Source organism: Myripristis murdjan, chromosome 11 (assembly GCF_902150065.1).
Source record: "Myripristis murdjan chromosome 11, fMyrMur1.1, whole genome shotgun sequence".
Lineage (NCBI taxonomy): Eukaryota > Metazoa > Chordata > Actinopteri > Holocentriformes > Holocentridae > Myripristis > Myripristis murdjan.
The window spans coordinates 18738938-18790230 of NC_043990.1; the positions used below are offsets into that span (position 1 = coordinate 18738938).

General features: G+C 43.2%; 8 protein-coding genes across 14 annotated transcripts; 6 read left to right on the plus strand and 2 right to left on the minus strand.

Annotated features, from left to right (window-relative positions):
• Window positions 1-597: 597 nt before the first annotated feature.
• Window positions 598-9075, plus strand: wasf2 (WASP family member 2). Its single transcript, XM_030064273.1, has 9 exons — window positions 598-743; window positions 1862-2025; window positions 2317-2451; window positions 3233-3386; window positions 3534-3651; window positions 3828-3949; window positions 4966-5124; window positions 5492-5976; window positions 7550-9075. The coding sequence occupies exons 2-9, from the start codon at window positions 1893-1895 to the stop codon at window positions 7705-7707; spliced, it is 1464 nt and encodes a 487-aa protein (XP_029920133.1). The 5' UTR covers window positions 598-743; window positions 1862-1892; the 3' UTR covers window positions 7708-9075.
• Window positions 9076-10082: 1007 nt separating this feature from the next.
• gpr3 (G protein-coupled receptor 3) lies at window positions 10083-11219 on the minus strand. Its single transcript, XM_030064229.1, has one exon. It carries the CDS (start codon window positions 11217-11219, stop codon window positions 10227-10229), a length of 993 nt encoding a protein of 330 aa, XP_029920089.1. The 3' UTR covers window positions 10083-10226.
• A 5165-nt stretch (window positions 11220-16384) lies between these two features.
• Window positions 16385-17907, plus strand: cd164l2 (CD164 sialomucin-like 2). Its single transcript, XM_030062962.1, has 5 exons — window positions 16385-16463; window positions 16931-17017; window positions 17232-17324; window positions 17425-17463; window positions 17750-17907. Exons 1-5 carry the CDS (start codon window positions 16385-16387, stop codon window positions 17905-17907), a joined length of 456 nt encoding a protein of 151 aa, XP_029918822.1.
• A 2401-nt stretch (window positions 17908-20308) lies between these two features.
• sytl1 (synaptotagmin-like 1) lies at window positions 20309-28361 on the plus strand. Of its 7 annotated transcripts, XM_030064539.1 has the most exons (16): window positions 21002-21303; window positions 22296-22419; window positions 23090-23241; window positions 23357-23483; window positions 23574-23631; window positions 23726-23762; window positions 23845-23885; window positions 24201-24317; window positions 24481-24647; window positions 24796-24898; window positions 25429-25590; window positions 25942-26020; window positions 26136-26235; window positions 26864-27069; window positions 27797-27986; window positions 28093-28361. In XM_030064539.1, exons 1-15 carry the CDS (start codon window positions 21258-21260, stop codon window positions 27937-27939), a joined length of 1662 nt encoding a protein of 553 aa, XP_029920399.1. In that variant the 5' UTR covers window positions 21002-21257; the 3' UTR covers window positions 27940-27986; window positions 28093-28361. The 7 variants fall into 7 exon arrangements, with proteins under 7 accessions (XP_029920402.1, XP_029920403.1, XP_029920399.1 ...); XM_030064542.1 differs by lacking the exon at window positions 21002-21303 and adding an exon at window positions 20309-20413 and having other exon boundaries at window positions 27797-28361; XM_030064543.1 differs by having other exon boundaries at window positions 20962-21030; window positions 27797-28361.
• A 1545-nt stretch (window positions 28362-29906) lies between these two features.
• Window positions 29907-32625, plus strand: LOC115367909 (zinc finger protein 420-like). The gene is made up of 2 exons (XM_030063862.1): window positions 29907-30505; window positions 31504-32625. The coding sequence occupies exons 1-2, from the start codon at window positions 30328-30330 to the stop codon at window positions 32463-32465; spliced, it is 1140 nt and encodes a 379-aa protein (XP_029919722.1). The 5' UTR covers window positions 29907-30327; the 3' UTR covers window positions 32466-32625.
• Window positions 32626-33763: 1138 nt separating this feature from the next.
• On the plus strand, window positions 33764-35336 carry clxn (calaxin). The gene is made up of 6 exons (XM_030063752.1): window positions 33764-33912; window positions 34078-34236; window positions 34423-34527; window positions 34699-34850; window positions 35010-35114; window positions 35224-35336. Exons 1-6 carry the CDS (start codon window positions 33846-33848, stop codon window positions 35272-35274), a joined length of 639 nt encoding a protein of 212 aa, XP_029919612.1. The 5' UTR covers window positions 33764-33845; the 3' UTR covers window positions 35275-35336.
• Window positions 34881-37379, minus strand: rbm48 (RNA binding motif protein 48). The gene is made up of 5 exons (XM_030063751.1): window positions 37225-37379; window positions 36544-36734; window positions 36312-36457; window positions 35658-36208; window positions 34881-35519 (listed from the first exon to the last, which is right to left on the minus strand). The coding sequence occupies exons 1-5, from the start codon at window positions 37345-37347 to the stop codon at window positions 35457-35459; spliced, it is 1074 nt and encodes a 357-aa protein (XP_029919611.1). The 5' UTR covers window positions 37348-37379; the 3' UTR covers window positions 34881-35456.
• A 95-nt stretch (window positions 37380-37474) lies between these two features.
• pex1 (peroxisomal biogenesis factor 1) lies at window positions 37475-49349 on the plus strand. The gene is made up of 24 exons (XM_030063750.1): window positions 37475-37700; window positions 40020-40166; window positions 40311-40394; window positions 40614-40728; window positions 41100-41833; window positions 41934-42053; window positions 42219-42342; window positions 42545-42651; window positions 42853-42938; window positions 43074-43206; window positions 43358-43454; window positions 43541-43711; window positions 43887-44041; window positions 44259-44445; window positions 44614-44780; window positions 45016-45150; window positions 45255-45319; window positions 45492-45634; window positions 45854-45957; window positions 46156-46332; window positions 47037-47279; window positions 47458-47604; window positions 48061-48191; window positions 48762-49349. Exons 1-24 carry the CDS (start codon window positions 37593-37595, stop codon window positions 48844-48846), a joined length of 3765 nt encoding a protein of 1254 aa, XP_029919610.1. The 5' UTR covers window positions 37475-37592; the 3' UTR covers window positions 48847-49349.
• Window positions 49350-51293: the final 1944 nt, after the last annotated feature.

Sequence of the window (51293 nt, forward strand, 5' to 3'; positions counted from 1 at the left end):
TATTTATACATTATTTTTACATAATAAAAATATAAAACTGTACCTATAGCTACACAGGCACATGCACCCAGACACTCGCACATTCATACATAAATATGCATACAGTTTTTTTTTTTTAAATTAGTGACTATACTTGATACATGAAACCAAAAGTATTATTATTATTTTAAGTGCACGGGTTCTACGTCAAACTGAGATTAAATATCTTAACTCCCACTGGGGAAAGGCAAATTTGTCCTGACATAAACCCTTTGTGATTCCAGTTTAAGAAGGCTGAGTTGAGGGGAAAGATGCACTTAACACAAGGGGAGGACCAAGGTACAGTTATTAATCCCCTTAAGTGCCCTTTCCCCACAGTGAGCTCTTATTCATGAAGCACGATGCCAGTCATTCCTCGGACGCGTTCCAACCCGCTCGAGCGCACACTGGAATGCGCGCATGCCTCCACCCTCCGCTCCGCTACGCAAATTACGGACAGATGTTTACAACTGTTCAGGGTGGAGTTGCGCTTTTTACGTTGAACTGTCCATATCCTGTCCTCGGACAGAGCAACTGACGGGCGAAACAACCAATAGGCTGCGAGGACCCCAGCGCCTCGACCAATCAGAAGTTCACAGTCGCGGGGCTTCTCTCGCCTGCTCAGTTTGGCCGCATACTGTACCGCTCAACATTTCTTGTGGAAATCTTGAGAAAGTCTAACAGCCAGGCTGGTTTGATAGAGCGTACGGCCGCCACTTTTGACGGTAAGCAACTTATGTTTAATCTGCGTACTTTTTAGAGAGCCAATGATATGAAAATCTGCTTGAACATCCAGTTCTTCGAAATAAGAGCTGCTTTCAAGTTACTTCCTGCTCTGACAAGGCCGAGATCCCAAGTTTCATCTCAGCCCCGTTCTCATTCTTGAATATTGTGGGTGTTGAAGTGCGACGTTTCCGGGTGATTTGTATATTTCTTGTACCTAAAAGAACCCCCCCTGGTTTATTTATAAACGTAAAACCACGCTTAGTTGAACACGGTGCTTCAAATTTGTGATTTGACAGACCAGAGCATTTGAGTTTGTCGGCGAGCTCAGCACTAAGAGCTCAAGGCTGCATGTCTCCACCTGGATACATTTGTTTAATTGAAAATGGACAAAGACACAGCGACAGTGTGTTGGGAAACAAGAAAGCTGTGTGTTTGTTAAGTCGAGTTAAAGACAGATGAGTGCTCTGAAGAACAGATGACCTCAGCGGTCTGCCAAACCCTCATATTAAAAACTTGTAATTATGCAACCGAAATGGGGAATAGGAAGCACAGCAGAATACAGTCCACTTACAGTAAGCTTCATTATACCGGTGCCAGCACTGCCTTAGTTTTAGGGAAACTCTACAGCCATTGCAATCTGTGTGTGCTGTCTGGAGTTGTCAGTTTTCAGTGGTGTTCCCATATAGCAGTTTAGTTCCTGTTTAGCTTTGGGAGGTGGCAGGATTTCACACTGCTTGTGTGTGTATTACCTAATGTCATTTGATGTGCTTAATCTACTTTAACCCAAATGCTCCAGGTATCACTACCAGATCAATGCCAGCATTTGTGCCATTTTCCATTTTGGTTCATTCTAACTCATTTAATTTTGAGATTGGGTTATATGCTAAGCGGAGCAAACCTTTAGTTTTGCTTCTGCTTTAGCCTCTTGTGGCGCTCAGTGTGTATAAATATAAACGTGTCTGGGTGTCACATGAGTGTGTCACAGATGTCTGCAGGACATGACGGCCGTCTGGTCTTGGTGGACCCCAGAACATTGCCACATCATCACTTTGGTACTGTGGTTGTTTGTTGCTATGTGTGTTTGAGACTCAACGAACCCCCTGCTCTTCCCCAACAGGGCCAGGCCGCCCCCATCCATCACGCCCACCATGCCTCTGGTTACCAGAAACATAGAGCCGCGGCATGTGTGTCGCCAGAGCATCCCCACTAACATCCGCAGTGAGCTGGAGTGTGTCACCAATATCAGCCTGGCCAACATTATCCGCCAGCTCGGCAGCCTCAGTGGGTGTCTCTTGTGTGTTTGTGTCTGTGTGAATTTGTACATCTGCATAGGGGTAATCAGTGCATGGGTAAAATAAAAGCATAATGGTGTCTTGTGCGTGTGTGTGTGTGTGTGTGTGTGTGTGTGTGTGTGTGTGTGTGTGTGTGTGTGTGTGTCAGAGAGAGAGACAGAGTAAGAGAGTTTTCATTTTCATGTAGCTGTGAATTATAAATATGTGTTCAGTGTGGTTGACATTTAAGATAGCCCCTAGAATTTAAATTATGAACCTGTTTGTGTGTGTGTGTGTTTAGGTAAGTATGCAGAGGATGTGTTTGGAGAGCTTTTTGAGCAGGCTGGAGCTTTTGCCATCAGAGTAAATACACTGGGTGAAAGAGTGGATCGTCTGCAGGTCAAAGTCACCCAACTGGACCCCAAAGAGGAGGAGGGTAAGGACACTTACATGCTGCTAGCACCATTATTGTCTTTATTATTACTACACTAGTTTATCAGTTTGAGTACTGCTAAATTTTAATGTTTCACATTGTGAGTCAGTGAGTCTGTCACATTCAGCAACAGGAACCACACCTCATGTTGTTGAAAAAACCGTGTGACTGTTACTGATTTCATAAATCGAAGCAAACATGGATTAGTTTTGCTTACCAATACTGTTTTTTTAATGGATAAAATAGATTAAACGTAAAATATAAAATATAATATAAAATATTGTAAAATTGTGTCTGATTAAATTCTGTAAACTCTGACTTTCAATGCCAAGGTGAAACAGGGAAAAAAACTACGGATGCACTAGATGTACTGCTTTTCCAATACCTAGCCATTAAGTATTTGCTGATACTGATCTGTTTCATTACTTTCACTGATCAATGTAGCTTGGACCATTAGTTTGGGGGGAATTGAAAAAATAACTTTTTTCCCCCAGTATTTGGGAAGTACAAGCTTCTGTGTGCAAAAAAATTGAGAAAAACAAGAGTTTGATTTTTTTTCTGATGTGATGTCACACAGGGCTTTTGGATTTTGGTATTTAGTATCAGATACTGATACTCATGCTCCATTTTTAGCCCTGTATCAACCGCGATATTGATGCCAGTATCAGCATTGGTGCATCGCTAAAAATGGCATATACATGAAAATCCCTCTCCTGTTCCACTTTATTAATATTTCCTTGTATTCTCTCCATTTCATCCCTCTGTCTTGCTGTTTCTCTTTCAGTCTCCCTGCAGGCCATCACTACACGCAAGGCCTTCCGTAGTAATCTGACCCAGGACCAGCAGCTGTTCACCAGGCCATCTCTGCCCATGCCTGTCCAGGAAACCTACGAGACCTGCAGTCAGCCTCCACCGCTCAACAACCTCAGCCAGTACCGGTAGGATTCTGCAGACACACTCACACAGATCTGTAGTGTATATTCATTCATATTCATTCATGTGAGTACAACATACAAGGAGCAATAAGCACAAAGTTTTTCACTTTAAAACTTCCAGTTGTAATGGATGTAAATGTTTGTCCACAGGGAGGATGGGAAGGAGGCCCTGAAGTTTTACACTGATCCTTCCTACTTCTTTGACCTGTGGAAGGAGAAGATGCTGCAGGACACCAAGGACATCATGAAGGAGAAACGCAAGCACAGAGTGAGACACACAAATACACGCTCTCAAATAAAACAAATAATTTGACATTTGGTGGTCAAGTTGACAAAACTGGACAGCATTAGCATTTGTTTTGTCATAAATCTTTCATTGGTCCAACACTTTCCTTCCCTGTTTCTGTGTCTCCCTCTCTTCCTCCCTGTCCTCTTTCTGAGCAGAAGGAGAAGAGGGACCATCTGAACCCACGGACGCTGAATCCTCGGAAGATCAAGACCAGGAAGGAGGAGTGGGAGCGCCGCAAGATGGGGGAGGAGTTTGTGGTGCCAAAGAATGAAATGATGTAAGCTGGGAGACAGAGAGCAGGGGTGGAAAAATTTGTAGGTTTAGCTGAATATATCAGCGTGGATTAGTAGTTGTTCATGGACTTTAGTGGATTGCAAAAGCACTTTAGAAGGTCCCTAGAAAAATCGTGACTAGTCTAATTTAGCCTTTTCTTCTTAGTTAACACAGTGAGAATAAATGCTTAAAAGGATGGGCAATCTGATTTTCAGGTTTACAGAAAAGTTCTGCTAATTATTATTGCTCATGATCTATAATGATTACTTTATGTGAAAAAAAAAAACTAAAAATTGAAAATGTGTATCTTTAAAAGGCGCAGTGATCCAGCATCCAGCATAGAAAGAGAGTAAAGACCAGTCACAGCCTTAAAGCTGACTCTACTTACCACATCGGTCTTCTGTTTTGTATCAGTCATGACATCAAATCACAGTTTGTTGTTTTCACAGCCATGTGTAAATGTTGACTGACAGAAATAGTTTGTGAACAGATGGCAAGCACAGAGTGACATTTTGATTATCACAACACTGCAGAAAGTGGCAGAAACAAGTGCAGGAGTTACTACATGACCTGCCTTGCTTACACCTTAATCTGTTTTTGTAAGATTTTCTGGCTCCTGTGATGCTGCTTTAGCTGTATGTGTTAAGATAATTTGCCTGCTCATTTGTTAAGATAAGCAATGGCCCGGCTTAATGGAAAAATCATTAGCTAGGAATTTAGTGCTTGTTCAGTGGAAGGGCAAGTCAGTCCCCTATTGCAGTGCTAGTCACAATACTATAAAGAAATTATTAGTATTTTACAATCATATCAGCCAAAGACCACAAGGTAACAACATAACTGTTCCTCTGAAAACTGTAAGGGGGCATTTCTTAAAATAAACCAAAACAACATATGACTCACAACAGCTCACTGGGTCCATAAATGCCAATTTTCTTTGTCATGTATGCTTTAATGTTCTCTGTATGGAGAAAAGAGGTGTCATACTTTGAATGGATATTGATGTCTTAAATATTCATTAAGGAATTCCTTGGAGGGTCTGAATGGCAGTATTGGATCAGGAGAAGGCTTCACTTCTGACGGCTTGGAGCAGAGTACGGGCTCCTACGCTTTTGACCCAGGCTCCCCTCTCCCTCCGCCCGGCCCTGATGACTTCCTGCCCCCACCACCACCAGACATGGCGTAAGTGCCATACACATACACACCGCCAATACACTCGTGCTCCTGCCTCCACCCACCAACAAGTAGTGACATCATATATACACATCCTGTACAGTTGCAGAGCAGTCCTACACACACACACACGCACACACACTCATGATTCAAGGGTCCTCATCACATGCGTTCCTCCACCCCTGCCATGTTGATCATTAGCACATTAAGTCTGTGTTTCCTTTAATAAATGTGAGCTACTGTTTTATTTCTGTTATACATGGTGATAAATTAAGATTTCAGATGAATATCCTGGGGATCAAGTTGCAGAGAGATCAGTAGCCGTCTCGACTGTCGAGCATGTCCATCATCTTACCTGGTGCTGTGTCATTGGCAGGTATGATGGAATGACAAACCAGAAGAGAGTCAGTGTGCTGAGTCCCACCCACCCCCCTCCTGCTCCTCCCATGGCCTCCCCCCCAGCCAACTCCCGCCCCAACCTCTCCCCTCCTCCTGCCCCTCCTCCACCTCCTCCCCCCTCTGGCTTTGGGGCCCCTCCGCCTCCTCCTGGCTTCGACACCCCACCCTCACCTCCTCCCCTCTCATCCTCCCCCACCGCCTATCCCTCTCCCCCTGCTCCCCCTCCTCCTCCCTCCATGTCCTCTGTTGCTCCTCCTCCTCCACCTGCCCTGCCCCAAGGTGGAGGTCCCCCACCACCTCCTCCTCCTCCTCCTCCCCCTGGTCCTCCTCCTCCAGCCTCTGGGCCCCCTGCACCTCCTCTTCCCGCATCGGGTGGTGGGGCGGCTCCCAGCTCTGCTCCTAAACCTCAGCCGGCGCCCGCCAGTGATGCTCGCAGTGACCTGCTACAGGCCATCCGACAAGGTAAGACACTCCTCAGTGCTGATTGGCTCAATCACACGCAGGTCAATGGAAAATACTCCCATGACTGTATAAGTACATAGTACAAATGCTATGTATTGTATATTATTGATACTAAAATCTAGAGATTAGACCCTGTATTTTGAGTATATGCACAGTATGAGGAAAATATGCATTGTGACTTTTGTAAGTAGATAAGTAGGTATTAGTATTTAATGTCTCACACAAAAAGGCATATGCAAAATTAAAGAATAAAATAGTCTGACCAATCAGATGAAGCATTGGCTGTTTAGGTGCCATGTTTGAAGTTTGCATGCTGCAGAGTGAATGTGGTGGTATTTGTGTCATTAAATTCTAAGTCATTTATTTCAGCCCTTTGCAATATGTTTATTTTGGACGCACATATTGCAGTGACAGTAAATGAATGATTTGATTGTGTATCCCTAATATGCAGTAAATGATGACTCATACCAATATAGTATGCCTGTATTTTTCAGCAGAAGTGTAACATATATCATTAATGTAGATTATAAAAGAGCATTTACAATATTTTTATCATCATATCCACAGCCCTTAGCTGTCCTAAAATCACTGTAAAGCACAGCATGCTGCAGCTCACTGCCTCAGTAACACAATACAGCACACTTGTGTTTCATTCTACCTAGTGTGCTGCAGTATTAAGTGTTTCTCCCAGACTGACACTGTAACTGGGTGCTGTGTAGATTGTAACTCTAGATTTGCGAAACTCTCAAATCTAGGGTGAGCAGGTTAAAACTATTTTAACCTGCTCACCTTGCTTTTACCTTACACTCTAGGAGGTGAGCTGTGTGTGGAGGTGCTTTGTTGTTAGTGACAATTGAAACCAACATGGTACTGAATGACACTTCCTCTGTCAAATATTGTGTTTAAAGTGTCACGCAAGTACTGAATTGTGATACCCAGCCCTATTAATAACATGTTTGAGACTGTCTGTCTGTGTGTCAGCAAATGAAAGTGCTGGTTACATGATGACAGTGACCACAAACAGTGGGGCGGGGGTGATGTCAAACTGTGACGCCAATAGGAAATCCTGAATAGGTCGAATTATATTTGGGCAGCTGTTAATACACCTGGGTGAACACCCAAGTATATCATATGTGCGGGAAATACTATACTATACCATAGCAATAAAACCTGAGTGTTCATGTCTATGATTACAAGTGTTGCAGTCATGTGATATGTTTGTGGCACAAGAGAATTTTTTGTCAATTATGGCTCTGATACACACGCCACCAATTCTTATATACTGCCTTAAAGGCCTTTTAAAACAACTTACATGCATAAGAAGAAAAACAAGGGCAGAGCAAGAGAAATAAAGCCCTAGCTCCCTGATTATTGCAATATTGCACAGCATTTAATGCTTTATGAAAATTTTTAATATAATTGGAACAGATTCAGCCAGTCCGATTGTTTGTCTGAACCTACCTGTCAAAGGTATTTGAATGTGTCCATGACAACAACGCAGTGATTCTGCTGTGAACGATTATGTAAAAGCTGCAAGGCACTCACGTGGTGGCTGTAACCCTTTCTCTCCCAGGGTTCAACCTGCGGAAGGTGGAGGAGCAGCGGGAGCAGGAGAAGAGGGACCACTTTGGCAATGACGTGGCGGCCATCCTGTCACGTCGTATCGCCGTAGAGTGCAGCGACAGCGAAGACGATTCCTCCGAGTTCGATGATGACGAGTGGTCTGACTGATGGCCCCCCCTCTTCATCCTGACCACCACCATAGTTTTATAGTTTTTCTCAGCTTGAAGTCACATCTGAGCAATTCCAATCAAAGTACATTGTCTAGTATCAACTGAATAGAGGTCACTATTCCTCACCATTCCTCCTTTTTAATAACAGTCACATTCCTCCAGTCATTTATTTCCATTTATCCAAAATTCCAAAGATTGGAGTGTGTGTGCTGGCTTGTGTGCATGTGCCATTCCTGATGATTTTCTGTGCTTGGAATGGACGACACACCACTGCTATTAGTGAAAGAGGGTTGTTTGATTTGATGTGTGTCTCTCTACTGAGTATGTGTGTGAACACACTGCCACTGTCTTTATATCACTGTATTTTATGAATTACCTGATGCTGTTAGCTAACCACCTGTTTTTATCTGCTTTAATATATAAGACAGTAAATGCTGGTGGAGAGGGAGCACACACATGCATGCAAGCAAGCTCTTATTTATATATACTCAGTGGAAAGACACTTGTGGTGTGAAAAGCTGATGTCAAAACATTCTCCCTCTGTCACTCACACATTCATAGATAGAAGAATATATTGATTGTATATGGTTATGGTTGTATTACCTACATTGAATAATATTTACTTAAAAATAATGCGATCTGTTTAAAAGCTAAAGCACAGATTTCTATTGCTTTTTCTCCTTGCTTTTGTATTCTGTCCCTCTTTTCTGTGGTTGTCATGGTAACAGTTGCCTTGAGGATGAGACACATTCCCTTATGGGTGAATTCAAGATGGCTGAATGATGGTAATGGTTGTAGATTATAAATAAATGTATTGATTTATTATTCATTGTGGTTAGGGAGGTGTTGGCTCATAAACTGCTCTCTGCACAAACTCCAAGTCAGGTGCCTTAAGTGTTTGATGAGATAACGTTTCTTAACATATGGAGATGTGCACCAAAGAAGGCATAACTCATTTTGTGTGATTTTTAAGCTGTGTTATGTATTGCTCTCTGCAATTTTCAATTTTGAACTACCTTGCTGTTATGAACTAGTCTATTATTGCACATCTTCAATCACTGTGCTCTGTATAGACTGACATGACTATCTACCTTGTCCTGCCTACTTGCAAGTGCCTTTTTGTGTTGTTTTTGAGTGTCACGAGGCCACTGATCATTCAAACTAATAATCATCAATGATGAGTCAAAGATAGAACTGACTACTGATCAGTGTGAGCCAAATACATAGTCAAAGTGCCTTTATTTTAAAACTAAAGTCTGCCTGTGTTAAATGCCCCGTCTCACAGCATGTTCAGCCAAAGCTTTGCTTCTCCTGCCTTAATTCTCTAAATGATTATAGTTATCTCAATAAACATGGAATAAATGACTTTGATTGTTTTTTTCTGTTCATGAGAATGGTTGAAAATTATATTGTGATAACAATATGCGGCTGGATCTTTGAGTATTTAAGGTTATGTAAAATAACAGGTTTCTAAACCTGTCAGCCTTAAGCCTAGATGCCTGTTTTTTAAGTATTTGTCCGTAATAAATCCTTCTAATGCTGTTGGTTTGCACCTTTTAAAAAATGCTGACTGTTGGGGCTGGGCAGTGAAAATAAATCGGTGGGGGAAAAAAGTTTAGAAAATGAGGAGCGAAAAATCCATCTTACATAATCAGTCTGCCCTCTCTCCAAGATTGGTTAGTGGATTTAAACAACATGATGGGTGCAGAGTGATGGTAATAACATTGAAGCTTGCCTTAGCGTCCAAATTATTCAGGATACAAGAATAGAGAACATCCGTCTGTGTCTACTTGAGTACGAGAGAGAAACACCAAAAGCGACAGCAGCAGTTGAAAGAGTACTGACAAAACCCCATAGAAAAAGCAGATTTATTATTCATCATTATAAAATATTCATTCATTTCAAAAAGGTTGTGCAACATGAACATATGGTCAGTAACTTTGAAAGTGCCTTTTACAGAATGTGCAAAATAGAATCTGAAAGTTCTAGAACATTGTGTTTTCTAGGCATTCAAGTAAATAAAATTGGCCTTTGGATCACTCATGTCATTATGCCGTGACATAAACCCATTCTTTGTCTTAAAGTGCAGATGATTGTTCAGCCTTCTTTTTTTGGGTGCATTCGGACACAGGATTCCTGCATTTGTATTTCAGTCTTGGGATCCAGTGGAGTTACAATTGACTGAGAATGAGGCACAAGTACACATGAGACAGTACATTCAGTCTGTGGCAACAGCAGAGCTGTTCCAAGATGGCTGCCAGCCAGGAGGACAGTTCAGTACATTCTGATTGCTTCTAAGTTGCAGATGGACTCCATCTCTTGGTCAAGTGCAATTTATGTGTGTGTTTATGTATTTTTGTGTGTCTGTGTGAGTGCGTTGTGTGTGGGTGTGTGCGTGTCTCTGTCTGTTTTTGTCCAAACTGACTTCATGTTCTGGCAGTCTATGTAGCTATGTGTGTATCTTGGCATACAAACAGTGATATGTCTGGTGTGGTTTGTGGGCGATGGGCTGGCAGTCTACACATCCACAGGGTAGTGTATGTGTGTGTTGTGTGTGTATCTGTGAGGGCAGCACGCCTGGAGCAGCACCTTGCGAATGTCTTTGTTTCTCAGACTGTAGAGCAGCGGGTTCAGCAGGGAGCTCCCTGCTGCTGGCACCAAGGTAGCGTAGGTGTACAGAGGAGGGCTGGATGCGTCACCTAGCAACCCCCACAGGGAAAAGGGCATCCAGCAGCCCACAAACACACTGAGAACAAGGATCAACCGAGAGAACCCCCTCCCACTGCTGTTTTTGCTTGCATATGATTGATTGGCAGGGAGGAAGTGCCTCTGGGTGGCGATGGCGTGGGCATGCCGTCTGGCCACACGACAGATCCCAGCGTAGAGTTGTAAAGTTACCATGACGACCACAAGGAAACCACCACACAACAGCGATAGGTAAGTCCTGGTCAAAGGTCGTGCTACAGAACAGGAATCTGGCTCTCTTAGGCAGTGCCATCCCATTGCAGGGCCTGCGCCTATAACACACGCCCCCACCCAGACTAACAGCAGGAGGATGGCGGCACGGCGACGAGATTGGCCAGAGCCATAGGTGAGGGCGTGGCTTAGAGACAGGTATCGATCCAGAGCGACACCCATCAGGCTACAGAGGGAGGCAGTCAGTGATGTCACCAGCAGTCCTGAGGTCAGTAATTCGGACCAATCACTGGGCTCCACACAAAACAGGAACAGGAAGTGTAGGATTAAAGCTACACCTGCCAAGAGGTCTGCTAGTCCAAGACTGGCGAGCAGCAGGAAAACTGGGGCGCGTAAAGATGGCGTGGCCAAGATGGTGGTAACGACTATAGCATTCTCAGCTGCAATGAGAGTCCCTGAAACACACAGGGCCACACCCCACACACTGAGGGGTGGGGCTTCATATGGGGGTGTGTGATCAGGTAGGTCCAGAGGAATGAGCGGGGCAGCACCTGAGGACTCTTCCCAGCCCAGATCGGAGGCGTTCAGGATCATGGCTGGTCAGCAGTCACACTCACACACGACCTAAGAGAGAAAAAAAGAGAAGGAAGATGCTGACATTAGTTTCAGTGTGCCATTATCTCCATTTAGCAGCCCTTCCTGTATGGTTAGAGGCTGTGGTTTCAGCTTCTATTGAAATGTTGGAGACCGGATGTGGCATCAATGCATGTCAGAGGATGATTTAAAGAGGCAATGGGGGAACTTCATATCTGTTGGCTTAAAGGAAAAATCCATCCTAAAACATCTCACCACTTGCTAAAAAAGCAGCTGGTGACTTACATTACATTATAGGTGCCGCTTTGTTGTTCTGGGGTGCAGTTCCATTTTTCTGTCGGGAGTAGGCCTATTACCAAATGTGATGCACACAGAGAGCAGCTGCAGCTACACTGGAGCTTAATGAGAGAAAGAAGTGAGCTCTACCTCTTCTACTTTGAGTTTCTATTCAGTCTGCAAGGAAGCACGGCCTTTTATTTTCCAAGGGCTGATGCTGAAACCTGATATCTAACCATTTCCCCCCCTATTAAAGGCCATTGTAGCTGTGCTGAGAATAGCATGAGTGACGTCACTGGAATTCACTTTTGGCTTGTTGGCTGCAGAATAATAATAATAATAAAAAAAACACACCATCAAACAACAAAATGACACAAGGAAGGCAATGTCATTCGCAATTTGCTCTCATTGGTTGGGTCCTCACATGCTGCGGGACCCGTCCAGTCATAATATGATTGAGGAGAACAGAGTAGTTCAGCCCGCCAGATGTTTTTTTTTTCTTTAATTAATTACCTCATCAGTAACCATTAACCTCAGACCGGGGGATCCCCTCCTGTGCTTTGACCATAACCAAAAAATATGCTCTTGTCCTTGAGGGGGGGGCGGCTTGTCTGAATCTAGGACAGGCAATCCATTCTACATTTCAGGCACAGGCACCGCATATATCCGTGCTAATAAATACTACACTAATTCCTTGGGCAGTTTATAATTTGAGAAACTGGGTCATCGCTGCCAAAAAGAGCGGTGTTTGTGTGTTTAAACTGATTTGTACGGTCTGGTGCTTGTTCTGTTCTTTTGCACAGCATGCCTGTTCTGTCGTGATTTACTTAAGCGGAAAGCACCCTGCTGCGTGAGAATTACACATCATAATAAATATATCTGCAATACCCGTTTTGGATTAAGATTTCTTCTTGTTTTGGTCATACAAACAATGCGATTTTGAACAGTCATAGAAGCATTTTGCTCCTCCTCTCCCTTCCACGCCAGTGGGATAGACTCATGGTCCTGATGAGGAGGACGCTGTTGTATAATACAGTTGCAGATTCTTTGCACCACAGAGGATGTCCCGAACGCGCGCGCGCGTGCACACACACACACACACACACACACACACACACACAAAGGCATATGCAGTGAAATGTCCATCTTACCTATCAACGATCCAAAAGATCAGCACCCTTTATGATCCAAAATGTGCAGAGATGATGTCTGTCCTCTGTGATATCAATATAATAGCAAATAATTTCAGAAGTCCAGATGTGTTCGACAGTTTCGTGTCCCTGTCTTCATCAAAGTTATATCAAGCTTTGACTTCGCGTCGCTTGCATCTCCTCTTCAAGATTTCCAGAGAGCTCAGAGAGGCAGAATGGATGCTCTTGCGCGCGGACACCACCACAAGAGAGCCCGTCTGACGTCAGTGACTGGGAGGCTCGACCAATGAAGTGGCAGAGTGGAAGATGAGGGAGAGAGAGGTGGGTGCGGGTATGGAGTAATTTCATTCAGAAAAATGCGGCATCTCTCCAGCCCCTCCCACTGCGGCTTACTCTTGCTCTCATTTCTTGTAAATAATGACCACCAACAGACCCTTTCTCACTCAAGCACACACACACACACACACACACACACACACACACACACACACACACACACACACACACACACACACACACACACACACACCCACACACACACACACACACACACACACACACACACAAACACACACACACACACACAATGCACAATGCACAACGTACAGCACTTGTCTTAATAAGACTCAAGGACCAAGATGAATGGATGGGAGGAAGTTGTTTCTATCAGGCTTTGGGAGGGTGGGGGCTGGGGGTTGAACACAGGGGAAGAGAGCACCGTTGCTTTTAATGGACGCAGAGCTGCATGGCGCTGTCCGCGGTGCTGAAACGCAGCGCTGTGACTCATGAGGTCGTTGCGTGGATCCACTGCATGTGTTGTCCTGTCAGGGAAACTGAGTCAATTATTTGTGCCTGTCAGACACTTGGAGTGCAAATTATCCGCCCAAATGAGCACGAAGGGGTGCAGTTTTGCTCACAGTGACAGAAAAATTACCCCATCTTCGCCCATATGCCTTACCATACCCATACCCATGCACCCACGCCCTGGATATGTACATTATTATTATTATTATTATTATTGCCACCGTCATCTTCTCTGCTTATGTGATCTTCTTCCAGTGACTTTGTCTTAATTGCAAAGCACTTTGTTCTAGAAAACTGCTATAGAAATATAACCAATTACTTATATCACTACAAGCACTACTACTTAGTTTGGCATTTAATAACATTTGCAGGAGACCATAATCAATTGAGGTTTTATAAGGACGAAGTTAATAGTCGTTGGCCAGCGGGTGGCGGGGGGAGCGGGTTGTGTAAAAGGTAAAACACCTAATCTAAGGAGATATATTTATTTAACCTAATTAATTCACACTCACCCTTGATTCGCATCCCAGAGAATCATGGCTCCCTACATTTTTTACCTTTATCAAACCCACTGACAGCAGCCTGCAGCAGTGGGCAGCAGGGAATTCATGGCTTCCCCCGTTTAATCGTGTGCGTGGGTGCTGCAGAATGGGCTGAGCTGGTGGTATACGTGGTCGCGCAAATCAATTCGTTAACAGGGGAATTTCACCCTCCTGAAGCCATATTAGGATACACACTTCCGGTCGATAAACGCCGGGCTACGTCACTGAGCCGATGTGAACTGAAAGACTAGTCACTTGCAAAAATGCAACCTATATTATCCACCTTGTCTAAAAGTCAGCCAATTTACAGCATCAGCAGTCAGCAATTTTTCTTGTCAGAAGACACACATCCTGGTGTGTAAATCATTTTAAATGTCAAATGTTGGAGCTCTCTTTACCAAATGCATTGCAACGAACCAATAGTAGATTTTAGATGGATACAATACAGATATCAGAGCAAAACCGCAACTGAAATATCATGACCACGGGAGATAAAAATACAACAATCTAGGATAAGATTTACTCCAGCAATGGGCTATATTCTGGTGATTATAGGAGTCTAAAATGTACAGCATGATGGATTCAGTATGCATGTTCAACATACAGATCCTCGAGCACTTCTGTCCTGTTACTCGGGTTGTTTCGTAAGTGTACGTGGTCTAGTAATAAAAAAAAACTCGTCTGAATGCCTGGGCTGTAAATTGCAGCCTAATGAGCTTGTTTGTTGCAGTGAAAGCTATCGATTCCCACCCCGCCAGCAGTGGAAACGTCAGAGGAGGGAATCGTGTCATTTACCGCTTTCCTCAAGAGATGACTGCGAAATATCCCCTCTTTTTTATCAGACCAACACACACGCCAACCACCCTGCAGCACATAGTAGTAATGACACACTTGGACAATGTGTTTGAGAGAGAAAATGGACCAGAAGAGAGTGTGGGGCTGCTCAAGCAAAAGATGTAGGAGTGCGTGAGCAACATCTGTGTGAGTGGAGGGGGAGGTGGAGGAATTCGCTACAAGCTGTAACCGCGTCGTGATGCTGGACTCTATACACCTGATTTACGAGCTGGGCATATGACTCAGTCTGTTTAGGAGAAGTTTGCATAACGCAGCAGCACTTTGAAGGTCAATAGCTTCTTGCAGAGCTTGTATTGGTTTATTGGCGAGCGCGCGCGCGCGTGTATGCTAGTAATTCCAGTACTGTGGAGGTGACTCTTGGCCTATGTTTCCACTCCAGAATTATTTTAAATTTATGCCAGACATCCATGTTTACTCATCCACACCTACACACATTCATTAGTTATGAAACATCAGTAATTGAAATGGTGGATTTTGGGCACAATCTTGAGAGCACTAATGAGCAGTCCTAACCAGACTTTCACCAGTAGTCCAAAATCTGCTTGAAATCTGTCCAGGGAAGACAATTGTGTTTTATTCTGCACGGGAAAAAACCTAGCCAGATTTTGTTTCTGCTTGTTCCAGTTTGTCTCAGATAACACACCAGCTGCTGCACCATATTTTTGAGAAGGCTTTGTTTGTGTTTCTTTAAATGCTAACCAAACGGTGTTTCAAAACCAGAGCAGCATGAAATGAAAGGATAAATTAATACAGTGGTTTTCAAAGTGGGCTCTGCGATTCTCCACAGGTCATTGAGGGCATTTCCAGTGAGTCACATAGTTAAATGGAATAGTTTAATTTAATATAAATTAGTTCACTAGATACAAAAAATGTGTGAGTGATTATTTTGCCATTACATTTTAATCTCACCATTTTGAATCTATTTGACACTGTTCATGGAAATTATTTAATAGTTAACATAAGCCACAATATTTTTTTCATACTAGGATCGCAAGGGCAAAATCACTTCAAATGAGGGTCCTCAACTTAATGAAAATCAACTTTCAAATTCCCTGGATTAATACACATGTAAAGGACAACAAAAGGCATTTAATCGAGGCCCTTCTGACCCCACTTTGATGCCCCATGTGTAGGCATATGTGAACATATGTGCCAATTCAGGCGTGTGTGTGCATATGCATGTGTGCACACATGCATATCTTCCTCTGCCTGCTGCCTGTTGAAGTAAACAGGTGTCAGTCTGTCCTGGGTGGTGTGTATTTCAGGAGGGCAGAGCTGGGCCGCTTGGTTGCCAGGGAACCAGGTTGAGATGTTGCTCATGTTACACGGGTCTCTGTGTCTCCTGTCGTTCTCTCTCTGTCTTAGCCAGGAACCATTTCTCCATTAGCAACTTTTGGATACCCTTTGAAAACCTACTGGAGTCATCTGAATCCTAAGCCTTTTTGCTGACACTCATTCTGATCTACAGAGTGAAGCTTTGTGTTGGCTTTAGCTGGTCAGAAGTAGGTGTGGGTGTTGTCTACTTGTGGCTGTAAGGATGCGAGGGTTGGTACTGAAGACCCTCTGCTCCACACTGCTACTTCTAGCAATGGTGACCGCTGCATATTCACAGTCAGGTAGGGGTGCATTTGTGTTTCTTATGTGTATTTACTTTTTACTTCTGCTATTTCTTCTTACAGAAATGTGTCAATTGTATGTCCCTACTTTTACATGCTTTGTGTCTAATGTCCCCTTCACTTGGCTCCTTCTCCTTGCCTCCTTCAGAGTCTGATCTGATCTTCCTCAAACATCTTACATGGCAATAATCCTGCTGTTATGTACTTTACTGTGAAGATGCTCAGGTGTGAGAACCTGCCCTGTTCTTGAGTACAAATACAAGAAGAGAATGAAAAACCAAAGGTCCTTTCTTTAGCTTTACGTCAGTCTTTACCAGCTCACTTTGTAATGGCTTTGCGTAAATTACTGTGATGTTTTCTGATGATTAAGTCTGTTAAAAGGTTTAGTGGGAAGTTCATTGTGCATCTGTCAGTCAATGTGATTGACAAACAGCTGAAACTGACTTTGTGTTTTGTCCCGCCTACAGATTGTTCTCAAGCTCAGTCATGTGACATGTGTGTCGGCGACTCGATCCTCAACCTGACTGGCTGCATCTGGAAGTTTTGCTCTAATGGTGACACACAAGCAGACACACACACACACACACACACGCACACACACTGACCTGCAATAGTAATTCAATCATCACAGCTGCTGTAATATAAGCTCTTTGGGTTTGTACTAGATGAGTAAATTATTCAGTATGTCAGGAAAGCACACACACACACACACACACACACACAGGCACGCAAGTACATGCACTAAAATGCGTGTTCTCTCTGTCCCAGGTAATGATACAGGCATATGTGGGACTGATGAGGGTGATTCAGCAGACAATTCAACAAACTGTTCTATAGCTAGAGCTCCTGAATTCTGTCCAGGTAAATACAAGCTGTGCCTTCAAATATGTTTACGAGTCAACAGAGAACATTTGTCTGCAACCTCAGTAAATATTTTCTCTGTCATGTATCTGTTCCCCAGTTGTAACTGCTGCCGAAGGAGGAGATGAAGGTGACTCAGGTGAACAGCACTGGCTCTGTTCAGTCGCCCTCCCCTCTTCCCCCCTCTTCTGTTGCGTCAGACATCTATTGTTCCCATAAGAGCTGAGTAAAATGTACCCTATAAAGTCAGACACTCATCTCTAACAATTATCACAATCCCTCTCACTCGCCCTATCTCCTTTCCCTCTGTCTATGAAGACAAAAGCCACCCTTCTCCATGAATAGCAAATCCTCTTTTCCTGCCCTCTGTCCAAAATGTTACCCAGCCTCTGTGATCTGATCAAACTCTACCCTGCTCCTTCCAGATGATGACAGCACGTCCACCCCAGAGTTCTCTCAGGCCAAGTTTGACATGTCCAGTTTCGTTGGAGGCATCATCCTGGTGCTGTGTCTGCAGGCGGGGGGTTTCTTTGCCATGCGCTTCCTCAAATCAAAAGAGCAGAGCAACTATGACCCTATGTGAGTTTCTGCATGTTATAGACAGAGAAACAAATAGACAGAGAGCCAGACACAGACAGAGAGAGAGAGAGTTTGGTGTGACTATGTCATTTTTAAATATGTGCATACAAATGTGCCGGTGTGTCATTGTGTCAGAGGGAGATCTGTCGGTGCCACAGCAACCTCTGGTGGCAAGAGTGATACACAGCATCCAAAACACAACGCCATGCACCTTTCTCCCTCCTCTACATTTCATTTCTTTTAATGATTCTGCTCATATCCCACCCTGCTTTGTCTGTCTCGCTTGCCGCATCTGTCCATCTCAAACATCTCTCTCCCTCTGCAGAGACCAGCCACAGTGAAGACAAGCTGAGTGAAGGGCAAACAGATGAGCATGGAGGACAGTAGAGCAGTGACTCATCTTGCGATGACGACAATATATTTTTTTTTCTATGCCCTATCATGTTTGGTTTGGCCCCCTTATGTAACCCTGTGGGATGGGTGTGTTTATAAGGTTTAAGTGGGAATTTTTCTTAGAGTATTACATTGTTCAAAGAGTGTTTGTGCATGCATGGTATTGGTGTTTACATAATATTTGCATTCTGGAGACAATTTTACTGTTAGTATTCAAAGATTTTATCATGAGTCATGGCTACACAGTAATACAATGTAATACAGATTTTGGGCACTGATTTTTCTCCCTATGTGCATGGATTATTTTTGTGACCAATTCCACCAAAAAGCATCTTAGTATCTTAATATTTGCAAAAGTAGCTGTGTCAAATGCAGTGTAATTAGGGGAGAAGGAAGATGCAATCTGAAGTGTTATTATAAACAATTCTGTAGAGAGGGTGTTAGACAAGTTACTAGCATTCCAAAGTCCCAAACATTTTCCTCGTAAAGACTCCTAAAGTAGAAACGCATTGAACCCTGGAGCTCAATTTGATAGGACTGCATCCCAAAGAGCTCCATCTGAGGAGGTTTTTCTATTTATTTATGATTTTAGCATAGGATTGCATAACTTTGCGTGGTAGGTTGGGAATGTGTGATGAAACTTATAGTCAGAATAGTAATCCTTATATTTCCCTCATCGTTTTAACTTGTGTGAAGTAATTGTGTGACATTAAACTATGCCACATTTGGCCTGAGAACTCCTTCCAGGCTCCCTGGACCCATGTAGATTAGCCTTGACATGTCTGTCTGTTCAAGTAAGTGGTTTGATGTGATCCTGTTTATTCATGTTAACGCTGGTGATTTGGGTTAAATGTGGTGATTTGCACTTGGGAAGGGTAAGGTGATTGAACTTTTGGGATTTTTTGTGATGCCATTAAAGTAAAAATGTTTAACATGGCTGTCAGCCTGAATAAACTCACATGTTGAAGACTAAACAGAAATACCTGTTTCTCTGAGTGTGCATGTGCGTGAATGCGCATTGTGAGTATTTCCTTGTATGCAGTTTAAGGGGGTGATTTGCAGTTAATCAGTGTATGAAACTGGACTGCATGTGTTGGGTGCATGTTTGCCTAACTACAACAGCACCGTCAGACTTAGTGAACTGATTCTTTGTAATCTGGGTGCGACCAAAGAAGTACAGGATCTATAGATAAGAGTCAGTTATGAATTCTTTCAACTGTGTGAGCCAGTATGGATTCCCAGCATGCAGCGGTGTCAGGGCCATGATAGAGGGCTTTCGGGGTGCAGGCTGGCTGGATGGGTGCACCAGCCCCTGAGCCAGGGTATGCAGGCTTGAATGAGCCCACATAAAAAGTTTCCCAGCCAGGCAGAGACATGGCAACAGCGTGGCTGTCATCCAAGTCTGTTGACAAAGGACTGAATACAGGTCCTTCTGTGAACTGCCCTTCCCCCAACACACACACACACACACACACACACACAAACCCACTTCACTTCCACAGAGAAAGTAAGTTCAGCATACATGCAATATAACAATTTACACAGAATCTACATGCACTGTTAATGTTCTGCTCTTTTAAATAGAGGTATAGTTTGTGTGTGTGTGTGTGTGTGTGTGTGTGTGCAATAGTCTAATTATGACTGAGTGTGTTTAGCAGGCGTGGACCGCTACAAGGAGTAAACCACCCAGCCATCTGCTAAAACATACATCCTTGTGTGTGTGTGTGTGTGTGTGTGTGTGTGTGTATGTGAGGACATATCACGCAGTCACCACTTCAACACACACACAATATCAACCTCCAACACACATGCACGCACACACGCACGCACGCACGCACACACACACACACACACACACACACACACACACACACACACACACACACACACACACGGTAGTTTTTGTTTGTTCCGCTTCATGTCTGGCTCCCAGTCCCAGCCGAGCTCAGCCCTGTGCTGGCTGCGGAGGGCGTGTTCACTCCGTTTACTCAGCACACCAACCGTGTCAACCTCAACACACACACACACACACACACACATACACACACACCGCAGCACTTGGGACAAGTTCTCTCAAAACTTCCTCCAGATGGAACTTACGGACGCCGTAAAATAAGGTAACGACGTTTTGATCTGGCCTTTGCGTACAAGATTCATGAGTGTGTGAGGGGTGAGTGTAACCTTTGGTCCACGAGAGGGAAAGCGGCGACAGGTGTCCTCTCTCTCGCGGTGTGCATGATGATATTTTTTAAGTGTGTTGCACAGGCCTGTAATGCATTGCCCCAGGGAGACTCCAGGCAGTTAAACATGCCTAGACACCTCGATGATGTCTGAAGAATTTAGCATTAAAGCATGACAATTATCTGGGAATAGAATAGAATAGAATAGAATATATATTTCACAGCAAAATGTACATCACTATGGAGGTTTTACATAGGAGATTGAAAAAAATGAACACAACACACACAGGTTTCTGCAGCTCACTATTGACTGGTACAGATATAGCCCACCACAAATTGTGATATAGGAATATGTTTCACTGTAGGGTCTGGCTGTGTTGGTGTAGGTGTCATGTTGTGAAAGCTGCGGTGCAAGTGGTTACATTCATATCCTGTTTCATATCGCCGCTTGGTCAAGACAGCCGCTGTGCGCATGCGCCAATCACTCAGAGGCACACCTGAGGGAAGTTAAGCAGTGGGCACACAGGCACGCTCACACGCCGCACACACCCACAGCAAGCAGGTTTTATTGTGGTCCAGCAGGTTATCGGGTTGTTTAAAGCTGTTTGCTACCTTTTGTATACCTATGTCCGTATTCTGCCATAATACTATCTGGTATCAGCTAAGCAGCAGGTTTAATATGGTTTTGAAGCCTTTCCTTTGAGTTATTAGATAGTCCACAGTACAGAGCAGCATACCAGAGGGGATGAAAGTCACTGAGCCTGGTAATACCTAACACAGCATGTGCCCTCGCTCAACTGCAATACACAGGGCTTTAAAGTCTCCAGGTTGCCACACACACATACACCAGCATCATATCTATATATATATGTTCTATTATTCTTTGACAAAATGCTTGTTTAACTGTACTAGAGCAATTGTTTGTGTCTTTCTCGTAATATTTTGTCCTTGTCTCGTAATATAAAATAGTCCACTGGTTGGTTTAGAATTCAAAATTGTCTCCAATATCAATCTTAAAAAGTCCTCTGACTTTGACCTCTTCAATGTTTAAAAGGTACCAGGTGAAAAATAGGTTTAAATATGAGCAGTGGTAAAACTGTCAGTGTGATGCTATAATGTTTGAGTTATAGTTTTTAATTTAGTGTAACAACATTTCAACATGTTTACTTTCACACACTGCATGTAATTAAAAAGTATGTACAGCATGCAGTTATCATGTATGTGCAAGTGTAGCGGTGCTGACTCTGTATTGTGTTGCCTTGACAAAGATGCTGGAGTGCAGTGTATCTGTGGCCTCTAATGTATTTAAGGACCCTCACAGCCATAAAGCATCAAACAGCCAAACACCATCAGGCAATAAAAGAAAGTAAATTAGCCAGCTACTGGCCAGAGAGCTAACCTAAGGCAATTACCAGCTGGGCCATGAAAACAGTAAGCCAGACAAAGTGCATTACAATTTAATAACATCATTAGGCCTAATGCAAGTTGGATTACAGCCAACAACAGTTGTGCCTAAAAATAGCACTATATATATATCAAAGATTTGGTACTGCTTGGGAAAGATTCATCCTGCCACAATGACATGAAACAGCAGCCTGGGAGAGACTGTTAGGGGGTTCCTGCCCAAGTCTGCAGGGATGTGACAGGGAACTTTATTCAGTTGTTATTATAACATGATTGCTGTATAATGTGGCCCCATTTGCCTTTACTAGTTGGCAAGTGGAATCACATTATACTCTGATTCACAAGTTCTGAATAATCCTCAGAAATAACTGTGTCCTTGTTCTCCTACCTGTTGTTGTTGTTCTCTCCCTGTCAGGGATGGCGAGAGAAGAGGATGACTCACTTGACCTAACGCACCTGACCGAGGAGGAGCAGGCCACCATTTTGGAAGTATTGCAGCGTGACTTGGATTTGCGTCGCCGGGATGAGGGCCGTGTAAGGTCAGAGGTGACTATTTTTTTATCCCTTTAGATGTCTCCTGTGTCTAACAATAGCATACTGTTGTAAACAAGCAGGTTGGAGGTTTTACTCATACGTAGACTTCCTGAAATAATGTCATTGGTTGGGTTAAACCCCAGTGGCCGGAGCCAAAGCACCACACAGCAGTGACTTCTTCTCTTACTAGATTGCACTTCTCTGTAACTGTGTAATCGTCAAGATACATACATCATCTTCGCTTGATGTGGTCTAACTGAGGGCTGTCAAGCCAAAAATTTAAGCAATGCTAAAACTAATAAAAGATTCAAAGACAGACATGCACCACACATTCTTTTTAGTGTGACTGATCAGCATAGCATTGCATATTGGTCCAATCTAATCATTATAATACTTCCTTTGATCAGCCCGTAAAAGTCAGATCAGCAGATATATCAAAGACAAAGTGTCTGAAGAATTTATAAAAATCTTGTAATATGAATTTTGCAATTTTCTTACTTGAACTAAAATATTCCATTTCCATTTATATGCTGAGTAAGTTTCATGATGCCGGGGGCAACATTTTCTGTTTTAAACCCTCTCTGTAATTTGTGATACCTTGCCATCAGCTGAATTTTTGGAGGCAGGAGGTAGTGAGTGTTTGCTGTTTAACGTGACCCTGTGTCAACCCTGCAGGACGCTGCAGCAGACAGAGTCAGACCCGGCACGTCTGCGGTCTCTTTCGGGGGCCTGGTTCAGTGAGGAGCGCAGCAAACGCTTTCGCAACCGCAGGCTGAGCTGTGACCTCGTCCATGCCACCATATGCCACAGGAGGACAAGAGGCAAAGGTCAGATGTCAAGCTAGTGGTGTATTACCATCATGGGCCTGCGGCGTTGTTTTCTTCATGTCATGTGGATGTCCCAGTGATGGTTCTGTGGTCTGTGGCGACTGTCTGTCCACAGATGTGCCCCTGACCGGACTGTTCAATGGACCGCCAGAGGAAACGTCACCCACCAACTCCTACAAGAGACCCTCCTCTCCTCAAGCGGAGAAAATACTTGAAAAGAGCAAGGAGGAGGAGAGAGGAGGGTTAGTGAGGGGGAGCATCATCTTACAGTTGCCATATTTCTGTGTGGTGTACATTTCTAATTTCATATCCAACTTCCTCTTGTGTTTCAGTAGCCTGGAACCCGTCAAACCTATGCCCACACCAAGGACAAAAAGCCCTTTAAAGCAGGTAAGTACGCATGTGCATGAGTGTCTGTTTTCTCCATTTATTATTATTATTATTATTATTATTAGATTTTCATAACAATCCTTTCTAATTCCAGCGGCTTCAGGACACAAACAGTGTCTCCTCATCCACAGGTAACACACTTTCTCTGTCACTCTTTCTCTCTGACTGACCTCCTCTCCTTACTAAGTTAATGTCATCCTCCTCCTCCACCAGAGTGCGTAAGCAGGAGTAATGGCCACCTGGAGGAAACAGAGGTGATTACAGCACACACGCACACACACACACACACACACACACACACACACACACACACACGCACACTCATAAATTACCACTACTGTTTGAAGAGTCTGCACATGGCACCCACTCCCTGTAATTGGCCAACAATTTCATTTCCTTTCCCTAATTTAGCCAAAATGTTTTTTATGACTTAATCATCTTAAACTCTCAGATATCTTGCTTTTTGACACCGATGCTATAACTGAGAACAATGCTGTGTGTGTGTGTGTGTGTGTGTGTGTGTGTGTGTGTGTGTGTGTGTGTGTGTGTGTGATTGTGTGTGTGTATAGGGAGACTCTGATGGTCACAATGGGGACACTGAGTCTTTTTCCAGCAGTGTGACAGAGCCGGATCCAACTTCCCTGAAAACCAGCAGCTCTATCAGCAGTCTTCACTCCAGCTACACGGTATACACACACACACACACACACACACACACACATGCGCATACGCATACGCACCTTTGGATAATTGCCAGTGACGTATGATGACTCAGCTCAGGACAATGACGTAGGATCTGTTCTTTGTTCTGCTTGCATGTGTGTGTGTGTGTGTGTGTGTGTGTTGCAGCTCAGTGGAAGCATGATGAGTTTGTTCAGCACAGGGGAGTTTGATGCAGTGGAAGTGAGCGGTCGTATCCAGTTCTCATTGCTTTATGACACCCACAAGGAGGAACTACTAGTCAGGGTGCTTCGCTGCGAGGACCTCGCCACAGCACGCAAAAACCGCTCCGACCCGTGAGGGACACTGTGTTTGTTTGCATCTGTGTGTGTGTGCGTGTGTGTGTGTGTGTGAGTGTGAGAGTGATTCGCATACTTATGAGTTCACAGCAACAGAACCACATTCAAACTCAGTCAAAAACACTTGTGTGTGTGTGTTTCACAGATATGTAAAAACCTATCTGTTGCCAGACAAGTCTAGTCACAGTAAGAAGAAAACCTCAGTGAAGAAGAAGACGCTAAACCCCGTCTACGATCAAACCCTGCGGGTGAGGAGCCCCTCCCCTCCCTCTCATTCACACAGTGCATAGGTTTGCAGCCATCACAGCAGTCCTCCATCCTGCGTTTACCTTGCAGCTGTCCTTCACAAGCTCTGCAACAGGCACTACAGTCTAGTCTTTCTGAGCAAAATTGTAGACAGAATCTTTCAATATTCAAACCCGTCAGACTGGTTTTTTACGCTGTCTGACATCTGAAAAGGGAGCAAAATTTGAATTTATAAGTCAGTTCCCCTTAGAGGTGGTGCAACAGTGTGCAAGCATCCAGCAAAAAGTGGGCCCTTTACAATGGCTACTTCTGCGTATTATATGTGTTAGGAATATTATATGCCATTACATTCTATATATTCTGTCACCATTAGCCATATACCTTTATTTATGTGACGTCCTGTTATTTACAGAATGTCCCTTATTATGCAAATGTTTTGCAGCATGTCAGAGCCTGCTTTATTAAGTAAATCAAATCCCTCGTGCACCCATTGCACTTGGTGAATTTAAGTGAGTCTGGTTCTCTTCTTCAGTATAAAGTGCACATCAGGGAGCTGCGGAGTCGGACCTTGAACCTATCTGTGTGGCACGCCGAGGCCCTGGGGAGGAATGTGTTCCTGGGCGAGGTGGAGGTGGTTCTCGCCCTCTGGGACTGGACGACCACACAGCCAATGTGGCATGACCTGCAGCCGCGGGTAGGGAGGAGTGACACACATGCACGTGTTTGTTTACATACACCTTACATAGACTACAGTGTTCACCAGTATTCAGTCTGATGCACATAACTGGATTTATTCAGCATCCCTTCGGCAGACATCAGTGTCTCCAGCCATGCTGTGGTTGGAGTGTCTCTTTCTGCCTGGGAGAGCTGAAGGGAGAAGAAGACATGCTGTGAATTTCAACTAAGGTTTTATGTAACCTTAATCTTTTCCTCCCCTCCGCACTCTGTCTGCTGCCTTTGGTCTCTCGCGCCTTGCCTCTTCCTTTATCCTCCCCTCTGCCGTTATCTTTTCTTCATTTCTGTCACTTCCCCTGCACCCCCACAGGTTCACATAAGTCCAGATTCTATTAGTAGCCGCGGGATGATCTCGCTCTCTATTAAGTTCATCCCAGAGGGATCCGAGGGTGAGCAGCAGACACACACACACACACACACACATACTACAGGTGCACACTCATTCGTATACATCAATCATTTGAAACTCATGCACTCCCTGTCGGCGTATTTGTGTGTGTGAAGGTGCAGGCTTGCCTCTGACCGGAGAGCTCCATATTTGGCTTCGCGAGGCACAAGGTCTCCTGTCCAGCAAAGGCGGAGCTGTAGACTCCTTTGTCAAAAGGTGTGTCAGTTGTGCATCACCCTCCCAGACATTTTGTCACTGTCTGTGTCACTCCGAAGATGATGTATCCCCTTGGAAGAAAATGTTTCCTGAAATTCATTAGTCACAAAAACAAAAACACACGATTCAAACCTCTCAAATATTTTTATGTTTGATCCTTGTCTCTGTCAAAAATATGAATTAGCAATGGTGATGGTCAGATTATATTTGTGCTTCTACAGTATAAAAAAGGACATGAGGAGAAAAGTCAAAGTGATGTCTGTGTTTTGATAACAAATTTATTTGTAGGAGTTAAATGCATAACTGTGCATGTCCGTGCTTCCCATGTACCTCATGCATATTTACAGTATGATCATCATGTTTTTAGTCTGACACCTGTTCAGTGGAAGTGAGCACAGTCCGGTCTATCAGGCAGAGAAACAAACTGTAATCTGACACAGTTACAGTTACAGTTTAGGCTTTAAATTGCATTAAAGTCAAAGTCCTCCTTAATGTGTACTGAAGCTCGGCTAAAAAAAAGACGACATTTTTTTGAATCTGTGCACACATCCAAAAAAATTCAATCTTGAGACGAATCCTTTGAATGAGAATGAGACTGTGGGCATAATGGCACTGTGCACCCCATCAGCTACATCCTGCCGGATGCCAGTCGGCAGAGCGGTCAGAAGACACGGGTGGTGAAGCGCTCCATCAACCCGGCCTACAACCACACCATGGTGTACGACGGCTTCCACACCAGCGACCTGAGAGAGGCCTGCGCTGAGCTGACCGTCTGGCAGCGCGATGGCTTAAAGACACACATCCTGGGAGGGATCCGCCTCAGCCCTGGAACTGGTGAGAGATTGTGTAAACACAAACACACACAGGCAAAGCACACCCAATCCAAAATCGTCACTCACACAAGGTTTATAAGCTGTATTAAAGTGATAATCTATAAGATTCTTGTTTTTCCTACAATTGGCCACTGTGTTATAATGAAGACACTCAAAGTGGACGGCAGCTTCTTATGTTTCTTCTCCTTTCTTACAGACTATTTATTACAAACCACTGCTGTTGCTTCTTTATCTGTAAAAGACATCACTTCCTGTACATCAGGATTCTGTAATATAAAATATAAAAGCTTAAATATATACACTGTCATGAACTGGGTATAGCTTGAATCACTCTCCATATAGAAAGTAGCAAAATAGGTGTCTACATGAAAAACCTGCAGATAACTGAATTATACACCCTCACTGTAGTAGGAACACCATGTCATGCTCATTGATGTAAGTTTATATAAATGCACACACACGCCAAAAGTCATGGATTCTTTTATTATATAAAACTGCTGCTCATATACATAACCCTTGTGTGTGTGTATGAATGTGTTTTACAGACATCATCATAAGCTCGCAAAAACAGGAGTGGTCACTTGCTGTTTTTCAGACTTCATTAGGGAGAGCATGGGTTAGGGTTGGGTTAGGTTAGGAATGTTGGGGCATTTCTCACAAGTATAACACAATGAAGTTTGTCTTTGCATGTGTGTGTGTGTGTGTGTGTGTGTGTGTGTGTGTGACAGGTCAGAGCTACGGTGAGGCCGTCAGCTGGATGGACTCCACAGAAGATGAGATTGCTGTGTGGACCTCGATGATCAAAAACCCAAACCACTGGATAGAAACCACACTACCAATCAGAACTAACATCACACACCGGTCTGAGTGACACAGCTGCACGCGCATACACACACACACACACACACACACACACACATACATACACAGTTAATGGAATGGACTGAACAGACACCATGAACATATCAGAATAATTAACCTCTCTTTCACAGTGACACCCTCTGTCTCTGACTCTGTCATTCACACACACACACACACACACACACACACACACACACACACACACACACACACACACACACACACACACACACACACATTTTTTAGAGGGTAGGGGTGTAATGTTGTGAATTAAGGGCACAGATCAGATATATAATATTTAGTTTTGAAACCAAATCCAGTGTCTGCATTTCAAATGTTTTCCCTGTATGTATCAATGTAGTCCAGTGTCCTAGCTGCCAGAGGTGCCTTGGTAATCTCACTGTACTATGGTAAATAAACACTCACTCAGGACTGATGAATGTTTTCATTTTATTTATCTAATAATCTGTGGGGATGACATCAAATAGAGATGGTAATGATATTTTGTAGAGTCACAGTGTGTGACATAATTATTCATTTCACGCTGTGCACAGTGACTTCTGTCAGTCACACATGCAAAATGCCTTTATAAGTCAACAAACACCAAATAAATAGGGATAATCGCTGCCCCCCGGGAGCATGTGTAATCTCATTATGTTTAGAAGTGTTATGGACTGGAGCCATTTGGAAGCCATTTTGTAATTAGAGGAGATTTTAAAAAAGGGTTGTAATTACATGCAATCTGCTGTCCCCAGCCCTGCTGAAAGGGTGGCTGGCTAGTGGCTTCCACCTTGTGGCCAGACGGTGACTGTGTCCGCCTGCTATTAAAACCTTCTTCCATGTAAAAAATCAAAATAAAATGACATTTAACTGGCAAGCATATTTAACAAAACCAGTCATCCTTGCTCACTCCAGCCTGATTTGAATGCGCTCTCAATCACTGAAGACATATTTCACATCTGTTACAGGCTCAACCCGATCATGGCCCAGATTATTTAATTATTCCAGCGGGTCAGAGAGGGTCGGGTTCTGCACTTAGGTGGATAAATCGGCCTGTAATACTTCTGTGATATTACTGTAGTAACTGCAATGTGCAGCACATGGCCGCCTATAATATTTCTGTAGTATTCCTGTAGTAACTGTCATCAGGTGTCAGCTGGAATCAGGTGTCAGGTGAGTGGGCGGTCCTTCAGTCCGTCCTGGGACACCTGTATGTTTACACCTCTAATGCAAAGTGTCCCAGACCACCTCTAAATAAATGCATCCTGAGACCCAGTCACTCAGGACGCATTGCTACTGTTTACACCTGTACTTAGAGGTGTCAGCTTGTATCCAGATTTCTCAGGACGGTTGTTACCAGGTGGGAACAGCCTCAAGGTCTTGAAATCTGTGTTTATTTTCTGTGCTCTGCGTGCTTTATACGTCTCTCGAATGACACATAATGCAGTGGAGATTATCAGAATAAAAACAGTCAAGTCCTCTTTTAATAACAGGCCGGGTTAGGGCTCCTCTCCAGCAGATGGCGGCAGATCTTATGCAGGAAACCATATGGAAGCCAGAGACGGCTGGAATAACACCGGAACTTAAGCCATGTGGCCGCCAAAATAAAAGCTGATTTAAATAAATGGCTAAAATCAACCACTCAAAGTTCAGACTCATCCTTCCCTCCATAATTGAGTCTTTTTCCGTTTATTTTGGAGACCCATGTAAATGACCCGCGAGTCTGCATTTCCCTCTAGTTCCGTGTATTAGGCCTATTCAAAATTTCCAACCATGGTACCTAGGCAACCAGAGTTATTACAGTTTCGTATTTTTATTTATTTATCTATTTATTTTTGCATTTTACTTTTATTTCATTTTTTCAGCTCCCTTTAGTTTCAGCTAGTTCCCAGAGTCGGTTTGCTCATTGCAGTTTTGTTTTTATTGTTTAAAAAACGTTTAGTTTTCATTATTTTCAGTATTAGTTTTGGTTTGCTTTTATTATAATATGGGGGTGTTTGTCAGGGGCAAGATTTAAGAAATTCAGACTAGGTAGGCCTATTCCAGTGCCAAACCAGCACGTTGTGAAAGCAGTTTACAGTCATGTGGACATCCTGGTCTCAGTAAACATCAGCACCAGCGCATCTTCATGCATGTTGTGTTGATACATTTGACCAAACTGACATAGGCTAAAACAAATGACATTTATGTTTTCACACCTAGTTTGAGTTTAGTTTTAGTTAACTGTCGTCACCTTGTCGGCAACAAGACGTTTATTCTAACAGTTGCGGCCGGAAGTCGTGATTCTGATGTCCCGTGCGGTCTGACTTGACACTGGTGGGTTTGTTGAGGGGGCTCCTGGGTTCCTCTCTCTGGTGTCAGGCTGAACTTGAGACTGTCAGGTTGGAGGTTCACTAAAATGTCCCAGATCCAGCTGCTGAGAGTGTTTATCAGCGAGAGGCTGACGGCGGCAGCGGAGGAGATCTTCGTGGCTGTGCAGAGGACCATGGCGGAGTACGAGCAGGACCCCGACCTGCCGCGGCAGCAGCGGCTCCTGGATGTCCGCCTCAAACAAGAGGGGAAACTACACGGAGAAGGTTTGCGGCTGTCATTTTAACCACATGGAGCCTTTATACCCACTTCTCAAAATAATGTAACTTAGAAATGCCTCAGGTGTTTTTACCCAGACCCAAAATATCAGAGGATTTCGGTCTGTTGTTTATGTTTTTGTGGACATTTTACATCAAAACATTGGGTTTAATAGGATATTTATTAGTGTTACATTGATTCTATGGGTTATTAGTCCTGGCATGAACCTGAGGGGTTTGATCCTTCCTCAGCATCATCCTTAACATGAAGAAACAAAGTGGTGTGCCCTTTTATTTCAAACTGCATGGTCTGCCTTTAACTATGCAACCAAAATATGATCAAATAGTTCGTTTCCATTCTCCTGGAAACGAACCGGCTATGTCTTTACATTTGCTGACAAAGTTTTTGGTCAAATTAATTATAGGCTACATGTAATCACGACACCCACTCAAGTATCGTCATAAGGCAAACATCAAAACTCAGGGAGAAAGAAACATCAATTTATAATTACGTTTAGTAATTTACTTGATACTGCTTGTGCCAAAACAATGAGTCAGTTAGTCAATTAGTAAATCAAAAAAAGTTCATCAACATGGTCTGCCTTTAACTCTGTTGTTTTACTAAAAAACCTACTTAAAAAACCTAGTTACCGCTTCAGAAATTCACAAGTTTAATGTGTTTCCCTGATGCAAATAAAATCGATGCTTTTTTGGCTGCTGGTTGAAAGCAATTTGATGACGTCATTTAGGTTTTTTTTTTTTTTTTTTTAATTGTATAGACAACATTATTATATTATTAGGACCAATTGACTAAATGAATGGTAGTTTGAAAACAATGAAAATTGTTAGTTGCAGCCCCACTGAGCATGATGAGTTGATTGAATTTATTTCAGAAGGGGGATCCACTTTCTTCCACAACTGAAAGGGCGGGCAGACTGAGTTTAGGTGGCGTACCGTCCATTTCATTCCTGGATTTGATCATTGTTTTTGACTTTCCTTCTGTACAGTCTCCTCACAGCTCTTTGTTGGTGAGGAGGAGGTTCCCTTGGAGCAGGCCCAGTATCAGCAGGAGTGGAGTCCGAGGAGCAGCCACAACAACCCCGGTGTGAGCCAGGAGAACCCAGAGGCCCCGGAGGCCCCGGCCATCAAAGAGGAGCAGCAGGACCCATGGACCAGTCCAGAGGGAGAGCCGCTGCCAGCTGAGGAGGAGGCTGATGCCACCAACTTCTCATTTGCTCCCACCTGTGTGAAAAGCTGCATTTATCCAGAACGGACTGTGTTTCAGACTCAAGGTGTGGAAAATGAAGATATAAAGCTTTTACCCAGCTACTCAGCTGACCAGAGGAAGACTGATGGAAACTCAGATTTGAACAGTGAATGTCAGCCCCTGTTTCCAGATTGCTCTGTAACCCTGCATGACATGGGGCCCGAGTTGAGTTTAAAAACACTAACAGACTTCAGTATCAGTAAAGACTTGAAATGCCACAAGAGGATTCACACGGGGAGCAGCCTATCCGCCAGAGGTCGTGAGTTGGAGCTGCTCATCAGAGCTCCAACGGGGAGAAAAAGGAGGAACAAAAAATACTGTTGTCGCTTCTGCGGCAAAGAATTCAGCCACAGCACGCATTTAGCCACACACACGCGAATCCACACTGGTGGGAAGCTGTTCAGCTGCAAAGTTTGCGGTAAAGAATTTCGACATGGCAACAGTGTGATTGTACACATGAGAATCCACACGGAGGAGAAGCCATACTGCTGCAGCCTTTGTGGGAAAGCCTTCCGCCATGTCGGCAACTTGAACGTTCATATGAGGATTCACACAGGAGAGAAGCCGTACAGCTGCAAAGTTTGTGGGAAAAAATTCAGTAGAAATAATTTGATGACAAACCACATGGCTGTACATACAGGTGAAAAGAGTTTGGGGGTGAAGACTGTGGTAAGGAGAGATTCAGCTGGCATCCCTCCATGACAGTTTCAGGTGCAGAGAAGAACATTTGAAAAGTTTTATGTTAAAGTGAGATATTAATATTCATGATTGTTGGAATGGATGCCATCAAAGTTAAGCTCACCATGAGTTACAGTTGAAGTTATGGATGCTTGCTAATAATTCCAAGGTAGCAAATTTTCCCCCAAATCTTTATGTTGTGCAATGAAACCTTTTATGTCATATTTTGTATGTAGTGATGGGTGATGTATCAGGCTGAAAACTCTGCAGACTTCAGTGCAAAGATCCCATGACTGTAAGGTTGAAATTAAAATAACGAGGTTTAGTCGATCCATTGATGTTTTGGTGATGTCATCCTTCTTTATTATTGGAGTGCCATCCCAGTGGGTAGACAGCAGAAATGCCTGAACTATGTAAATTGATTCAGTTTAGAAAAACGCTGCCTCAGAGAATTTTGATTAGTGTCAGCAGAAAAATTAATTGCAGTTTTTGATTAATGGCCAGAACAGATCACATGCAAAAATGGATAAAAGCAACCAGGTTAGTAATGAACTGGATAAATCCAATGCATGCAGCAACTGCATTGCAATAATTCAATACTGATGAATTTTAAATGAATCATCGTTCATAAAGGAACAGCATCCAGCAGACTAGCTTGACTGGGGCTTACCTGGGGGATTGGCCTGTTTCACACCGCAAGATTAGAAAGTTAGTCAAAAAAGATGATGTCATATCCTTGTGATGTGATTTGAATCTGTATACCAACACATATTTTAGTTGTGGAATATGATCTGTCATGCGCTGTAAGAGGACTGCTAATGACACCAACAATAAAGATATTTCATGCCCTTTTTAAAGTTTTTGGGATAACTTGTTGATCCTACATTGTACCATTTTTTTTTTTTTTTTTTTTTTTTTTTTTTTGCTTGATCATGTGCCAGAATAGCAAAAATCTTGCACCACATTGGAAATGGGATGACACAGGTCCACACAAAGGTTTGCTTGTTCAGCCATTTGAAAACATTAGATCATCATAGATTGCCTCTTCCACATAAGGTGTCTCTAGAGAAATGTACACGATATTTACAGTTGGCCGTGTTAGTCCTCCTTGTTAACTGATGCTAAAAATAGTTGCACTCCTCAGCAATGGCACATTTGACTAGACTGTCAGTTTGCACAGGCAAAGTGTATTGCTTTCCATGTTGTGCAATATTGTACAAGTGAATAAACACTTGGTGAGTCCACCTCCATCTGAGAGTGACGTCACACCGCGGGTACACACGAGTGGGAGCTTGGGTTGTGGTTGCCATGGTGACGGGATGCCAACATCGCTCGTGTCGGCGAGTTAGTAAATTACACTGATCTCCACTTTACTCGACTGCTGTCCCGTTTACGAAGCCAGAAATGTCTGCTCTGAACAAGAAGTTGACACAAACCCTCGCTGAAACCATCTCTAAACAAGTCAAACACTGTAAGTAGTCAATTAGCTTAACTGATGCTAACGTAACAGCTAACGTTAACGATGCAACTCGCCTCGACTGAAGACACAGTCGGCAGTTTCCGTCTGAAATGCGAAATGCTGTCTTGTGTGATGATGTAGCACATGATTTGTTTCACTCTGTTATCATGCCCTCAGTTAATAAAAGAGAGACTGAGTGTCTGATCCGGCTGTGCAACGGGCTGCTGGGGGATCAGACGCTGCCCGGGAGAGCTGTGAGTGGCTTGGACAGAGCCAGGTTCATGGACATGCTGCACAACAGCTTCGGGATGACCGACGTCATGATGATGGATAGAGGTAGTGTGTCTGCCTCTCTTACTCATCTTAAAAATGTGCTGCTTTAAACAAGTGGCAACCAAGTCAAGGTTGTCTTTTACGTCTTGCAGAACAAACAGATTCATAACAGGTGACACTCAGGGGCCCTTTCCATGCCAAGGCAGGGCCCGTAAAGTAAGAGCCTCTTATTGCTCGTGTATCTTGCAGTCTTCCATACATTTGACAAAGACAGTGATGGCTACATCAGTGTGAAGGAGTGGATTGAGGGACTGTCAGTCTTCCTTCGCGGGACGTTGGATGAAAAAATAAAATGTAACTTTCCAGCCATACTTTCATGACCAAAGCCTGTACACACACACACACACACACACACACACACACACACACACACACACACACACACACACACACACACACACACACACACACATCACAGTTGCCGAGTTAACCTATTAACAACTGTCTTGTTTGTGTCTGGCTCAGACTGCTTTGCTGTATATGACTTGAACAGCGATGGCTACATCTCCAGGGAGGAGATGCTTCAAATGCTGAACGACAGCATGATCAGGGAGCCAACAGAGGAGGATCCGGATGAAGGGATTAAAGACCTGGTGGAGATCACATTCAAGAGGATGGTAGCTGCTCAAACATGACTGCCCTCTGTGTTAAAACTCAGGCACACTTCAAATTTATTGTGAGGAAGCAAGAAGCAAGATAGTCTTCCTAACAGTGCAATGTGCTCACTAATGAAGTTCCATCCAGAAGTGAATCTGCCATGTGATTTTCATTACTAGGACTATGACCATGATGGCAGGCTCTCTTATGCAGACTTTGAGAGGGCAGTAAGAGAGGAGAACCTGTTGCTTGAAGCTTTTGGATCCTGCCTCCCTGATGCTGAGGTACTACAGGAATTGGGTATTATGGGACTGATGAAAAACTAATGATTTACAATTCTAGATCAATAAAAATATGCGCTGTGCTTTAAATTGTATATTCTTCCTGTTTCAGAGTACGCTGGTATTTGAGGAGCAAGCATTTAAGGACCCACCTGGACAATGATGAAATCATCCATTTGAGTTACCTTTTTTCGTTTTTAATAAAAAAAAAAACATGTTAACAGCTGTTTGCATTCAGTTCAAAATGTGTGAAAGAAAACCAAGCTGCTGAAAAGCATAATCTGAATGTTCACAGTCCACAACAGTAGTTTCGACATTATCGCAGGGCCAAGACAGCAGACCTGATCAAATCCGACGACGTGGTTTCACCTTCTTTTCCGCTGGTTTGAGGTCAGGGACTGATTCCACCTGTCAACAAATGAAAGATAATAAAATAAGAAATAACATAATAACAAATAAGCCTGGCACCAAATTAACATTCAGACTTAAGTTTAGGCTTTTTTTTTTTTTTTTTACGTTCGTATCAGAGTGTCAGACGTGGGCTACCTGTTTGATTTTGCTCCTGATCAGGCTGACAGTTGTGTTCAGTGATTCGTCCTCCATGTCCAGTTTCGGTGGCTCCGGTAGCTTTGGCCCAATCAGTGGCTCATTTTTTCCCTCAGCCTCAAACAGTAAGTGTTGTGTGGCCTCTTCCAGTTTGCGTTTCCTGCTCTCCATGTGTGTGGTCCTCGGTACAAATCTGATGGCTGAAGCCGTCACTCTGCTCTCTTTCCCTCTGTCTTTATTAGAAGACATCTGGCTGGAGCTTGGATTCTGCATTTGCTGCTGTTTTGTGTCAACGACATAATTAGATAATGACCCCATTTTGTCCTCTGTTGGTATGTTCCTGTGTAGATTTGTATGTCTACGGTTATATTCCTCTTGAGGAGGTAAGGGCAGGGAAGGAAAACCTAAATAATGGCTGGTGGTTGAGCTCTCTCCAGTGTTATTGTTGTCAGACGTTTGATCATATGTTGAGGTGATGCTCTCTGATGCTGCAGCCGTGTCAGATGATGTGGGCTCCTTCTTCACTTCCTCTCTCTGTTCCTTTTCTCTGACTTTGTCACAGTAATGAGAAAATTTTAGTGTCAATTAAAAAAAATATACAAATTTGGCTGTGATTGACGGATACCACGTCTGCTCATTTGAACTAATACGCACCTTTATTCTGTGCCATCCGAATCACATATCTCCTCCGGTCTTGCAGCTTCAGCCTGGTGTCTTCCACACTCTCATATTCAGGAACATAACACACATGTAGCACGCCACCATAGAAACTCTTCTCATCCATGTGTCGTTTGGCCGCCCTGAAACCAAGAATATAGCAGTTACTCAGCAGATCTACCTCGATTTACTGAAGCGAAAGATAATTATAGATCAGTTACATCCAAACCTAGCACTGGGGAGTTTCTGGAATTTGATGAGATAGACTTCTGTGAACTCCTCAGCGGGGTACTCGTCCAGGGGCCTGTACTCCTCCACGGCTCCGTACAGGGCACACAGCTGGATCAGCTCCGTCATCACTCCAATGGCTGGGACCCCTTGCACCATCAGGTAACGGGACTCCAAATTAATGGTGTACACCTAACAAGATAAACACGATTCCTGTCATATTGAACAGTTATGTTTTTACAAGTACTGCCACTGCATTATTTGTCCATTAGGACATCCTGATAGTAGTGCTGAAATTATCAGTCAATTCATTACATAATGTTGACATAAGTAATTACAGAAATTACAGCTCCTAGCTATTATTAAAATACTGAAATTTGTTTAGATTTGGTTAGTCTTCACTATAAAGTGAGGATAGTTTTTTTTTTTTTTTTAAAGGAAGCAATAAGTCGTCACTCTGGGCTCTGGAAATGTCTGAAGAACACTTGCCATTTCTGGAGACTTTACAGAACATAATATATAATAAATTCATTAATAAACAGTAAAATAATCATTTGCTGTAGCCCATCGTAGGCTAGTGCAAACACATTTTGAAACAGTAATTTCGATATTTGACGCGACTCTGTTGGTCAAGACACACCGCGTTTTTCGTGCTTTGTTAAATTTGGCAGCATATTCTTACCTTAACAGCTTTGGCTTTCCTTCCCTCTCTATACTTTGGTCGAGAAATACACACTTTTTGCTGTTCATGATGTTTGTAAACCTCCGGGCTGCTCCAGCAGCTTGAATCGTTAGGCGCTGCCATGTTTCTGGAAATTATACTCTTCCGGTTTTCACGCTTCAAAATAAGAGCTCAGTGACGCGGACGTTTATATTTACAACGATTGTGCGTCTGTGTGAAATCTTTTAATTTGAAATTCCTTTCAGACACTCTTCACTCTGCTGCTTTGGTCTGTGTGCAGCACACAACACATTGATTGTCCGTTAGTTTTCTGAACAGTTAGTGGATAAAACTCACTAGTATGACTATATGAAGGTTATGTAACAGTTATGTTTGGCAATCAGGGCATCCAACCTGTCATCGTAGTTTTTAACAACACAAAAAACTGCTTTCTTCACCTCCCGTCGAACCTGATATCACATCTTTCCCTGCAGGAGGTGAGTTAGCTTGGCTAGCGTCAACGTCAAGTTAGCTAAGGCGAAGTTAGTTGAAGTTAGGGGAAAGAAGCCGAGCCGAGCATTGGGTAACTCGAATATTTCCTTAATGTATGTTGTTCTGTTAAAACAGGTTACTGTCTTCTACACGGGGAGGAGAAAATAATTTGCAAGCTGGCGTGTTAACTGGTGCTAACCTGAAATTCTCTCTGTTTTCATCAATGTTTGTTCACCAGACCTGACAAGTCACTTGTATTAGCTTCATGTGAATCTTCCTGTCGTCTTACATTTTAATTTCTACATCTTTTGGGGGGTATTTGGCTTACATTTTCTTCCTATAATGAGTGCAGTAATGCGAACTAAGCTACACTTTCTGTGTCATCAAAAATGACAGCCAGCCAGGCGTGTAAAGAGCTAGAGCCATGGTGCCTGACAGTATTTCACTGAGCATAATGAATTCAAGAACCAGTTAATTATTATGCAGGATAAATGTGCAGAGGAGAACGAATGTCTTGTTTTTTTAGGACAGGGTAAGCAACTAGAGAAGAGGGGTGTGATTGAAGAGGTGCGATTTGATCACTGAGGAGTGGAGATTTCAGCCTATGGTGTAAAATGTGGGGTCATTTTGTTTTGACCTGGAAGACACTTCCATCGCTGGAGCTGTCATGTCATCATGCTGTGGGGGAGTAACCAAGCAGGTGCAGGGAAGACAGAGCCAAGGCAGTGGTACATGGCAGCTTGCAGGTCATGGGCTGGTGTGTAGGGCTAGATCATGACCTGAGAGTATGGAGTTGTAGATCTCTTTGAAACCTTGTATGCCAGCACCAGCGTGTTGCTTTCAATATGAGCAGCCACGAGCAGTCAAAGGAGTGACACGGAGTCTGGGAGGTTGAAGTTGAGCGGGGCTGATGGGTCTAATATGGGAGGCTGACTAGGAGGGAACTGCCTTGGCCCACATAGGAGATGGCTGAAGCTTGAACAAGCAGTGTCTCTGGTGAGGAAGAGTCGGAAACCCATAGGATGGGGTGGTAGGACTGCCCCCAGCCCTATAAGGTTTCAACCTGTGCTGAAGTAACAGTAGGCTGATACATGAAATACTCCTTATCCAGGATGCCTAGGAGGGGATAGAAGTCTTTTCTGTCCCTTTTTTAAGAGGCCTTTGTGAAGTTTTGTTTGTATGGATGGAAGAATTGTCAAACATGTCTGGACAGTATCTAGGCACTTTGCATTCTGCATTGCTCTGAAAATTGTTGTGGTTATTTTCCCTTGATGATATGAGTAAATTTCTGTTGACTGCAACTAGTCTTTGTGCTAACATTTCAAACTGTTGTAACAAACTATAGCCACAGAAATATTATTACATTGAAAACTACTGTTGTGAATATTTCTTTTCTTTGCAAGTAAGAGGTGGAACTTTTCTGAATGTCCTGCAGAAATGTATGGCATTGAACACCATTTAAAATTAATGTGCTAATCAATATTTTCACTTTGTTTTTTACCACTGTTGTCGTAGTTCCATTGTAATTTCACTTGGTGGCGACAAAGTGTCATCTTTGAAATGGACCAAAAGACCACATAAGGAGGAGTAATGCGTTCTTTAAGTTTAATACACTGCCACTTTGTAGTCTTCCACCCTGTTTTACTTGGCCCATTAGTATGTTTTAAGAAATGAAAAATGTAGAGTGTGTCTGTGTAGTTTCAAAGTGAAGCCTGTATCGACCTTTACTGATTTGTCAGGGGTGACCCTTAGAATCAATATATCCACTAAGAAGCACTTATTTTAATAAAATTTCAGCCTTTAAAATGGATTGGCCTGTTACCTCCAATAAGGTTTCAGCAAAATACATTGTGTGGTGGGAGATAGCAAGAAGTCAGTACCAATTTTAAACGTTTTAAGTTCACTTCACTCAAGGGAGGATGCCTTTTACCTGGGTTTCCGCTGTGGATTACTGCTGTGTGATGTCGTTCAGAGTATAGCGCATGAGATGTTCGCAAAGGCATTTCTCCACTTTTACACAGAGCGAGATCAGATCAGTCTTTTCTCCTGCTTCTCTCCTAAGTCATAGAGCTACTGTAGGTATTGCAACCCTCCTTTTCCCTGGTTTGACAGATTTACACAGAAGTTAAACCTGTGTCAGCTTCACCATTAGTATTAATACTAATCACAGAGTTGATGTACACTGACAAAGAAGCTCTACCTGTGTGCTGACAAAGGAACATCATTATGACAGAATGATTTAATAGATTAAGTGCTATGGTAATGAGAAAGTACCACAACAAAAAGTATATGTGTGTTTGTGTCTGTGCGTTTATGTGTTTCAGAACCAGGCTTTGGAGTTGTCGTGGGGCGATGGGTCTCCAGTGTTCCTCAGCTGGACTCAAAACAGAGCCTCCTCGAACCTGGATGACCATAAAGTGGAGCTGTGTCGCCAACTGGGAGAGAAGCTGGGGTTGAAAGATGGAGAACAGGTAGGGGTCCTCAGTGAGGAATTTGTTCTTTGCTCCTTTTGCATGATACAAACCGGTAACTTTTCAACAGTATGTAGCAATTTCCTCCACAATCCTGGCTGACAAGGTGTTTAAATTGTGTGGTGGTTGTGTGGTTTCCTTCAGGGCTTCCTGCGGCCTTGTCAGCAGATCTCATCAGTGCATCAAGTGTTTGTGGAGCCTCTGTCTTCTGATGACTGGGAGATCTTGGTGAGTGAGCACACAGACTTACAATGGCCTAATGCCCACATGACAGGGATAGATAACTCTGGTCTCTGACAGTGATGGATTGATCTAAATCTTCTACCAGAGGGTTTTTGCAGTCTGAAAGTCAGTGTTATCCTTCATTCCAAGGACAGGTTTGTGACCCATGATGCTATTTTATGAAACAGTGCTTTTTTGTCTTTATCCTGTGGCTGACACCCTCAGGAGCTCCACAGCACCACTCTGGAGCAGCAGCTGTTGGATCAGATCAGAGTGGTGTTTCATGATGCCGTGTTCCCTGTGTGGGTGGACCGCCACACAGCCATCTACATCAGAATAGGTCAGAGTTACTGTATTACTAAAAGTAATTCATTATGCCCCTCTTTTGTCAATTTAGGAAAGAGCGACACTCTGTTTGATATGCCTTTTCTTGCCCTGAACTGAGAACTTAAAGGGAAGACAGATATGGGGAGAAAGATATGAAACCATACTGGCTTTGATATTTGGACCACATTTAACAGTGCCCTGATGAAAGGACATAACTGACTTGAAATGTAATATTCCAGTGTATAACAATCCTAAAAGGTTATGGTTCTGTGGTTCCAGCTATTTCTTTGCACTTATCACTGCAGTTGTTGATCTCCTTTTTAAAATAGTTTTGCCATAGGCAGTATGCATGAACAGAGTATCATCTGCTTTCTAACCCTGCAGCTTCACTCTTGCCGTCTGTATCCTACGGTCGTCTTGAGCAGTTCACAGAACTTGTTGTCTCCCCTAAGAGTCGCACTGGATTCGGCAACCCCAGTGGCTCTTCACCAGGAACCAGTCAGCGCCAGCATCCTAACAACCAGTCAAACTATGACCTGTCCTCCTCACCGGGATCGTCATTAGAAAGTAGTGTTCAGGAGACCAGTCATTACTCTACCACTGCTTATGCCTCCTCTGTTCCTCAAAGCCCGCAATGGGGTGGCATCGCTGACCTAAAGAGTCTGCTACGTTACATGTTAAAGGGTCCTTATGACCCTGTCAAGGAAGTGCCCCCTGTCCCCGACATCCCTGCCCTCCTTACAGACTCTGTGTACAGAGTATGTGGTACACCACCTAACTCTCTTTGCACAATAAACCATGCCACAACAGGGGTGGTGCATTTGTTTCCTTGGGGCCAGGGTGTAGATGTTGGATCACCTGCAGGCCACTCTGCAGTGACATACGGCATGCTCTCGAAGGTCCCCTCCCCTAAAGAACTGAAGAACAAAGCCAAGCAGGCTGTCGACAATAAGAAGAACAATGGTGTTCCCAAGGCTGCTGCTGCTGCACAAGATAAAGGAGACGAGGTGAAGGAAGAGGAGGCCGTCGTGGTCAGGCTGGTGTGCCACCACATGGAGAAGCTAGCAGGCAAGCAGAGGTGTGCCAACAGGGGACAGATCCATTGTGGCAGAGTCTGGGTAAGCATACCATCAATAGGTGATAGAGGAATGGTTTATTATGATTAATTTATCTGCTGTAACATCAGATTAACTATTGCTCTTTTACTTTGGTTTTCAGATCCCACAGCACTTGTTGACAAGGCTGAATATCATGCCTCATTTAACAGTAAGAATTAAGCCTGTCAGATCACCTGTCAAAGTAGCCTCCACTATTCGCCTACAGCCTTTAAAGCCACTGGTGAGTGTTTGAGCAGACTTCTGTGGTATTCATAATCAAGTAGTTTACCTGCCGAACAGAATTAGTTGAGCACTAGTGTGTGCAATGTAAAACTGCAAAATTTCAAAATAATTTAAGATGGACCTTTTCCTTATTTCCATGTGATCTTTGCCAATATCTCTTCAGCCTGAAGACGATGATGATGAGGAGATCCGGATGGCTTTCCTAGGCTGGCTGCACACTCAGAGCCATGAGCCACTGGCCTGCCTGACTGCGCGCTCTAGCTTCATTCTCCTGCATGGAGCTGACGGTGATCCAGTCATACACTTCCTTTACAAGCTTTTAGAAAACATATTTATAGGTTATGTGCAAACATGCTGCAGATGGCTATGCAGTAAAATTCCTAAAATTCTGCTCTAAGTGGTGAAAAATCAGAAATTGTGAGAATGCAGGGTAATGTTAGAATTCCTTTAAGCTGTAATAAAACTTATGTGTTTTTTTTTTTTTTTAAGAAAAAATAGAGTTTGCTTTAACTGTGATAAAGCCAGAGCCAGAGAGCGATCCTCCCGACCAGCTGTTTCTGCTTGCGCCGACTGTCATCGAGAAGGCAGACATAGAGGTACTGGGTACTAGTCATTAATATTATTCATATATTCATATTGTACTTTGCCCATAAATATTGTAATCCAGTTTCCATGACAATTCAGATCACTGTATAACTGTATGTGGACTAGGGATGACAGAGAGTCTTCTTAGAAATCCTCTGTGGTGCTTCCAGACTGTCACAAAGCTCACAGTTCCCATTATGGATCACATTCAGGTAAACAGAGAGCCAGTAACCAAGCCATCTGTGAAAGCTGGAGCTGACACACTAAACCCCGAGCTTCCTGCTCTGAGCAGTCTTGGGTAAGAAAGTTTCTACTGTTTGTGAACTTACATGTTAACACCTCAGCCAGGTGTAGTGAAACACAACCATGACCACATAAGACATTTACTTCAGCCTTCATTTTTTTCCGTTTCCCTCCTCTCTGTCTTTCCCAGTGGGATGAAGGAGCTGAGTATGACTGGATTTGAGTTCATCTCCCACAGCCTTCTGGGTAGTCCCCTCTCACGAGAGCTGGGTTCCACTGGAAAGGGACTGCGAGGTGGAGCTCTACTCATCACTGGTGCTAAGGTAGCTCCTAACATAATAATCTTAACATAATCGTAATATGTCATTTCTACATGGCTCCTATAGTATGACTAATGGAGCACAGGTTTTTATTTTAACCAGTGCTGTATACTGGCTAACATATAGTATGCTGTCTGTTGTTTTGTCCTCACAGGGGAGTGGCAAGAGTACTTTGTCTAGAGCCTTCTGCAGGAAAGCAAGAGAGGAGCTGGACGCACATGTGGAGGTGGTGGACTGCAAAAAGCTACAAGGTAAGAAAATGCACCAGCTTGTGCTCTCCTTGAATCACAGCAAATCACTGATGGCCAAATAGCCAACAAACATCCATTTTCCCCAGGCAAAAGGGCAGAAACTGTGAGACAGATGCTGCAGGACGTTTTTGAACAGGCAGAATGGAGGCAGCCCTCTGTGGTTCTGCTCGATGACCTGGATCATGTTACGGGGGCACCAACCTCAGCAGAACATGAGCAAGGCCCTGAGGCGCTGCTACAACAGTACATTGCACAGAGTAAGACATTTCATACTGTGTGTGGTTGATTTTAAGTGAGCATGTTCATTGTCATGTGTGATCACAGACAATAATAATCGGTTTGGGCCTTGATGATATTTTGTCTGCTCTGTTTGTGTGTGTGTGTGTGTGTGTGTGTGTGTGTGTGTGTGTGTGTGTGTGTGTTTACATACAGGTCTGAAGGATGTGGTGGATGAGCTGGTACTTCACTCTAGTCTGGTGTGTTTGATCATCACCAGCCAGACTGAACACTCTCTCCACCCCTCCCTGACTGAGGTGCAGGGATCCCACTTCATCCAGGGATTCGTTCACATCCAGCCTCCTGACCAGGTCAACACATGTGCACGCACACACACACAAACACACATTTGAAGGGTTAGTTCACCTAGGGGTATAAAAGCTCCTGCACCCCGTTAAACTGCCCGTGGCACCAGATAAAGCACAAAATCTGCCAAATATCAAAACTGGCCCGGGCTCCTAATTAGGGCAACTCATGACTGATACCTCAACATGTGCAATACCATGTGCATGTGCAATTGTCCTGCAGGCCCAGAGAGCAGCGATCCTGCGCTGTCTGATCCTCAGGAAGACTGGCCTCTCAGATGAGACCCTAAGTACTCTTGACCTCGGTGCTGTTGCCAAGGAAACAGAGGGTTATGTGCCCCGAGACCTGGCTCTCCTGCTGGAACGGGCCATCCATGCCAACACTGTGCAAAGAGGACACACTGATCAGGGTACCAAAGACTTTGGTTCTTGTGAGCTAAAATTATGTAATCCATAATGATACTCCATCTTGTTCATTCAAAGATGATTTCCAATTTGTGAAAATCCCCTACTCATCATTTTGTGTCTGACAAAGTTGATGCTGTGTTCATGATCGGTTTGTGCTCTGTCCCTTGTAGGTGTGTGTCTGCATTTGAGGGACTTCCTGCAGGCTCTGAAGGGATTCACCCCTCCCTCACTATGGGGGGTGGAGTTCCATGCGCCAAGTGGGGCAGGGCTAGAGAGAGTGGGTGGGCTGAGAGAGGTGCGACAGCAGCTGATGGACACCATCCTGCTTCCTGCTAAGGTCAGCATCACTAAAGGCCATTCAGAAGACGGTCTCTTCTGTTTTGGGATTAACACTCAGGGATCAATAAAATATTTCTGATTATGATTCTGATGATGAAAATTTCTTTGTTCTTGTCACCTCTACTTTAATCAAATCACATTTGGATTCAGTATGATTTTTTTTGAGCCAGACATATTTCTGCATGCTTTTGTGTACTATATTGCATATCTTGTGTGTCCTCTGTATGTTGCAGTACCCTGTCCTGTTCTCCAGACTTCCAATCCGCCATCGCTCAGGGATCTTGCTGTATGGGGCTCCTGGCACAGGGAAGACTCTGCTGGCAGGGGCCGTGGCTAAAGAGAGTGGAATGCACTTCATCAGCATCAAGGTGGGCTGATAATTGATTCTGACAAACAAATAGAAGACCACGTTTCTCTTTATTACAGCAACATGTGTCATCAGTAACATGGGGTGTTTGCTCCTCCCCTATAGGGACCTGAACTTCTCAGTAAGTACATTGGAGCCAGTGAGCAGGCAGTCCGGGACGTCTTCCAGAGGTTAGCTGACAGTTTTGCCTCTCCCAGCAGCATGGTGTCACTCTTACAACAATCAGGCCTTATTAGTGGCTAGTTGTAATTGGTAACATCAACTGTGTTTCATTGTCACTATTAAACATTCATACGGAACTATCTCTGCGCCTCTGACTGTGCCCTCTTCACCCGCCTTCAGGGCCCAGTCTGCCAAGCCATGCATCCTTTTCTTTGATGAGTTTGACTCCTTGGCCCCCAGGAGGGGCCATGACAGCACTGGGGTGACTGATCGTGTGGTGAACCAGCTCCTCACCCAGCTTGATGGGGTGGAGGGCCTACAGGGTAGGGTCACACAGCATTACATACAGCTTGTTTCCTCTGCAATGTACAGTAGTACGTGCTCTGTATTTTAATAGCCCAGAATATCATTTAAAATGAAGTCATAAGTCTCTTGGTATTTTTTTACAGATTTATTCAGTACTGCATTCACTTGTCAATGCTGCCAGTAGTCTGGGTGATGTTTTTATTTTTTAATGAGCCTGTGTCTGTGTTGGTTATCAGGTGTGTATGTGCTAGCAGCCACCAGTCGTCCAGACCTCATAGACCCCGCCCTGCTGAGACCTGGAAGACTGGACAAGTCCCTCTACTGCCCTCCTCCTGACCTCGTCTGTCTAATTTACATCATTCTTGCACCTCTAAACATCCTTTGTAGCACACTAGGCTTTTAGAATTTATTACCCACAAATCCTTAAAAGAAACACAACAATTTTCTGAGGTGATTCAAGACAGGTGCTTGGTGTTAATCCATACAGTCTGTTAAGCGTGGAACAACTCTCCCCTCTCCTGTCCTGTCATGTCTCCAGGAGGCGCGTGTGGAGATTCTCCGGGCTCTGAGTGCCGGCGTCCCGCTGGCTGCTGATGTGGACTTGCAGCAGCTGGCATCTGCTACAGAGCTGTTCACCGGGGCCGACCTGAAGGCCCTGCTCTACAACGCCCAGCTGGAGGCCGTCCACAGCACCCTGGGGACCAGCACGCTGCACGTCAGTCTGCTGTATTCAAAAGATGCCACCACTGATGGGCTGATAGTGCTGAGGATGGGGTTACCATTGGCAAAAATGGGGGAGGGAGGCAGGCATTGGTTGTCCACTTCACTTTCAAACACTACATTTTCCTTAGCAATGAAAAATATAATAATTTTTCATTTGTATTTCTATAAGATTCATACATAAAATATATAAAATGTCACCTAGAATGTGTCTGCTGCATGAGGAGTGACCTAACTTTACTATCAGCTTACAGTGGGAGCAAACATTTGCAACTTTTAACTTGTACACACGTAACACTTTTTTTGCTTTTGGCACTCATGTTTATTTAAAAGATTAATTTTGCATGTTTCTCAGCACATGTACCCATTTGACTTTTTCGCCTTAAGGTAGATTGTGTGCAAGCTGCTCTACTTTTGATTCAGTTATTACTTTACAAAATAGTTTAAATTGTCCTCGTTCCTGGTGTCAGGGATATTATAAAACACTCTTAACAACAGAAGCTATCAGAATCAGTGTGTTTTACCTAACATATTAAACAGCAGGAGCAGTTAGTTGATCTCCAAGTTGGGCTCTCCAAAGCCTTTGAAATATCACTGTTTTCACCTGTGCTTAGATAAGCTGCTCTGACAACCAGCAGAGCCATCCATCCTTTAGTTGTGTATCTAAACTTTGCCTGTCTGTTCCTGTGTGGTGATCAGGAGCTGACCTCCGGTTCAGACAGCGATATGAGCCTGTCATCCATGATCTTCCTGAACCACAGCAGCGGCTCGGACGACTCGGCAGGTGAGGGCGAGGCTGGCCTGGGGCTGGAGCAGTCCATGGTTTTACTGGAGCCCAGTGAGCTCCTAGCAGAACCTGAGAAACACCACAGCAACATCTGGAGACTCTACTTTGGAAGCTCCTATGAGTCAGAGTTGGGGAACCCGTCACTTTCAGGATTGGTGAGTGGTGCCGACCAGATAAAATTTTAATGCACTTACAAATTCTGTGTTTAATATATAAATATACAATGTTACACTAATATCTGGGCAAATAAGAAAACCTATCAGGTAATGGTAATATCTAAACATTTTGCCTTTTGTGTATCAACTGTTTTTGTTTGTTTGTTTTTCACTACAGGGGAATCAGAATCCCTATGTGGGCAGCTCCCTCCCCCCGGCCTACATGCCCTCCCTCCAGGCCGGCTATGAAGAGGTAGGCTCAGAGCAGCTGGAGCGCCTCCTGCAGGACATTAACAACATCAAAAACAACTGCAGGAGAGCCAATGTGAGTTATGACACAACCAGGGAATTAGATTGCACCCACAAATTTTGACAGTTCTGACTTCACTCTCTTCTCTTCTATTCTTCTTGTCCTCTATTCTGTTCTCGCCTGTTCTATTCTGTACTACTGTTCTGTTTTAATCTGTACACAGTGATCTTAAGCACTTGATTCTGTTTTCTTTTTTTTATTCTATTCTGTACTACTGTGTTTTACACTGTAATTTATATTAAATCACTCTATTCTGTTTCATATAACTTTTTTGTTTTTGTGCATTCAGTACTATTCAAACACTAGTCTGTTCTGTTCTATGCTGGTGTATTTTATGCCATTGTGTTCTTCCCTGTTCTGTTCACCTCTAATAGCTGATTTCATTACACTGGTTATGTAAGTTAATGTGCATGATTACTCTTGTGCTTGTGCATGGTTGTGCATGGTTTTTGTGTGTGTGTATGGATGCAGGAGGAGTGTGTGCGGGTCCAGTCAGCCTCCAGCCAGCCAGGTCTGATGCTGTGTCAAGCCCACGTGAACTCGGCCTTGGCTGTGACCAGGCCGTCCCTCAGCAAAGCCGACTGGAAGAGATACACTGACCTGTGAGTATGAGGCGGCCAGACACTGCCGTAGCAGCCGTGACTGACTATGCTGCTGTCACTACAGGAAAACTGTAAAAAAGTCTATATAGGAATTGTTTTCAGATTTATGCCCCCATTATGTCCCAATTTACTCAGCATGCAGAAGGCCATGTAAAATGTAAAAACAGCAAGTCAGTATGAAAACAACAAAAGCTCATATTCAGTTTTGCGCTGTCTAAATTATCATGGTTTTTAGCACTCTATGAAACATTGACAATTTTATCTGTCATTGTTTTATATTAATATTTTGTGTTACAGAATCTCAAGAAATTTCCTGCTATATTTTTCCTGTACACCTTTGAACAGGAGTTTCACAGCTTGTATCAGTCTATGAAGACTGAGAGTCTTAACGTTGGCAGAAGACAATAAATAGATGCCACCAGAAGCTTTTAGTTTACATTTGATTTTCAGTGCCATGACATTCCTCATGAAAACAGAACCCAAGTAGTGCAGACAACAACAGCAACACACAGAAAAAAAGACATTGCATCGTTTGTTTGTTTGTTTGTTTTAACAATTATTTCTTTCTAGGTATGAAGCCTTTGGTGGATCAGGAGAGGGGAAATCTCAGCGCTCAGTCACATTCAAACCAGGACAACGTGTGACTCTGGCTTGATCAAACACATCTCTGTTTCACTCATTATATTATGGTTTTGATGCTCACTTGTTGATATATTGATATTATAGCTATCAGTGTAGCTTGAGAACAACTTGAGAGCTTAAAAATGATGCAAATGAATATAAATACTTAAGGTGTGCTGCTGACTTAATTATGAATGTAACAGGGATGGGAATTGACAGATCCCTCGATGTGATACGATTCACAATACCTGGGTGCCTATCCTGCTTCTATTGTGATTCTGTAATTATTGTGATTCAATATTGCAAATTGTGCAATTTTTGATAATTTTTATTAACATTATACTATGGAAAAAAATATGGTCAAAGTATCAATTAAGGGTCAGCATGGCAATGTTGTCATCAAGTCATCAAAAAAAAATGTGAAAATGAAAAAAATGTGATTTGTTACTGATATGATCCCTAGAATGTAATGCATTTAATGTAATTACTGTATATATGTACAATATCAAAAAATAAATTCTATGATTATTGGTACAATTGAAAATGGATTTCTTTGTAGAAATCTCATGATGTTCTGCTAACAGCCACTGGATGGAGACATAATAAACTGCACTTTAATTGCCCATGAAAAGTGTTGCTGGACACAAAATTGATTTGATATGCTTGTGCCAAAACAAAAGACCAAAACATGATAATATGTCGTTTTATTTACTAGCATGTTTGTGGATGTTTGATTATCAGCTTACCAAAATAATTTAAATGCAAACTTGCTCTCTTACCAGTCCAAAAGTGACATAAGGACTATTTGCATATGCAAGGTTGTTGATTATTAGATGATGGGTATAGAGAGCTGCCGACTTAATGACTATTACAGAGGAATTCACAGCTCATACAGTCTAACTATGGTGAAAACACCATCAGTGCCCTGTGGTTAGTTCTGCAGTCAGGCAGCTGGTCCTCTGAATACCCAGTAGTCAAATTAATTGAATTCCCTGACTTCATGCCTAGTGAACAGGCTCATGTTATACATAATGTAATATAGTTTCTGCATAAGTCTGTGGAACTCACTGTAGAGCGAAATAAGTTTGATATGTCAGACTAGATTAATACAAACACAAAAGGACAAAGGAGGGTCACATCCAACTGCACATATTGCAAACAGTCTGAATGTCAGGTGGGTAGCCGGCTTATCACAGCTGTCCAAAAATCACTTGATGGAAATTCAGTCACATTTCTACACAAATTAAAGTAAATTGCTAACTTCTCAAACTTGCTGAAATGTCTTCTGTCCCTCCAGGCGTATGGGGGAGATCAAAAGGTGTTGTAAACTCATTTGGAGTTGTCAGCAGATTTATTTTGAAAGCAAAATTTGAGACTTTCAAATCTAATCTTCAAAATATTCATCAGAATCATAGACTTAAAAAAAAAAAAATCTGCAAGCCATGGTGACAAGAATTGCGTTAGATATTTCAATAAAAATCATTTCTCTGTTGTAATGCATTATTCACTCTCACAATCCACGTCTTCGGTTGAAACAGCGACTGTTTTAAAATGATCTGAGCAATGGGAGATGAGGGGATGAACAACAACACAAGGAGAAGTTTAAATTGGAGCAGCTCTGGAGCAGAGAAAAGTTATTAAACTCCGGCTCAGCTGATGTTACAGTCACTGCAGTTATTAAGGAAATGTTGCAATGGGACAAATAGCACCCATCAAATAACTTGCTTTAACACACACACACACACACTGATCAGCACTCATGAGAGACTTTACAGACAATAAAATAAAGGTTTCTTCCTCTTTTTTAAGATTCCCAGCCCAGCTAATTGACGACAGACCAGCAGTTTCTTGTGGTTATTTAACTACGATGAATTTCCTCTGCAAATTTGTGGAAGCCACTCAGTTTTCTTCCATGAGCTGCGATTAGAAGCTCTAGTATTATCTGGAAATGAAATGGGACTGCTGTAAAGGACTTGCACAGTATTTTTAAAGACATAAGGCATACTTTACTGATCTTATTTTGGACTATTTACATTTAGATAGTATAAACAAAGACTGACAGTTTCAGCAGTGCGATACGTTTGTGCGAATACAAGATCGGACTATCATAACAATAAATTTACTGTCCTAGGATATAGTTGCACTATATTTATGCAAACACGGCACAGCTGAAGATGCATGATTAATTTTTTGTTTTCCTACAGAGGTCAGAGAAGATATAATGTACTGTATTTGAAGGAATAAAGATTAGACATTGTAAATGGAAAAGAGAGAATGACAACCACATGGAGGGGTTTGTCATACAAAACAGTTATATCTGTTTTTGTTTTCGTGCCTTCTTGTATTTCATGCCTTTCATCATTCACCAGCATTCAATATAAATGAGGTTTTAGCTCATAATTTTGTTACGTTTTTACCCAACAAAGACAATACTAAAACAGTCTCCCTAGCATATTATACACATTGTAGGCAATCATAACA

Coding starts and splice junctions, on each gene's coding strand:
- wasf2 (XM_030064273.1), top strand. CDS start 1,893: ATGCCTCTGGTTACCAGAAACATAGAGCCGCGGCATGTGTGTCGCCAG. Junction 3,950..4,965: donor GTGCCAAAGAATGAAATGAT/GTAAGCTGGGAG, acceptor ATATTCATTAAG/GAATTCCTTGGAGGGTCTGA. Junction 5,125..5,491: donor CCACCACCACCAGACATGGC/GTAAGTGCCATA, acceptor TGTCATTGGCAG/GTATGATGGAATGACAAACC.
- gpr3 (XM_030064229.1), bottom strand. CDS start 11,219: ATGATCCTGAACGCCTCCGATCTGGGCTGGGAAGAGTCCTCAGGTGCT.
- cd164l2 (XM_030062962.1), top strand. CDS start 16,385: ATGCGAGGGTTGGTACTGAAGACCCTCTGCTCCACACTGCTACTTCTA. Junction 17,018..17,231: donor CTGGAAGTTTTGCTCTAATG/GTGACACACAAG, acceptor TCTCTGTCCCAG/GTAATGATACAGGCATATGT. Junction 17,325..17,424: donor AGCTCCTGAATTCTGTCCAG/GTAAATACAAGC, acceptor TCTGTTCCCCAG/TTGTAACTGCTGCCGAAGGA.
- sytl1 (XM_030064538.1), top strand. CDS start 21,258: ATGTGCCCTCGCTCAACTGCAATACACAGGGCTTTAAAGTCTCCAG. Junction 23,242..23,356: donor CAGGAGGACAAGAGGCAAAG/GTCAGATGTCAA, acceptor GTCTGTCCACAG/ATGTGCCCCTGACCGGACTG. Junction 24,648..24,795: donor CGCAAAAACCGCTCCGACCC/GTGAGGGACACT, acceptor TGTGTTTCACAG/ATATGTAAAAACCTATCTGT.
- LOC115367909 (XM_030063862.1), top strand. CDS start 30,328: ATGTCCCAGATCCAGCTGCTGAGAGTGTTTATCAGCGAGAGGCTGACG. Junction 30,506..31,503: donor GGGGAAACTACACGGAGAAG/GTTTGCGGCTGT, acceptor CCTTCTGTACAG/TCTCCTCACAGCTCTTTGTT.
- clxn (XM_030063752.1), top strand. CDS start 33,846: ATGTCTGCTCTGAACAAGAAGTTGACACAAACCCTCGCTGAAACCATC. Junction 34,528..34,698: donor GTTGGATGAAAAAATAAAAT/GTAACTTTCCAG, acceptor TGTCTGGCTCAG/ACTGCTTTGCTGTATATGAC. Junction 35,115..35,223: donor CCTGCCTCCCTGATGCTGAG/GTACTACAGGAA, acceptor TTCCTGTTTCAG/AGTACGCTGGTATTTGAGGA.
- rbm48 (XM_030063751.1), bottom strand. CDS start 37,347: ATGGCAGCGCCTAACGATTCAAGCTGCTGGAGCAGCCCGGAGGTTTAC. Junction 36,735..37,224: donor GGAAAGCCAAAGCTGTTAAG/GTAAGAATATGC, acceptor TTATCTTGTTAG/GTGTACACCATTAATTTGGA. Junction 36,209..36,311: donor TCGGATGGCACAGAATAAAG/GTGCGTATTAGT, acceptor ACTGTGACAAAG/TCAGAGAAAAGGAACAGAGA.
- pex1 (XM_030063750.1), top strand. CDS start 37,593: ATGTTTGGCAATCAGGGCATCCAACCTGTCATCGTAGTTTTTAACAAC. Junction 41,834..41,933: donor TCCATTGTGGCAGAGTCTGG/GTAAGCATACCA, acceptor TTTGGTTTTCAG/ATCCCACAGCACTTGTTGAC. Junction 47,605..48,060: donor ACAACTGCAGGAGAGCCAAT/GTGAGTTATGAC, acceptor GTATGGATGCAG/GAGGAGTGTGTGCGGGTCCA.